Here is a 69,153-nt window from a genome sequence, read left to right as displayed (position 1 = left end):
GGGGCTCCAAGGGGAAAGAGGGAATGGAGGTGTCAGAGAGAGAGAGAGACAGAGGCAGAGCCTGGGCCATCCATCATCCCTCAGATGGAGAGTCAACAGCCCCCAGGTCTGGAGGTGGCTGATGAGGAAGAGGAGGAACAGCTGGGTCCAGTGCCTGATGTATGGATACACAGAAGGCAGAAGAGAGGAGAGCAATGGAAACCTATTAGCCGGTCCTTGGGATAGAAGAGCCACCGCTGCTAGCAAAACACTGCCTTTTATCCCCTAACTCTGGGGATAAAAGGCAGAGGGCGGAGATGAATAGGTGTAGCACACAACTATTAATCTTTCTGCCAGTCAGCCATTGATAGCCTGCACTTCTGAATCCTTCTGGAAATATCAGAATTCTTGGAATCTGCACTGCCTTCTTAGCGTGTGTTTGTCTGTCTGCTGCTGGAAGAAAGGGAGCACACCTTCCAGGACTTCCTTTGCAAGTGTGGGGGGAGAGAGACTCCTGGTGTGTTGGGGCCATTTCAGGGGGAAAGAGAGTGAGTGTCACTTTCCTACAGGACATAGAGACTTCGTAGCCTGCTGTGAGAGAGGAGCTGCTGGTGCTCCTAATAGTTTAGCTTATTGAATTTATTTAATAAAGGGAACATTCCATTAAATACAAAAGGCTTGCCATGTTTGGGAGCCAGGTCTGTAAGGATCAAGGATTGAAGGAAGGCATCCTTCTTCTTAAACAAGAAAACCTAGAAAGAAGATAATGAGATGCTGACAAGCCAAAGAAAGACATTGAGAAAGAGTACAGAGAAGAGACACCGAAATGGCAAAGGATCTGGAGCAGAGGTGCCTTTCAAAATTTTTTACTACTGGTTCTGTGGGTGTGGCTTGGTGGGCGTGGCATAGCTTGGTGGGCATGGCATGGCTTGGTGGACGTGGTATGGCTTGGTGGGCGTGGCATGGCTTGGTGGGCGTGGTATGGCTTGGTGAGCATGGCATGGCTTGGTGGGCGTGGTATGGCTTGGTGGGCGTGGCAAGGGAGGGATACTGTAAAATCTCCATTCCCTCCCCAATCCAGGGGAAGGTTACTGCAAAATCCCCATTCCCTCCCAATCAGCTGGGATTTGGGAGGCAGAGAATAGATGGGGGTAGGGCCAGTTAGAATTTTTACTATCGGTTCTGTGGGCATGGCTTGGTGGGCGTGGCAGGGAAGGATACTGCAAAATCTACATTTCCACCCCACTTCAGGGAAAGGATACTGCAAAATCCCCATTTCCTCCCGATCAGCTGGGACTTGGGAGGCAGAGAATAGATGGGGGCGGGGCCAGTCAGAATTTTTATTACCGGTTCTCTGAACTACTCAAAATTTCCGCTACTGGTTCTCCAGAACTGGTCAGAACCTGCTGAAACCCACCTCTGATCTGGAGGTTAAATCATACGAGGAACAGCTAAGTCAACCAGGTATGTTGAAGAGAAGGATTAGGGGGTGACATGATAGCCGCCTTTCAATACTTGAAGAGCCGTCACAGAGAAGAGGGGGTCAAATTTAACCTCCATAGCACCTGAGGGCAGGACAAGAAGGAATGGGTGGAAGCTGATCAGAGAGAGATCCAACATGGAACTAAGGAGGAAGTGAGAACAATTCATCAACAGAACTGCTTGACCCTTGAAGTTGTGGATACTCCATCACTCACTGGAGGGAGATGAGACAATAATTTATCTGGGATGATACAAAGACTCCTGCCTTGAGCAAGAGGTTGAACTAGAAGACCTCCAAGGTCCCATCTAGCCCTATGATTCTATTATTCGGTAAGATCAGATTGTTGCTGATTTGATCTAAAAAGAATGCAAACACAAAGGAATAGAATAGAATAGAATAGAATAGAATGGAATGGAATGGAATGGAATGGAATGGAATGGAATGGAATGGAATGGAATGGAATGGAATAGAATAGAATAGAACAGAACAGAACAGGGTAGGGTAGGGTAGGGTAGGGTAGGGTAGAATAGAATAGAATAGAATAGAATAGAATAGAATAGAATAGAATAGAATAGAATAGAATAGAATAGGGTAGGGTAGGGTAGGGTAGGGTAGGGTAGGGTAGGGTAGGGTAGGGTAGGGTAGGGTAGGGTAGGGTAGAATAGAATAGAATAGAATAGAATAGAATAGAATAGAATAGAATAGAATAGAATAGAATAGAATAGAATAGAATAGAATAGAATAGAATAGAATAACAGAGTTGGAAGGGACCTTGGAGGTCTTCTAGTCCAACCCCCTGCCTAGGCAGGAAACCCCACACCACTTCAGACAAATGGTGATCCACTCTCTTCTTAAAAACGTCCAGTGTTGGAGCATTCACAGCTTCTGGAGGCAAGTTGTTCCACTGATTCTAACTGTTAGGAAGTTTCTCCTTGATTAGTTTCCACCCATTGCTTCTTGTCCTCCCCTCAGGTGTTTTGGAGAATAGCTTGACTCCCTCTTCTGAACAGAACAGAACAGAACAGGACAGGACAGGACAGGACAGAATAGAACAGAATAGAATAGAATAGAATAGAATTTTTTATTGGCCAAGTGGGATTGGACACACAAGGAATTTGTATTGGTGCAAATGCTTTGTGGCAACCCCTGAGATATTGGAACACTGCTATCATGTCTCCCCTTCTTTTCATTAAACTGGACATGCCCAGTTTCAACAACTGTTCTTTGTATGTGTTAGCTTCCAGCCCCATAAACATCTTTACAGCTCTTCTCTGCACTCTTTCTAGAATCTCAACATCTTTTTTACATCGTGGTGACCAAAACTGAATGCCGTATTCCAAGTGTGGCCTTACCAAGGCCGTATAACGTGGCATTAACTCTTCACATGATCTTGATTCCATCCCTCTGTTTATGCAGCCAAGAATAGCCTAGAAGGAGATTTACAATGTATTGGTATGGGTGTTTCTGCTGTCTGGTTCTCTGATCTCATTCCAGTAAAAGAGAGTCTGAAGATAATGTGCATCACAGAATCGATCCCTGTAGATCCCGAAGGCATAATTGCTCAATTTTTGCCTACGAGGACAAGTAAATAAAGGGTTAACAGCAAACGGTAATAACAATAGTCACAATAACGGAAGCAATCTCACACAAAAGAACTTGAGTAGCTGCAGATTGGAGAATGAATTGAGTAAGTACTGCACTTTACCAGTATCAAAATCTCATTTAATTCTCATCATTTGGCTTGACACCGTTGCTCGAGATTGATAATGTTCTAAGCACGTCTGTTTTCGAGATCTATTCCTCTGCCAATATCATGACTTAGAACTGGAATGAATAAAAATGGTGCTGTCTGTTTATCTCAGCTATTCATTAGGAGTAGCAACATCCAAGAAAATTTGCAAGCGACAGAAATTAAAGCCTACTAATACGTTAACGGTCTTAAATTACCGTTGTCCCCACAGAGCCAGGCCGTGCAATGTTTCCTTGTGTGATCGCAAAGACAGTTTGCAAAAGGTGCAGAATACAAACGCAGCTTCTGTTTGTGACTTTAACAGAATAACAGAGCTGGAAGGGACCTTGTAGGTCATCTAGTCCAACCCCCCACCCAAGCAGGAGACTCTAAACCATTCCAGTCTCTTCTTGAAAGCCTCCAGTGATGAAGCTCCCACAACTTCTGAAGGCAACTTCTTCATGGGTTGTTTGCTGGTCTCACTGTCAGAAAATTTCTCCATATTTCCAGGTTGAATCTCTCCTTGTCCAGTTTCCATCCATTACTCCTTGTCTGGCCTTCAGGTGCTTTGGAAGGTAGCTTGACCTTCTCCTCTCTTTGGCAGCCCTGGGTGAATGGACAGATGGATAGATAGATAGATGGATGGATGGATGGATGGATGGATGGATGGATGGATAGATAGATAGATAGATAGATAGATAGATAGATAGATAGGAGAGAGAGGGAGATACAAAGAGAGTATGGTATATACAGAGAGAGCGAGACAGAGAATATAGAAGAGAGAAAGAGAAAAAGAGGCAGAGATAGAAAGATAGAATATAGATGATAGAGAATATAGATGAGTGATAGAAAGAGAGAGAGACACAGAGAGAGAGACAGGCAGACAGACACACAGACAATAAGAGAGAGGGGACAGGCAAGCAGACAGACAGGCAGGCAGGCAGACAGACAGACAGACAGACAGACAGACAGACATAACTGGGTTTAAAAGGGACAGCCCACCATCATCTCTTTGGGATTCCCTAACTGGCAGAAGAAGTGTAAAGTCGATTTTTCTTTCTTTGCCTTTTTGTCTTTTATAACATTCTTAGATGGCTACCTTGTCTCGTTGTGTTATTGTCTTATGCTGCCTCAGAACAAGGCCTTAGGTTCTCATGCTGGTGGGGTTATTGTTTCCAAATCCCCCAGAACTCCTGATCCGAGACAGAGCAGTACAGATTCCCTTGTCATTGTGTCCTGGAAAGAGACACAACCCATTTAATGAGTCACAACAGGACGTGTTCTTATGCAGTCTAAGGTCTCTCTTTCCATTGAGCTTGCTTGTTTTTTTAATACCACGATATTAAAACATGAGCATGTAGATCAAAAGGAATGGCTTTTTTCCTAAAACAAACAGCATACCTATAAAAACAATCAATCCTTTTGAATGAATTTGATAGAGATATGTTAAATAACATGTTCAGAACTCAGATGCCTGGCATTTATGGAGTCGATTTCTGCTTTTATTTGCTCAAGTTATTGGAGGTTGTATTTATCTCATCTCCGGTTTAAAGCAATCATCTACATTTTGACTCTCCTCACAGGAAGGAGTATGAATCTAAAACTGCAACTTCTGTGAGTTTCCAGAGACCAAAAAATAACCCCGTTTATTCACTAATGTTTAATGAAAAAGGTGTTTGGTGCAAGGATATTTCTTGAAGTCTGGAAGAAGGTTAAAAAGTTGGAAAGGAGCAAAAGAAAGAAAAATAATAATAGAGATTTAATCATAATCAAAACAGGAGAGAATTTTACTCACGTTAAATGTGAGAGTCAATAGGATACTTTATATGAAAAACCTGTTTATGGAGTAGAATCTTATACAATTTCAGAAAAATGGCTGTCCTGTGTCTTCTTGAAAACCTCCAGTGATGGGGTGACCACAACTTCTGGAGGCAAGCTATTCTACTGATTAATTGTTCTCACTGTGAGGAAATTTCTCTTAATTTAAATCAGATCTCCCCTTGATTATCAAAATAGATTAACAGAGTTGGAAGGGACCTTGTAGGTCATCTACTCCAATCCCCAGCCCGAACTGGAGACCCTACTCCATTTCTGACAGATGGCAGTCCAGTCTCCTCTTGAAAGCTTCCAGTGATGAAGCTCCCACAAGTTCTGAAGGCAACTTCTGTTCCATGGGTTGATTGAATTGAAATCATGCAAGAATTGTCTTAGAAACTAGAGTGGAATCATGAAGGGCATTGACCATGTTTGATTTCCACGATTCTCCAAATATTGGACATTACTCCTTATTTCTAGATCAGCTCCAGAGGTGGTATCAGCTGGTTCAGACCGGTTTGACCAAATCAGTAGTGGAAATCATGGGTGGACCTGCCCATCCACCCCAGCTCTATGCCATCCTATTTAGGCATGTTTTTAAGCTGGGTACATGCACGGAAGGCATGCCCGTGAGCAAAGCACATGCGAGGAAGGCAGGGGCATGCACAAACTGGGCGGACACATGCATGAAGTAAGCGTGTGCAGCAAACCGGTAGTAACATTATCTGAAACCCACCGCTGATCGGCTCTCTTCTTGATTATCAAATCATGCAAGGATTGTCTTATAACGGAATCTGGAATGGAATCGTGAAGGCCTTTCGGTTCTCCAAACAGGGCAGGAAGGGAAAAAAAGAGAAGATTATTACAAAGCAATGAAACTGAGAAGTAAACAGTGGTAGGAAATTGAGAGAATTTATGCAATAAATTGCAAATAGTAATTGGCTCGTCCTAACTTAGATATTACTAAGTTCATGGTAGGGGTAGATTCTAAATTTTTTTTACTACCGGTTCTGTGGGTGTGGCTTATTTTGTGGGCGTGGTTTGATGGTCATGTGACAAACAATTCTTTAGGATTTAGCAGAGGTACTGGTCTACCAGGCTTTTAACTGCTTGCAGAGCCGTACCGGTCTACCCATTCGTTTTTGGAGTGCACCGGTCTACCTATTTGTTTTTGGAGTGCACCAGTCTACCTATTTGTTTTTGGAGCGCACTGGTCTACCACCACACTGCCTTTTACCTCTGATCAGCTGTAGGGTGGCCCTTTGAAGCACCGCGGCGAGAGTTTAAACAGTTTTATGCCACTCTGCCACCACCGAGAGCATCAGAAACCACTTTCAGGCAGGTTGGCCTCAATTGCCAATCTACCACCACCGAGCAGTTTACAAGGAGCGGATCGGTTCTAGCCGATCAGTTGGGAGGCTTCTTGGCTTCTCAATTTAAAGCTATGGTGTCTTGGTTATTTTTTCTCTTCTTTCTCAAGTGAGCCCTGATATTTTTCCTTCTAGCCGATCAGCTGAGACTCGGGAGGCAGCGAATAGATTGGGGGCGGGGCCAGGCAGAGGTGGTATTTACTGGTTCTCCGAACTACTCAAAATTTTCACTACCAGTTCACAAGAACCAGGGAGAACCAGTAGCAATCTACCACTGGTTCATCTTCTCACTGTCCCCTATAATGGCTCTACCCACTTACTCAAAAGAGTTTGGTTGCACCATCACTTCTAACTCCCACTCCTTTGGGAAAAAAATTATAAAATGTACGCAGTCCATCTTCCCATCTACTGACCCCACCATCTTGAGAACAAGAAGCCGAAATCACTAGTCTGCTCTGGGCTGGAACCAGTCCTACAAGCAACAAAAACCCACACCAAAGAAGTGGTGAAATGCTTTGTGAAAGCCACAAAAATGAAGTGGTTTTCATTTCTCCACCCCCTCCATGTTTTTACTCTTTGTTGTGAATATTTCTCTGGTCCATTCCTATGACAGGGAGCTTCAAAGAAACCCAGCCACCTTTCCCTTTTAGAGATCTACTAGGGTAGCCAAGGAGCAAAAAGAGCCACAAAGCAGAGTAAGACAAGAGTTCATGTAAATGGAGAATGGAACTGCCCACATAGGGTGTGTCATGCCACCAGTATATAACTTTATATACTGTTGTTGCCCTCTAGCTCCATCTAGTGGCTGGAGAAACAAATATGCCCCAAGTATATTGTTTTGAAGCTGACTCAGCCCCATTTTACCGATCATTTGCACATGCTCTCAAACCAAGTGCATGCTGGGAAGCCAGACTCCATTTTCCTTTAGCATTTGGAGAAGGCAGAAGCACAAAGAAGAATCCATCTTAATCTGTGGCACATGGTCATCCAAGGACAAACCCATCCCAGATTAAACTTGCTTGTATTTATTAATTGTTATGTTCAGCAGTAACTTTCAAACCTGCTAAGAGGTCCTTTGTACATAGGGCTATAGAGTCCCTACAGAGAATATAGAGTCATAGGGCTAGTCCAACACCCTGTTCAAGAAAGGAACCTTATATCATCATCTTCATCATCATCAACTTCTTTTAACAACCCCATAATCCCTTGCCGGGTGGAGTCTCGGCAACTAAATGGAGCTAGCAGAGTGTTTTAATGGCCGGATGCCCGTCCTGTTGCCAATGAGGAGTTTTGTTCAGCAGATATATTCTCAGTGTGCCCAGAGAGAGAAATATCTTCCTCTACCTAGGATCGAACTCACAGCCTTCTGATTGTGAGGCGAGAGCTCCACCTCTAGGCCACTGCACCACTCCCAACTTAATACTGTCTATCTTGTATTTGGTTTTCATTGTACGTATCCCTATTTTCCCCAGTTTCATTATATCCTTTTCTCCCAATAAAGCATCCAGATCTACGCACATGGTCCGTTTTATTGGAGGATAGGTGGGTTTACCTGCATTTTGAGCTGCACACAGACTAACGTGTAATGGGGACAGGAGAGGGTGTTTAAAATAAAACCTGAGGTTTACAGCCATCTCAAATACTCCTGAGCCAGAAATCAATTAGCTCGCCTTTCGAACGCAAAATAGAACAAGCCAGCATTGTGAAGGTAGCAGAGCTGACTTCAGGCCAACGCAAATACCCCTTATTAATTTATTTGACACTCAGTGTTTCATTGTCGTTTGTCCCCCTCAACGGAACCAAAGGATGCCATCCTTCACATCTTGATTAGCAGACTGCTCAGCTGTGAAAGTCCACTCTCTCCTCACACCCAAAAAGAGACTTGGCGGAGTGTTGATAAATACACAAAAGTAATCTTATTAACACTGGGAAGGATAATGGCTTTCTCGTTACGAGCAGCTTGAAAATGCTTCTGATCCTTTCCCTGGGATGAGATTAGTCTAATTATACCACAGTTGGGTCATGCAGGTGCCACAAATGAAGGCAATAAAAACCCAACCAGATAGGCTGGAGATAGATGGGAGATGTACATCGGAGCCAACATGCATGTAACTCACCTGTTGCACTCCAGAACTCGTAAAACAAAGAAGCTGAAATGTGCGTTTTGCAGTCTCTCCTATCCTATTGAAAATGAGGCAGTGGTGCCAAGACAATCTCAGCTCCTTTTAATCTATGGAGATGTTCATAGAAATTTTCACCACTTTCAACCATGGTGGCCTAATGGCAGTGGTGAAATCCATTTTTTTTTTTACTGCTGGTTCTGTGGACGTGGCTTGGTGGGCTCGTTGTGGTGTGGCTTGGTGGGCATGGCAGTGGAAGGATACTGCAAAATCTCCATTCCCACCCCACTCCAGGGGAAGAATACTGCAAAATCCCCATTCCCTCCCCACTCCTGGGGGAAGGATATTGCAAAATCTCCATTCCCACCCCACTCCAGGGGAAGGACACTGCAAAATCTCCATTCCCACCCCACTCCAGGGGAAATATACTGCAAAATCTCCATTCCCTCCCCACTCTGGGATCAGCCAGAGGTGGTATTTGCTGGTAAAGAGAATAGAGTAGAGTAAAGAGAGTAGAGTAGAGTAGAGTAGAGTAGAGTAGAGTAGAGTAGAGTAGAGTAGAGTAGAGTAGAGTAGAGTAGAGTAGAATAGAATAGAATAGAATAGAATAGAATAGAATAGAATAGAATAGAATAGAATAGAATAGAATAGAATAGAATAGAAATTTTTATTGGCCAAGTGTGATTGGACACAAAAGGAATTTGTCCTGTGCATACACTCTCGGAGTACATAATAGAAAAGTTTAAAACAGAAAATGTGAAGACTCATGCTTTGTATAATAAGATACTCATCATCTTTCTTAGGAAGGGCAGACATCAAGAGGAACATGGGAGAACTCACAGTTGAAGGAAACTGTCGATATTTCTGGGCTAATACAGTGGAAAGATATCAAACTGAACAACCAGATGCCAAAATAGCATTTGTTGGATGTGTACCAACCCAGGCTGGCAAAATATATGAACAAAGAATCCCTGGAGAACACAAATCAACTTATTTCTCCTTCTACCTCTTCATTCTGAGATAAAGAGTCGAACAAGCTAAATATTAATGAAAGTTGAAGTATCATCCAAGAACAAGAATTATGAACAGAATGGAGGGGCAGGGGGAATGGGAAAGAGCTCGTTTTGTCCTGTCTGGCTTCTTTGGGGAAAATTTTTAACTCTTTGCATCCACTAATTTATTTGTAAAACCATGATGGAGTGCTTCAAGAGTTGTGTGATGATCTTGTGTCTGTGTCCAAGTGGTTTTCTTAGTAATTTTATGGAGGTGCTTTGTTATTGTCCTATTCCAGGATGTTTTCTTTACTAAATTGCTTGAAATGAGATGGGAAACGGGAAAGAAGGAAGGAAGGAAGGAAGGAAGGAAGGAAGGAAGGAAGGAAGGAAGGAAGGAGAGAGAAAAAAGAAAAGAAAGAAAAGAGAGAGCAAGAAAGAAGGAAAGAAGGAAAGAAAAGAAAGAGAGAAAGAAGGAAAGAAAGAGAAAGAAAGAAAGAGAAAGAAAAGGAGAGAGAGAAAAAAGAAAAGAAGGAAAAGAAAGAGAGAAAGAAGGAAAGAAAATAAAGAGAAAGAGAGAAAGAAAGAAAGTGAAAGAAAGAAGGAGAAAAAGAAAGAAAGTGAAAGAGAGAGAAAGAAGGAAGGAAGGAAAATAAAGAGAAAGAGAGAAAGAAAAAGAAAGAGAGACAGAAAGAGAGAAAGAGGGAGAGAAAGAGAGAAAGGAAGAAGAAAAGAGAGAGAGAGAGAGAGAGAGAGATTGAGATTTAAGCACTAACTAGATCCAATCCTTTTTAGGTCATTAACTACTGTTACTAGCTGAACATTTATTTCTAATTCCATGTAATATTGCATTACTTTTAAAAAGTAGTCCAACATAGTCTAATCCAAACTTGAGTGTATCCTGCATTCCTGTTCTCCATCATTAGAGATATGGAGTCAGCATCCCATTGAGTAGCCATATTCATTTAAGCAATTGGATCTAGGCTGCAAAATTCCAACCCGCCACAAGAGGGTGGCCAAGAAAACACAGAAATATCTAAGCCTTTGCTGCCCCCTAGTGGTCATCGGCATTCTGACCTGGCAGCTCTACGCAAGCAGCATGTCAAACTTTCAAATCCCATTTAGATATTTATCACTCCAAGATTCCTCTGGCTTGTATTTTTAGACATCGTTCTTGTTTGACCTACTTGGAGGGCTAATTCGGGCAAGGTTTGAGTTATGCCACCAAGTCCTCCGAGTACCAGCGGTGGATGTCTCACCCTTCCCAAGGGGCCCTCAACGTCACGCTGAATAGAAGCGAGGCAGAATCACCTTCCCGTATGCAACCTCCTTTTCCAGAAGCTGGATATTATCTCGGGATTACAATTCCTGGCATGATTCGTCCACTGAGCTCGAAAAACAATGTACAGTGACTTTTGTCTCTTTCTTTTTAAATCAAGTACTCTTCCCTTTCATGCTTCAGCAGAGATACATCCCGGATGTGATGCAGCCAGCAGGACATTCTCCTTCAGAGGTTACCGGGTGAAGAAATTAAAGCTACTTTCCTCCTCTGAGTTGCTAATCCTCCCACACGGAAATTTTATATTCCTCCTTCGCTGACCATTATGAGTTCCATTTTCCCCCTCTTCCCTTAATCAATGCAGAGCTTGGTGAATTGCAAATATGAAGGTGGGGGGGGGGAAGCATTAAATGGAGAAAGGCCATCTTTGCTCATCTGTAATTTTTGTCAAAGTGACAGCTTGAAAATTACAAAGATAAATACAGTGCTAAATAGGGTTGGAAAGGTGTGATTTATCTTGGCGGAAGACTTTTATGCTTCTTTCCAAGTACTCTTTTCTTTTAAAAGGTGAGGGCAGGCTGGCACGGCTGCATCTTTCCATCGCTCTGAGTGGTCGGAAGGAGAATATTAAATATTATTTTTGCATGTGGGAGTCTCAGCTACCCTGGCAGGATTTTTCGGCGGGGGTAGCGTAGAGCAATTCTCGTGCAAGGCATTGAAAGTGGTGCCATACCAAAAAGCAAAATTAAAGAGAGGGAGGGAGGGAGAGAGAGAGAGAGAGAGAGAGAGAGAGAAAGAGAGAAAGAAAGAAAGAAAAAGAAAGAAAGAAAGAAAGAAAGAAGGAAGGAAGGAAGGAAGGAAGGAAGGAAGGAAGGAAGGAAGGAAGGAAGGAAGGAAGGAAGGAAGGAGAAAAAGAGAAAAGGAAAGTGAGAAAGAGAGAAAGAGAGAAAGAAAAAAGAGAAAGAAAAGGAGAGAGAGAGAGAGAGAGAGAGAAAGAAAGAAAGAAGGAAGGAAGGAAGGAAGGAAGGAAGGAAGGAAGGAAGGAAGGAAGGAGAAAAGGAGAAAAGGAAAGTGAGAAAGAGAGAAAGAAAAAAGAAAGAAAAGGAGAGAGAGAGAGAGAGAGAAAGAAAGAAAGAAAGAAAGAAAGAAAGAAAGAAAGAAAGAAGGAAGGAAGGAAGGAAGGAGAAAAGGAGAAAAGGAAAGTGAGAAAGAGAGAAAGAAAAAAGAGAAAGAAAAGGAGAGAGAGAGAGAGAGAGAGAGAGAAAGAAAGAAAGAAAGAAAGAAAGAAAGAAAGAAAGAAAGAAAGAAAGAAAGAAAGAAAGAAAGAAAGACAGGAAGGAAGGAAGGAAGGAAGGAAGAGAAAAGGAGAGTGAGAAAGAGAGAAAGAAAAAAGAGAAAGAAGGAGAGAGAGAGAAAGAAAGAGAGGAAAGAGAGGAAAGAAAGAAAGAGAAAAAGAAAGAAAGAAAGAAGAAAAAAGGAGAGTGAGAGAGAAAGAAAGGGGGAGAAAGATAGAGAAAAGAAAGAAAGAACAAAAGAAAGAAAGAAAGAAAAATGAAAGAGAGTAAGAGAGAGAAAGTCATAACTGCCTTCCTGAGCTTCAGCCTTGCTTTGCCACATGCCAGCCTGCCATAAACTATGGAGGAGGGAACTGCTGGGAAAGGGGAAATGGAAATCGGCTCATCGCCCCAAGGCCAGAGGCTCAGCTCACCATCTAGCCTGCCAATGCAGGGACCCTTTACCAAAACAATTCCTTGAAATGGAGCTGGACAATAGGGAGATAACAGGAGGGGGGAAACGGGAAAGGAAACTGGGGAGCAACTTGGAGTTCTGGCTTTGCAGTGGTGAAATGCAAAATTTGTTACTACCGGTTCTGTGGGCGTGGCTTGTTGGAGGGGGTAATGTGACTGGGTGGGCGTGGCCAACTTTTTTTAAAAAAAAAACGTTTAAAAGCATTTTTTTCTACAACCTCTTCGGTCGAAGTGGTTGTAAAAAAAAAATCTTTTTTTTTAATTTTAAAAAACAAACTTTATTGAATTTAAAAATTTTAAAATACAAAATTATACACTTTTTCTCAATCGTAAAATTGCATATACAATACACAACTCCACCGACAAACTAAATATATGTACCTATGTGTACATATATACATACGTTCATAAACAGTAATTTATTCCTTGTTCTATCTACCTTACAGTGCTTATTTGTTACCTTAGATTTTTCCTAAATTTAGTCTTTACCCTTTTTTCCTTTGATTTATCCACTTATACCACTTATATTCACTTATAGTCTTTTAAAAGGCTCTGACGATGCCAGCTGAGTTGCCTGATCGTCAGAGGCTTTTGTTTTCTTTTAAAAGCATTTTTTTTTTCGGCCGAAGAAAAAATGCTTTTAAAAGTAAAAAAAAAAAAAAAAGCCTCTGATGATTGCACAGCTTAGCTGGGCATGGTGGGGGGGGGCAGGGATTTTTGCTACCGGTTCTCCGAACCACCCGCCTCCATCGCTACCGGATCGGGCGATCCAGTCCGAACCGGGAGCATTTCACCCCATGAGTAAAAGTTTACTTTTACAAAATAAATCAAGAGTTTTTCTTTCCTAGAGGACCATGTGTGTGAGAGAGGGGGAGAGGGAGGGAGGGAGAAGGAGGAGGAGGAGGAGGAGGAGGAGGAGGAGGAGGAGGAGGAGGAGGAGGAGGAGGAGGAGGAGGAGGAGGAGGAGAAGAGCAATTAATATTTACAGTGATGTCTTGCACGATGAAAAATCCCAGGGCTGTGTGTTACTGTTTCAGTCTCTTTGCTTAAGAGAGCATTAAAGATTTACTATGCCCGTTGCAGTATCTACATATGTATTGGCAGCTCTTGCTTTTGTTATTTCTGTTTGATTTCGGTAAGATTTTTGCAGCCGGGATTAGGCGGAGTTGTTTTTTCTCATTTATGATGTTTTCTGTAGGCCTAGAAACTCTCCCTAGGGCAACCTTCCACAGATCTCCTCCCTAGGTGAGATTGCTTCTTGTGTGTTGGGTTGGTTTGAAATCTTTTGAAAGATTTGTTGTTGAGTGGTTGTCACCTTGGTTTTTCTCTTGGCCCAAAAAAAAAAAAATCATTGCAAAGGAACAAAGTCAGATAGCCAGCAGTGTGTTTCCTAGTGTACTTTAAGTCTTTGAATGGACAACGTATTCTCAAGGTGTTGAAATGAGGCCCTTTCAACGGCAATCACCCAGGATTCTGGTGTCCAGGTTCCAAAGATGGTTGCATTATTTCTCTTTCTTTTTTTCCCCCTTTTCTTTCTTTTTTTTTTGCAACACGCCCAGTCATTAAGCAACCTTTTGATAGAATAGAATAGAATAGAATAGAATAGAATAGAATAGAATAGAATAGAATAGAATAGAATAGAATAGAATAGAATAGAATAGGAGTGGAGTGGAGTGGAGTGGAGTGGAGTGGAGTGGAGTGGAGTGGAGTGGAAGGGAAGGGAATAGAATAGAATAGAATAGAATAGAATAGAATAGAATAGAATAGAATAGAATAGAATAGAATAGAATAGAATAGAATAGGAGTGGAGTGGAGTGGAGTGGAGTGGAGTGGAGTGGAGTGGAGTGGAGTGGAGTGGAGTGGAGTGGAGTGGAAGGGAATGGAATAGAATAGAATAGAATAGAATAGAATAGAATAGAATAGAATAGAATAGAATAGAATAGAATAGGAGTGGAGTGGAGTGGAGTGGAGTGGAGTGGAAGGGAAGGGAAGGGAATGGAATAGAATAGAATAGAATAGAATAGAATAGAATAGAATAGAATAGAATAGAATAGAATAGAATAGAATAGAATAGAATAGAATAGAATAGAATAGGAGTGGAGTGGAGTGGAGTGGAGTGGAGTGGAAGGGAAGGGAATAGAATAGAATAGAATAGAATAGAATAGAATAGAATAGAATAGAATAGAATAGAATAGAATAGAATAGAATAGGAGTGGAGTGGAGTGGAGTGGAGTGGAGTGGAAGGGAAGGGAAGGGAAGGGAATAGAATAGAATAGAATAGAATAGAATAGAATAGAATAGAATAGAATAGAATAGAATAGAATAGAATAGAATAGAATAGAATAGAATAGGAGTGGAGTGGAGTGGAGTGGAGTGGAGTAGAGTAAAGTAGCAATCAAATCATACTAGGAAACAGAACAATATAAATCGTAGAGATACAAGCAACAAGGTTATAGTCATAAGTGGGAGGAGATAGGTACTAGGAAAGATGAGAATAGTAATACAGTCTTAGTAAATAGTTTGACAGTGTTGAGGGAATTATTTGTTTAGTAGAGTGATGGCGTTCGGGGAAAAACTGTCCTTGTGTCTAGTTGTTCTGGTGTGCAGTGCCCTATAGCGTCGTTTCGAGGGTAGGAGTTGAAACAGTTTATGTCCAGGTTGAGAGGATGGGCCCCTTAATAAAGAAATCAAATGAATTATCCCTCTTTTCTTCCCTCTTTGGTGAAATAAAAGAGCACCTGTAGTGTTAAGGTGCCCACTTCATGCCATAAAGCCACCATCCCAACCAAGATCTTCTAACACTGTTCTCTAAGATTGGTAGTGATCCAATATTTGAGGGGCTGAGAGGAGGTCAACCTCGTCTCCAAAACACCTGAAGGCAAGACCAGAAGGAATGGGTGGAAAATAATCAAGGAGAGAATCAACCTAGAAATAAGAAAAGATTTCCTCGTAGTTAGAACACTTAACTAGTGGAATGGCTCTTCTCCAGAAGTTGTGAATGCTCCATCACTGGAGGCTTTCAAGAAGAGACTGGACATCTATTTGTCTGCAATGGTATAGGGTCTCCTGCTTGAGCAGGGTAGGACTAGAAGACCTCCAAGAACCCCATTCTGTGTGCCACTTGAACTTCTGACATGAACACTCAAATGAATGGAGATGTACAACATTCTGTAGCATATTATCTTGGCAAATATGTACACATGTATTTGGATTCTAATCTATTGTGTCTTTTTAGAGACAGGGCTTTGATCCTGGATTCCCAGTTGCCATTGTGACCTTTTGATACACACACACAAACAAACAAACACACACACACACACACACACAGAGAGAGAGAGAGAGAGAGAGAGAGAGAGAGAGAGAGAGAGAGAGAGTCAGCAGATGCTCTGAACCACAACAAAACTAAAAACAGGGAAGAAACAGGATTACTACAAGGAAACACGTCACTGTAGGCTAAATTGTGAAAACACAACACTGCAAGAAACAAGCCTGAACTCATTTTAGTTTTGTATCTTGAATTCATTTAATGTAATTCCTAAGATGCTTTTTACCTGCAAATTAAATTACCAATTTTTCATTGTACTCTTGTCTACCTAATTCTTTTTCATTTGTTTTCCTTTTTGCAAAACGCTACTCTGTGGCTGTGGGTGCGTATCTCTATATCTATCTATCTATCTATCTATCTATCTATCTATCTATCTATCTATCTATCTATCTAACTAACTAACTAACTAACTAACTAACTAACTATCTATTCTGTCTATCTATCTCTTTATCTATTCTGTCTGTCTGTCTATCTATCTCTATCAATCTCTATTTATCTATCTATGTATCTATCATCTATCTACCTACTTACCTACCTTCCCTCCTATCCATCCGTCCATCCACATCTCTCTCTCTCTCTCTCTCTCTCTCTCCATCCATCTATCCATCCACATCTCTCTCTCTCTCTCTTTATCTCTCTCTCTCTCTCTCCATCCATCCATCCATCCATCCACATCTATCTATCTATCTATCTATCTATCTATCTATCTATCTATCTATCTATGTAACACAGAATCAGGATAGAAAGTTTCGGCTTACAAAAACCAGCTGTTTGAGGCAAAAAATAATACTAATTGCTTAATACATTAACAGAAATGTATGTCAAGTGCTATTGTTTCTAAAGAAATAAGTAGAAGAATAGCAGAGACTGTATGTTTCTTATGTCTTCGTTTCAAGAATGAAATTGCTGACCCCAAATAGTCTCGCCTTACGTCTGAAATTACCATTGGTTGACTCTAAAAGCAAATTCACAAAGATGTTTAAAATTATACATAATTTGTAGAGAATAAGGGACGGAGAGTGAAACACACACAAATAAGCCATGGATTTTGTAATTAAAAATAAATAAATAAGGGAGACCAGTCGGCTGTAAATTCAGTTTCCTCTAAATTTAATGGACCCAGTGTAAATTTAAATACAATTCTGACCGTGTAAATTACATTGGCCGCCAGATATTTTTTGAAACAACCTGAAGTTTCAGTTTTAAAAAAAAAAAAACAATATTCTTCTGAAAAAGAATGATGTGTAGTCTAAAATTCAATTTAGAGCAAGGAATTAAAACTTTCTCCAGAAAGACAGCTGGAGATGTCTGGAAGATGTTTAATGAAAGGAGCAGTTTTCTAAGACTAAAGAACAGGAGAAATTAATATACGATTCAGGAAAAACAATCCTAACTCCTTTTTCTGAATCAAGACATGTCCCTGAATGGATTGCACCCTGGTAGCGCTTGGTAATACAATTTTAAACTGTGATTAATGAATTTACCCGGTCAAATCATTCAAGAAGGAATATAGTCTGGGTTTCTTATTGGAAAGATCTTTTAAAACACCTTTCTACCGAAATCTCTGGAATTAGAGGAGAACAAACAAAAGTTTCTCTAAAAGACCCCCAATCTGATTTTGCATTCTTAGAACAATGGCGCCACCTTGTGGCATTTTGCTCCATTGCTGGCTGATTTTTGTCTGTAAAGACACCAGATGTGGTCAAAAATGCAGGGCTGCTGCCATCTAGTGGCCAATGAAACAATGTCCCAATTTGCTTTCTTATTTATGATTTTCTTTGTGCTTCCTGAACAGATTAAAAAAGGCCAACTTCAAATGGGATATTTCATATTGAGCTTGGTTGAAAATCAATGGAAGCAGCAAATTTCATTTTTTTTTCAAGGGCTTTCTCTGTCTGTGTGTGTGTGTGTGTGTGTGTGTATGTGTGTTCACTCAAACAACACTGTCGCACCTCTGTTTCCAAAGAGGCAACTGCATTAGTTTTGTTTTGGGGTTTTTTTGCAGCAAAAATAAAAAGAGTCTTGCATTGCATTGATGGGTATGAAAAATAAGAATTTGTAGATCAAAGTTTTCTGGAATGTAATCCTCAGAGAAAATAATATGTATGCATACAGAGACACACAGGTGCATGCATTGCAGAGTTGTTATTTTGGGACGAAAGGAGACAAAACAGGCTTTAAAAAGAAATTTAAAAAGTGAAATCTTTGAGATAGCACTTTAGCAACATTTCTGCACTCTGGAACTGCTTGAGATTATGCAGTGTGGTAAGAATGTTATTTAACCCATGAGAAAATGGGGGATCTAATTTTCTAATTGTTTCAGAAAAATAGAGGAAAGAAGGACTAAGGGTGATGTGATGGCAGCATTCCAGTATTTGAGGGGCTGCTACAAAGAAGAGGGGGTCAACTTGTTTTCCAAAGCACAAGAAGGCAGGACAAGAAACAATGGATGGAAACTAATCAAGGAGAGAAGCAACCTGGAATTAAAAAGAAATTTCCTAGCGCAAACAATTAAGCAGCGGGACTACTAACCTTCAAAAGTTATAGGTGCTTCATCACTGGAGGTTTTTAAGAAGAGACTGGGCAGCCACTTGTCTGAAATGCTATAGGATTTCCTGCTTCAGCAGAGGGTTGGACTAGAAGACCTCCAAGGTCCCTTCCAATGATGATAGATAGATAGATAGATAGATAGATAGATAGATAGATAGATAGATAGATAGATACCCTGTTTCCCCCCAAATAAGACATCCCTTGATAATAAGCCCAATTGGGCTTTTGAGTGCATGGCAATAAGCGCTTATTTCAGGGTTCAAAAAAATATAAGACAGGGTCTTATTTTCGGGAAAATATGGTTGGTAGGTAGGTAGGTATAGGTAGGTAGGTAGGTAGGTAGGTATGGATGGAAGATAGATAGATAGATAGATAGATAGATAGATAGATAGATAGATAGGTAGGTATGGATGGAAGATAGATATAGATAGATAGATAGATAGATAGATAGATAGATAGATAGATAGATAGATAGATGATAGATAGATAGATAGATAGATAGGTAGGTAGGTAGGTAGGTAGGTAGGTAGGTAGGTAGGTATGGATGGAAGATAGATAGATAGATAGATAGATAGATAGATAGATAGATAGATAGATAGATAGGTAGGTAGATAGATAGGTAGGTAGGTAGATAGATACCAGGCAGTTTTGAAATAAAATCAGTTTTTGTTACTTATTTTGTAATATTCCATTTTGAAATCAGTGTCAGAAAGTTCTGAGGATGGGCCTATTATTTCTCTCCATTTATACTTGTCAAATCAGAACTTGTCAAATCATCAATGGAGCAGTGCTGATTTCCCTATTCATCCTTGATTCATTGGAAGACGATCTATCCTCCGGTGAACGTTGCAATGCTTTAGCAGCAGTGTTAGATGCAAAAAATTTAAAAAATTGGATACTGATCTTCCCTAGGATTATTTTCCTCCCTTTGTGGCTATTGTGGAAGCTTTCGATTGGAGAGGTTGGTTGCCTGCTATTCTAAATTGGGTGATTTAAGAACGAGCTTATTATCTGCACGAGCCTGTCAGACGGAAGTGCTTTCCAACATGGCTATAGATCGGTTCAACCACCAATATACGAAGTCAATACACAACTTGCTGATTTTTAAGCTTAACCACGTGTAGAAAGTTAGCAGCCACCCCTCTCCTAGAAGAATGAAATACTTTGAGAAATATTTAAAAAGGCAGAATGTTAGATTTCCCCTAAAAGAGAAATAGAAATCTTAAAGGAAAAGAAGGCATTGGCATCCTTCAGTCTCCAGAGACTATGGTATCGTGCTCTGGAAAGAGGTCCTAAAACAGCATCTGGTGTGAATATAAAGGCCAATTCGAGAGTGGCCATCCCTTCCACACGGAGGGCAGATACATTCCGTCCCCTGCCCAGCCCCCAGATTTTGCTGGTTCCGGGACTGCCTTTTTGCCTTGGGCTGCCGAACAAGTGTCTCTTCGAATTGGAGAAGGCCATGCTGCATCTTTAGCCTCCAAGCTGAACGATCGGAGGTCAAGATTTCCCAGTCGTTAATGTCCATTCCCAGGGCCTCTAGGTCCCTCTTGCAGATATCCTTATATCGCAGCTGTGGTCTCCCTCTGAGGCGCTTTCCCTGCACTAATTCTCCAGACAGGAGATCTTCTGGAATCCGACCATCAGCCATTCTCACGACATGCCCAACCAGCGTAGACGTCGTTGTTTCAATAATGTATACATGCTAGAGATTCCAGCACGTTCCAAGACTGCGCTATTTGGAACTTTGTCCTGCCAGGTGATGCCAAGAATAGGTCGGAGACAGCACATATGAAAGGTGTTCAACTTTCTCTCCTGCCGTGCGTAAAGGGTCCAAGACTCACTGCAGTACAAGAATGTACTCAGGACTCAGGCTCTATAAACCTGGATCCTTGTATGTTCCGTCAGCTTCTTATTAAGCCATGCTCTCTTTGTAAGTCAGAAAAGAAGAAAGAGCAACAAAGATGATTAGGGGACTGGAGGCTAAAACGTATGAAGAATGGTTGCAGGAACTGGGTATGTCTAGTTTAATGAAAAGAAGGAGCAAGGGTGATATGATAGCAGTCTTCCAATATCTCAGGAGCTGCCACAAAGAAGAGGGAGTCAAGGTCTTCTCCAAGGGCAGGACAAGAAGCAATGGGTGGAAACTAATCAAGGAGAGAAGCAACCTAGAACTAAGGAGAAATTTCCTGACAGTGAGAACAATTAATCAGTGGAACGACTTTCCTCCAGAAGTTGTAAATGCTCCAACACTGGAAGTTTTTAAGAAGAATTTGGATAACCATTTGTCTGAAATGGTATAGCAGGGGGTTGGACTAGAAGACCTCCAAGGTCCCTTCCAACTCTGTTATTCTGTTAAGAAGGAGGAGAAGCTGGATAAAGGCAGATGGTGTCGTTTTCAGCATCTACACCACAACTACATCTATGAGAAAGAGAAACTCAGAGCAGGACAGTTCCCTTCCCCAGCCAGATACTAAGCGGAGGACAGCTTTTAGAAATGCAGATTTGGTATAATCCATTCAAGACAGGATCTTTTGAACAAAGGCAGAATTAGGCAGAATGGTAGGATCAGCCCTCACTCAAGATCCAAACCAGGAAAGCTATTAAGGACACAAGCTCCTTCAGGACACAAGCCTCCACATTACATCATCTCAGAGAGTCCAGGTTTCAATCAAACTGAATTCAGACAAGCTAAAAGGTTAAGCTATGACCCTTGCATAGCCCCATGGGAGTCTGACAACCAATAGAATATATGTTCTTGCACATGAACAGGAAGCTCAAGGGCAAGGGCCAAGAGAGGGTATAAATAGCCTTGGTAGTACAGTGGTCTAAAGCACCCTGTTATTAAGACCAGCTGCCTGCAGTTACTGCAGGTTCGAATCTCCCCAGGCTCAAGGTTGACTCAGCCTTCCATCCTTTCTAAGGTAGGTAAAATGAGGACCCAGATTGTGGGGGCAATAAGCTGACTTTGTATAAAATATACAAAAGTATGAAGGCTATTGCTTAGCGCATTGTAAGCCGCCCTGAGTCTCCGGAGAAGGGCGGCATATAAATCAAATTTTTTTAAAAAAATACCTCTCTGTCTCCACTCCATGTGGTCAGCTGCCCAAGACCTCAAACCCTGTTCACCAATAAACCATCTTTCCAATCAGCCTCCATGTTTTCAGTGTCTTTCTCCCAGCTTGGAACTGAACCAGATGGAAATTTCTTCCAACACAAGGAAACACCCCGAAGGAACAAAAATCAAGTCTGTCAACTAACAACAACAACAACAACAAAAAAAAAAAAAGCTTATTTGACCCTCTCAATAACTAGTCCAGGGATCAGCAACCTGCGGCTCTGGAGCCACATGTGGCTCTTTCACCCCCCTCTGCTGCGGCTCCCTGTCACTCAAAATATTTATTTATTTATTTATTTATTTATTTATTTATTTATTTATTTATTTATTTATTTTATTTTATTGAATTTCTATACCGCCCTACTCCCGAAGGACTCAGGGCGGTGCACAGCCATGAAATAAAACACATAAATATACAAAATTTAAAATCGAATAAAATGAATTAAATAAATTTGGCTGAATTAATCCCATAATTTAAAATACCCATATTTTAAAATACAGTAAAAATTTAAAATTTAAAATATGCATCACAACTGCCAATGTGCGACACCCGCCGGCGTGCAATTTATTGAGCTTTTCACCGCCCCCCCCCCCTTGTAGGCCCACCATGGATAAATCCAAGAAAATAAAAATTTCAGAAGAAAACAGAATGGTTAATTCAACTACGTTATGGCCGCTCAAGAAATAGTCAGGCACGGGAAGGGTTTTTGTGGCTCCCGGTGTTTTCTTTTCTGTGGGAAACGGGTCCAAATGGCTCTTTTGAGTGTTTAAGGTTGCAGACCCCTGAACTAGTCAAATGGGGGGGGGAGAGAATTGACCTAACTCACGGTACTGTGTGAATGTGACTGCTAACTTGGTAACAGTTCTAGTCGCGGCTTTTAAACCATTAAGATAGCTGTGATAACACATGTATAAAAGGTTCTCTAATGTAAACAATTGGAACGGCTTTCTGTTCCGCTGTTTTCAGATAGCAAAGCGGCACTGTATTCATTTTTGCAAAATGTTAGCCCTACAGAAACAAAACAGCGCCATCTGATCTCTGCGCGAATCACAGCTTCAGCGATTTCTTTAATGAGGGGGGAAACTACAGATAATAGTTCAGATTTTTCTTTTTAAATCCAGGTTAATGCCTGCAATTATACGAATAGTGTAGCCACTTACAGAAGCAACGGTGTGGCCTGGAATTGCTCATACGGAGATGCCTATGGCTGACTTCCGATGAAATACAAATACCAATACTGTAATTAATTCTGGTTGAAAAGGGAAATTACTGAATGAATTATGAAAGAGAGGTGAAAAAGGGGATGTCATGTCATGATGGAAACCAAAAGCAACAAATTCTATGCTGTAATTCAAATCTAATTCCAGGTCAGTGATTTTGTGTTGTTTTTTTTAAAGCACATTTTAAATCTTTTGTTTGGGAAAGACGGAGACAATTCAAAAGCTCAAAAGTATTTTGCATACAATGTCACAAGTGGCCCTTGATTACTTATTAGCATCTGAACTCTGCAAGGAAAGGAGGCCAAGCGGTGTTTCAACCTTCAATGGAAGCCGATTGTGGCTGTTAATTTTGTGACGTTCCTTTTCCAACCAACTACGAAGGGGGCGAATGGATTGCTGAGCAGAGCAGCTCCATCTCTCTTTGATTTATCTGCATTGGGATTCAAGTCTTCCTCATCTGCATCAACGGAGGGATAGAATCAAGACCACGTGAAGTGTTAATACCACTTTGTAAGGTCTTGGTAAGGCCACACTTGGAATTCTGCATCCAGTTTTGGTTGCCACAATGTAAAAAAGATGTGGAGACTCTGGAAAGAGTGCAGAGAAGAGCAACAAAGATGATGAGGGGACTGGAGGCTAAAACATACAAAGAACAGTTGCTGGAACTGGGTATGTCTATTCTAATTTTGTTTAATTTTGTTTTAATGTATTTTAATATTTGTATTGTGTGTTTTTAATTCTGGCTGTTCACCGCCCCGAGTCCTTCGGGAGAGGGGGTGGTATAAAAATTTAATAAATACTAAATTTAATAAATACTGATGAAAAGAAGGACTAGGGGAGACATGATAGCAGTCTTCCAATATCTCAGGCGCTGCCACAAAGAAGAGGGAGTCAAGCTATCCTCCAAAGCAGTAGAAGGCAGGACAAGAAGCAATAGGTGGAAACTAATCAAGGAGAGAAGCAACTTAGAACTAAGGAGCATGTGCAGGTCCATTTGAAAGCTGAGTAACTACTCAGCCACATTCAACTCTACCGTCAGATATTATGTGCAGGACCACTTCGACTCTGAAAAGGTTTCAGAACAGAGATAGGATTCAGACAGTTCTGTCCAGTTCAGGCGAACTGGTAGCGCCGACTGAGATAGGCCCTGCCCACCTGCCCGGATGTAATGACGTCCTATTTAGCCATATTTTGGAGGCCATGCTAATACGTGGAAGGTGTGTACGTGAGCAAAGAGCATGCACGGAAGGCCGAGCATTCTTGGAAGGTGGCGTGGGCGAGCGAAGCGAGTACACGCACGAGCGCTCACATTTGCGAACCGGTAGGGAAAGTAAGTGAATCCCACTTCTGTTTCAGAGAGACCTTCTCCTGACCATTTTGTGGGAAACACCGATTGATCTAATAGAATCAATAAGGCCTCAGCGGAAAAAACAGGCCCTAAAAAAGCTACATGAAGCAAAGCTTTAGACAGAAAGATTTCAAAGTGTATCAGAACTATTTGTAATCCTGCTGAGCCGTTGCTGCGAAATGTGATTTTTGCAACGTACGTAGTTTTGAAATATATTTGGACGTAGGAGGAGGAAACCGCGAGAAATAAGGAAAGTAGCCGATGGATAGAGGTTTGAGATGAACATGGGTATCTGTGGAGACTGTCAGTAAGAAAGAACAAGGAAGTAAGTTGTGAAATGAGTGCAGAAAAGAATCTCTTGGCATGAGTTCAGGGCCACTGGCCATAGCTACTCCTTGTTGGACTCAGCTATGTCCGTCAGTGGTGAAATCCAAAGGTTTTTACTACCAGTTCTGTGGGCTTGGCTTGGTGGGTGTGGTGTGGCTTGGTGGGCGTGGCAGGGGAAGGATACTGCAAAATCCCCATTCCCACCCTACTCCAGGGGAAGGATACTGCAAAATCCCCATTCCCACCCCATTCTGGAGTCAGACAGAGGTGGTATTTGCCAGTTCTCCGAACTACTCCAAATTTCTGCTACCGGTTCTCCAAAACCTGTCAGCACCTGCTGGATTTCACCCCTGATGTCCATGGACCTCACTGCAATGGGTTATTCATATAAGTTGTGTTATGATGGTTATTCATGTTCATGAAATTGTCCATAAAATAAACCTCTGAATCTTAAAGTAAGAATTGTTTATTGTATTGCTGTCTCCTGTTTCTTTTATTGGGATATTTTAAAAAAAAATTATTATAACACAATATGACAAACACAAAACACAAAACATATATACATTCATACATACATACATACATACATACATACATACATACATACACATACATACATACATATATATATATATATACACACACACACACTCTTTTTACAGCTATTCCGTGGTGGTCATCTTCTAATATTTATGTTCTCCCCCAATTCCCTTTATACTATTCCATTTTCTTGTTCCTTTCTCTTTTAATTACATTATACTTAACAATCCTACTGATTTTATACATTCTATACATTGTCATATTCGTTCTTTCCATTTTCAGCTTCACCCCTATTTTTTATTATCCATTATTTCTAGTCTCGAGCCAATTATACCATTTGTTCCAAGATTATATAATATTCCGCATCTTCCTTTTCTTTGATGTCTTTTGTTAATTTGCCCATCTCGGCACATTCTAGGATTTTTTATTTTTTTTTATCATTTCTTCTTCTGTTGGTATGTTTTCCCTTTTCTAATTTTGTGCGCATGATATGCGTGCGGCTGTTATAACATGTAAAATCAAGTATTTTATTTCTTTGGTGTATTTTTCGGAAAATATTCCTAATAAGAATGTCTTATTGGGTTGTCACAAAGGAGTCAAACTATTCTTCAAAGCACCTGAGGGTAGAACAAGAAGCAATGGGCGGAAACTAATCAAGGAGAGAAGCAACTTGGAACTAGGGAGAAATTTCCTGACAGTGAGGACAATTAACCAGTGGAACTGCTTGCCACCAGAAGTTGTGAATGCTTCAACACTGGAAGTTTTTAAGAAGAGGTTGGATAATCATTTGTCTGAAGTGGTTGTAGGGTTTCCTCCCTAAGCAGGGGGTTGGACTAGAAGACCTCCAAGGTCCCTTCCAACTCTGTTATTCTATTCTATTCTATTCTATTCTATTCTATTCTATTCTATTCTATTCTATTCTATTCTACTCTACTCTACTCATTCTATTCCATTCCATTCCATTCCATTCCATTCCATTCCATTCCATTCCATTCCATTCCACTCCTATTCTATTCTATTCTATTCTATTCTATTCTATTCTATTCTATTCTATTCTATTCTATTCTATTCTTGGAATATTTTTATGATCATTCCAAAGCAGTCATCTTCATCCAGTTGCTGAATTTTCAGATAAATTCAAACGTCCTGGTTGAGATCATTCAAGGTTACACCACTTCTTTTAGTGACCGCTTGAAGTTACAAAGGCATTGAAAAAAAAATGACTGTTTTCCAAACTTACGAGACCATCTCCATGGTCACATGATCAAAATTCAGATGCTTGGCAACTGACTCAAATTTATGATGGTTGCAGTTGTGCCCGGGGTCACGTGATCCCCTTTTTATGACCTTTGGACAAAAGAAAAGTCAATGGGGAAGCCAGATTCACTTAACAACCAGGTTACCAACTTAGCAACGTAGCAGGGATTCAACTGCTAGTGGCTGCTGCAATTAAAAACTGGGGCAAGGAAGGCCATACACTAGGACAAAATTCACTCATCAACTGTCTCACTTAGCAGCAGAAATTTTGGGCTCCAAAATTGTGGTCGTTTAGTTGAGGACTACCTGTATTTACATTTTCTTCATATAAGACGCAATCCATTTGAAAAAGGATGCATTATTTTAGCCGCTACACAATTCTCCCTCCGAATCAATGTGTGTTAAGTATTATGTTTAGCATGAACTAGATTGTTTTCGCCCGACACCTGGGATACAGAAAGGAAGTTTTGTCAAAAACTGCACAGAATGGCTGTAAACTGATTTTAACAGATTAATGGAGTTGGAAGGGACCTTGGAGGTCATCTAGTCCAACCTCCTGCTCAAGCAGGAGACCCTACACCATTTCTGACAGACGGCAGTCCAGTCTCTTCTTGAAAGCCTCCAGTGATGAAGCTCCCACAACTTCCGAAGGCAACTTCTGTTCCATCGGTTGATTGTTCTCCCTGTCAGAAAATTTCTCCTTATTTCTAGGTTGAATCTTTCCTTGATCAGTTTCCATCCATTATTCCTTGTCTGGCCTTCGGGTACTTTGGAAAATAGCTCTAGCCCCTCCTTTTTGTGGCAACCCCTCAAATATTGGAAGACTGCTCTCGTGTCTCCCCTGGTTCTTCTCTTCTCTAGACTAGAATAAACTTCTTGAAAGCTTCCAATGATGGAGCTCCCACAACTTCTGAAGGCAACTTCTGTTCCATGGGTTGACTGTCCTCGCTGTCGGAAAATTTCTCCTTGTCTTGTCAAAACGATGTCATGATCTCGGAGGTGTTTCGAGGGAAACTGCTTAATTCTTGGCATTCCTGGGAATTAACCATTGCGGTTGTCCCGCTGTGATGTCCTTGTTCACAGACGGTGGGTAGTCTTTCATTCCGAACTGGAAGACAGTCTTGGCTTTGGGGGAGGAACTCGGGACGACAATGAGTATTTCTCTGCTGGATGAGAGATCTGTTAATCTGGGCTGCGGGATAGGAGAGAAGTTCGGTGCGTTCACGGTAAAAGGGTAGATGTTTCCTTCCCAAAGCCGGGTGGGCATGTTGATCATTGTAGATGTTTGATTCTTTGCAAGTTGTTCTCTTAGCAGAAGTGGTGGCCCCTGATGAAAAAAATAATGTGCTAATATTAATGTTCTGACCTAGGCTTCCCAAAAAAAAGCACGAAGTAGAATCCTGGTCCCGACAAAACCCCTTTTATTAAACAAACGGTGAATTCCTCTCCTTCACTTTCAGCAAAGTCATTCAAGGGAGAATTGACAGTCACAGACCTTATCTGTCTTGGAGAGCTGCCAGGCCAATATCTTCAAAACTTGGCAAGAAATCTCTGAGAGTCATAAACTAATTAAGCGAATTAATTGTCTCCTGCAAACTCCACTCCCCTTTCGCTCCTCTTTTATTCCCTCTGGGAGGGGCCGTTCACCATCCCCCTGTGGCTTTACTCCCAAGTCGACCCTTGTTCTTTAGCTGTTCCCTTCGTCTGGCAACTCTGCGCATGTGCACACTGGGAACAGGCTCCAGCTGTTCTCCTACCTCACTGATGTCTGACTCTGAAGGCAGCTGATAACTGGCATACGGCCCTGGCCCTCTCTCTGCCTCGGATGCAGAGCCCTCATCAGCGCCTTCCCCAGACTCCAGGACTGGCCCATGTTCCTCCCCGACCTCCTCACTGTCCGAATCTGCTGCCAGCTCTGCTGGCTGCTGGCGGGCCACAACAATTAGCTGGTTAATCAGTTGGGAAAATGCTGCGTTTTGCTATGAATTCTACAGCAAAGAAACAAACATTACATTTGTGTAACTAACACAAATTATTCCGAGTTCACCTGAGCTGCATGTTCTTTTTCAACCGGTGGTTATATTTCCCTTGCCCAATTCTTTTGAAAATCAACCCCAAGAATTGTTTCTCTCTTACGCAAATCTAGATCCACGGTAACCCAAGGAGAGATATTCAAATTCTGCGACCCAGGATCAGTAACAGTAACAAAGTTGGAAGGGACCTTGGAGGTCTTCTAGTCCAACCCCCCTGTTCTCGCAGGAGATGTATAATATTTCTGATAGGTGGTTGTCCAACATCTTCTTAAAAGCCTCCAGTGTTGGGGCACTCACAATCTCCGAAGGCAATTCGTTCCACTGGTTAATTGTTCTCTCTGTTAGGAATTTTCTCCTTAGTTCTAGGTTGCTTCTCTCCTTAGGTAGTTCCCATCCATTATTTCTTGTCCTGCCTACAGGTGATTTGGTAAATAAGTTGCCCCCCCCTCTTCCTTGTAGCATCCCTTCAAGTATTGGAAGACTGCTATCCTGTCTCCCCTGGTCCTTCTCTTCACTAGACTAGCCATGCCCAGTTCCTGCAACCATTCATCGTATGTTTTAGCCTCCAGTCCCCTCATCATCCTGGTTGCTCTCCTCTGTACTTTTTCTAGTGTCTCAACATCTTTTTTATAGTGTGGTGACCAAAACTGGATGAAGTACTCTAGGTGTGGTCTTACTAAGAGTGGTATTAGTACCTCACTTGATCTTGATTCTATCCCTCTATGAATGCAACATAGGATTGCATTGGTTTCATTAGCTGCTGGCTCATATTTAAATTCATCACAAACAATGATTTGAAGTTGGTTAACTTACCATTCTGTTTCCCAACTTTTTCTACGGAGATCTCTTTCATTCTGTCCCTGCTAGTATTGAAGTCACTGTCGCTGCATTCACTGTCTCCTTTCCCACTGTCTTGTGCGCTCACTCGATCCAGACCCGAATAGCTACAGCACAGGGAACAGAGACAGAAAAGTCAGCATCTTTGCCAGGCAACATATCACGATTAAATTTTCAGGGATCAAAACCTCTAAAGCAGAAGTAAGTATCGGGGGTGCCTTCCAGATGGTTTAGATCAGGGGTGTCAAACTCGATTTCATTGAGGGCTGCATCAGGGTTGTGTTTGACCTTGGGGGAGGTAGGTGTGGCTGGAGTTGGCATGATCAGCTTGACATCATTTGTGTTGGGGGCACTTGTGGTGGACTGGGTGGGGCTGGGGGATCCTCTTTCAGCCCTCAGCCAGGAAAAACGGCCATGTGTGGCTCTCCCGGTCTCCGTTTTTGGCTGCAAAGGCCTCCTGCAGCCCTCTGCCAGAAAAAACAGCCCTCCTGGGCTCCATTTTCAGCCATGACAGCCTCCTGCAGTCCTTTGCTGGAGAAAACAGCCCTCCTGGGCTCCGTTTTCAGCCATGACAGCCTCCTGCAGCCCTCTGCCAGAGAAAATGGCCCTCCTGGGCTCCGTTTTCAGCCATGACAGCCTCCTGCAGCCCTCTGCCAGACAAAATGGCCCTCCTGGGCTCCGTTTCCACTGGCAGAGGGCTGCAGGAGGCTGTCACAGTCAAAATGGAGCCCAGGAGAGCTGCACACAGCCATTTCTGTCCACATTTCCACATTTCTGGCCTCTGGAGGGCCTCAGGGGGGGTGGGGAAGGCCATTTTCACCCTCCCCAGACTCCTAGAGAGGTTCTGGAGCCAGGTGAGAGAGAAAAACGGGCCTACCAGGCCATCGCATGCCAGGAGCAGAGAGAGCGGGGGGGGGATTGCGCGCGCATGCACAGGGGCGGGACCCATAGAATTATGGGTGTGGGCAGGCATGCGCGCGACCCTCCCGCCCCCCCTTCTTGGCACGCAATGACGGTAGTCACCGTCCTAGACTATCTCAGTTTACAAACAAGCAAACAAAACTTGCCACCCTTGGTGTAAAATACGAATCTGACATTTTTACCCACATAGAACAACAGAGTGCCAAGCAGAGAGAAGTCAAAAGAAGACGGACTGGCATCAAACGTTGAGTTTACCTAAAATTCGAAGCGAATTGGCTTGCTTCCCATTCAGATGCGGGCTCAACAGGAATAAGAATCCGAGCCTATCAAAGGGAAACAGACAAACAATGTGCAGTTTCTTTTTTTTTTTTCCCCAATGCTAAAGAAAAGAACACACAATAATATGTTAGATATAAAGAGCAGCATGGTAGGATTGAAAATTTACTTTTTTTTTTTTTCCATTCCCACCTCCGTCTGCCTTCTTTGGAAAAAGCTGTAGGTCTCGGCTTGAGGCCTCTGCCAAATCTATATTTTTTTAATTAAATGGCCCTCCCACCAAGAAAATCCATACCCTTGGTGATGGGTGTTTTATAAAATAAGCACATGTTGAAATTCACTTTCCAGAGTGCCAGATAATAGACTCGAGCAGATATATTTGTTTCTTTTTCTACTTCCTTCAAAAAAAAAAAAAAAATGGTTACTTAATTGGTTTATACCTTTTTTTTTTTTTTTCTTTCTTTCATAGATTTGGGTGCTCTTATAAGAGAATATGATTTTAGAGCAGGAGGGATTTCAAACTGGCTTAATCCACAGCAAAAAAATAAAAATAAAAATCCTTCTGTACAGGGTTAATTTGCAGGGCTTAGCACTCAAATGAATGTGTTATTGATAGAAATAAAGTTAGTCACCTAACAGCTAAATTCGTCAAGGCAAAAGACTATTAATTGCGCAGTTAAAATGGCTGAGGAATGTTTAAATTTTTGAAAGGAACAAGCCGGGGTGAAATCCAGCAGGTTCTAACAGATTCTGGCAAACCGGTAGCGGAAGTTTTGAGTAGTACGGAGAAGCGGCAAATACCACCTCTGGCTGGTCCCAGAGCGGGGTAGGAATGGAGATTTTGCAATATCCTTTCCCCTGCCACGCCCACCAAGCCACGTCCAAAGAACCGGTAGGGAAAAAAATTTGGATTTCACCCCTGGAACAAGCCCCAGCTTGTAAAGTTTTTAAGATAATGTCCCAAAAGTGCTTTTTTCAAGAGGCAATTGGACTTTTTGGTTTTTTCTTTCGAAGGCGTTTCACTTCTCATCCAAGCAGCTTCTTTTGGGCTCAATTGCGGTCATAAATCAAGGACTACCTGTGTAAAGACCGGAAATAAATACACTCACAGGGGATTTTGTAAACTCTGCTGCTGAAAGAACTTGACCAAATCTAAATTTGGTATTTCATGGGCAATCTAGGGAATGGACAAATTCCTATTTATTTATTTATTTTATTTTATTTTATTTTATTTTATTTTATTTTATTATTTTATTTTATTTTATTTTATTTTATTTTATTTTATTATTTTATTTTATTTTATTTTATTTTATTTTATTTTATTTTAATTTAATTTATTTATTCATTCATTCATTCATTCATTCATTCATTCATTCATTTGAATTTATATACCACCCTACTCCCGAAGGACTCAGGGCGGTGTACAGCCATAGAATAAAACATATAAATACAAAATTTAAAATAAAATAAAACGAATTAAATAATTTGGCTGAACAAATTTAAAACCCCAATAATTTAAAACCAAATTTAAAATTTAATTTAATTTAATTTAATTTCACTAAATGAACTGTTTAGTCAAGGACTTCCTATATACCTAGTGGGTCGTCCTATCCAAAAATGAAGGGATTATGCAGTAAATCACGCGGGTTAGAAATGGCCTTGGATTTTGTGGTTTGCAAACTGAAAAATAATTCCAAGAAATAATTCCCTCTTGGCTGGAGGTAAAGAAAGAAGCATCGTTTGTAAGGGAAGAGGTTAAATCCCACAATTGCACCCAGTTTAGGACTAGTCTAGAGAAAAGAAGAATTAGGGGTGACATGATAGCAGTCTTCCAGTATTTGAGGGGCTCCTGCCAACAAATAAAGTGGGGGGATCGACCTATTTTCCAAAATACCCGACGATAGGAAAAGAAGCAATGGATGGAAACTAACGAAGGAGAGAAGCAACCTGGAATTAAGGAGAAACGTCCTGACAGTGAGGACAATTAACCAGTGGAACTGCTTGCCACCGGAAGTTGTGGGTGCTCCAACACTGGAAGTTTTTAAGAAGAAACTGGACAGTCACTTGTCTTAAATGGTATATAGGTTCTTCTGCTTCAGCAGGGGGTTCGATTAGAAGACCTTCAAGGTTCTATCCTATTCTGTTCTTCTATTTCTATTTCTATTTTTTATTCCTATCCTATCCTATCCTATCCTATCCTATCCTATCCTATCCTATCCTATCCTATCCTATCCTATCCTATCCTATCCTATCCTATTTCTGTTCTTCTATTTCTATTCCTATTTTTTATTCCTATTCCTATTTCTATTTATTTTCTTATTCTATTCTATTCTATTCTATTCTATTCTATTCTATTCTATTCTATTCTATTATTTATTCTATTCTATTATCTATTTATTCTGATCTCTCTTCTCTTCTCTTCTCTTCTCTGTTCTATATTCTGCCTTCTATCCTATCCTATCCTATCCTATCCTATCCTATCCTATCCTATCCTATCCTATCCTATCCTATCCTATCCTATCCTATCCTACTCCACTCCACTCCACTCCACTCCACTCCACTCCACTCTATTCCTATTCCTACTCCTACTCCTACTCCTACTCCTACTCCTACTCCTACTCCTACTCTACTCTACTCTACTCTACTCTACTCTACTCTACTCTACTCCACTCCACTCCACTCCACTCTCCACTCTCCACTCTCCACTCTCCACTCCACTCTATTCCTATTCCTATTCCTATTCCTATCTCTATGTTTATTCCTATTCTATACCTGATAAAATAGGAGGTGAATCTCAGCAGCCAAACAGAGCCAAGATTTAACCCTAGTTGGGAAGATACCTGGGAATCGGAGCTAGGCGTTTCGGTCTCAGTCACACCCAAGGAGTCACGGCTCCCTTCTTCAGCTGCTGAGAAAGCCCCACTCCAAGCAGAGTCTTTGGAGGTCCCGTCCCCCCATCGAGCGACAGGACGGCTTCCACCTTCTCTGGGTCCCACCGGCTTCATCGGCTTCCCAACGGGGAACTTCTTCCTGCCCACCCAAATAGAGGCTCCCACGAGGAGAATGGCCACCAGCAAAACCCCACAGCCTCCTCCCAGCAAGGCGATCCACAGCACGGACGGATCCCACGGTTCTCCTCCGGCGACGCCAAGCTGCAGCGCCACTATCTGCACGCTAGAGGGCAGCGTCTCCGTGCAAATCAGCCGCAGCGTCGCTGTGCAAGTCAGAGAAGGCAACCCACCGTCCTCGACGGCAACAACCAAGCGGAAAGCGGAGCGGGGCGCGGCCTCAGGAGGGACCCGTTCCCGCAGAAAGAGCTCTCCGGTCCGCGGCCGCACCGCGAAGAGCCTGGACGCCCCTTCCAGGAGGGAGAAAGTCAGCTCGGAGTTACGACCATCGTCGGAGTCCCGGGCTGCCAGCTGAAAGATCAGGAAGCCGGGCGGGGCCCTGAGAGGCAGGAGGAGATCCGCCGAGCCGTTCATTAAAGGCGGGGAGATGATCCGGGGCGGGTTGTCGTTCTGATCCTCCACCCTGACAACGACCAGGGTGCGTCCGCACAGCGACGGGCTGCCGCCGTCGCAAGCTTCCACCGCCACTTCATGCCAAGGCGCCTCCTCATCCTCCTCCTCGCGGTCCAGGGAGCCCTCAACTCGCACAACGCCCAGGCGGGGATCCACCGAGAACAGCCTCGACGGGGCAGGTGTTCCCAGAAGCCGGTAGGTCACCTTGCCGTTGGGTCCCAGGTCGGGGTCGGAGGCCAGGACGGTGGTGAGGTAGGCCCCCGGGGGGTTGTTCTCCGGCAGGGCCACCTCGTAGCGCGCCTTGGCGAAGCGCGGGGCGTTGTCGTTCTCGTCGGCCACGCGGACGGTGAGCGAGCGGACGGTCTTGGCGGGGGGCGAGCCCAGGTCCTCGGCCACCAGCGTGAGGTTGTACTCGGGCAGGCGCTCGCGGTCCAGGGCGCCGGTGGTGAGCAGCAGGTAGCTGTCGGCGTCGTCGGCGCGCTGCAGGGCGAAGGGCTGGTGGGGCGCGGGCAGGAGGGCGCAGCGCACCTGGCCGTTGGCGCCCGCGTCGCTGTCCGAGGTGCTGACCAGCGCCACCAGGCTCTGCGCCGGCGCCGCCTCGCTGACCGCCGCCGCCCAGCCGGCCTCCCCGGGCTCCGCGGGCGCGGCCAGGGCCAGGGCGCTGACGGCCAGGGCGGGCGCGTTGTCGTTGACGTCCAGCAGGCGCACCAGGACCTTGCAGGCGGCGGCCAGCGGGCTGGCGCCGCGGTCGCTGACCCGCACGTCCAGCTCGTAGGCGCGCTGGAGCTCGTAGTCGACGGGGGCGCGCAGGGCCAGGCGGCCCGAGAGCGGGTCGAGGCTGAAGAGGCGGCGGGCCTCGGCGGGCACCTGGCTGCCCCAGGCGTAGAGCAGCTGCCCGTTGGCGCCCTCGTCGGCGTCGGCCGCCTCCAGCTCCAGCAGCAGCGCGCCCGGCGGCGCGTCCTCGGGCAGCTCCAGGCTGAGGAGCGCGCCCCGGGGGAAGGCGGGCGCGTTGTCGTTGGCGTCCAGCACGCGCACGCTGAGCGTGGCCGTCCCCGAGCGCGCGGGGCTCCCGCCGTCCTTGGCCACCAGCTCCAGCCGGTAGCCGGCCTGCGCCTCCCGGTCCAGCTCGCGCAGCAGCACCAGCTCGGCGCAGCGGAGCCCGTCGGCGCGCCGCTGCGCCTCCAGCCCGAAGGGGCTGCCCGGCGAGAGGGCGAAGCTCTGCAGCCCGTTGGAGCCGGCGTCCGGGTCGTGCGCCAGGGGCAGCGGCAGGCGGGTGCCGGGCGCCGCGCTCTCCGACACCTCCAGGGCCACGGCGGGCTGCGGGAAGCGCGGCGCGTGGTCGTTCAGGTCCCGCACCTCCAGCTCCACGTGCACCAGGCGGAACGGCGGCGCCGAGGCTCCCCCGCCCAGGCTCAGCACGTCCAGGGCCAGCACGCAGGGCGCCTCCGACGGGCCGCACAGCTGCTCCCGGTCCAGCCGCTCCGGCCCCACGCTCAGCTGCCCGTCCCGCTCCCGCACTCGCACCAGCGACCCGTTGCCCGGCGCCTTCACCAACTGGAAGCCGCGGGGCGCAGCCTCCGCGGGCCCTTGCAATTCCTCCGCCAAAATGCCCAGCACCGTCCCCGGAGGCGCCTCCTCGTCTACGCTGAACCGCAGCGCCCCGCGGAGAAAGGAAGCTTGGAGTAAGACCAGGAGTAGAACGAGGAGCTTGGCCATGAGTCCTTGCAAGAAAGTTAGCCGGGGCTCAGTCTGCTCCTCCGCTTTTTTTTTTTTTCCTCCACCGATCCTGAACAGCTGTCCTTGGTCTCTGCTGCCGATCCTAGCGATCTAGCAGCTGTTCCCCTCTTCCCTGGGATCATATGGTCCCCAGTATGCAAATGAGGCCCCTCCGGTCCTCCATATGCAAATGAGCCCAGCCTCTGCCCCCCCCTAAAAAACCCTGATGATGTCTATGGAGATTCTCAGTCATCCATCCATGGTTGTCCCAAAGGTGCTTTTTTGGGGGGGGTCAAGAGGCAACTGGACTTAACCAGAAAATCCAGTTGCCTCTTGGGGGAAAAAAGCACCATTGGACAACTTCTGAGGGTGTTTGTTCTTCTAAGCAACCTTCAGAGGATTAGGACATAAGGGCTGGAGTTGCCCACCAGACTAAAATAAAATAAAATGGACGTTGTGTTATTGGACGTTATTTGCATGGCATCCTACAGTTAGGATTTGGGCACAGCGTGCTCTTCGCTGTTAGCTTGATTTAACACAGTTAAATCAAGTTTATTCTAGTCTAGGGAAGAGATGGACCAGGGGAGCCGTGATAGCAGTCTTCCAATATTTGAGGGGCTGCCACAGAGAGGAAGGGGTCAAGCTATTTTCCAAAGCACCTGAAGGCCAGACAAGGAATAATGGATGGAAACCGATCAAGGGGAGATTCAACCTAGAAATAAGGAGAAATTTTCTGACCGTGAGAGCAATCAACCCATGGAAGAGAAGTTGCCTTCAGAAGTTGTGGGAGCTTCATCCCTGGAGGCTTTCAAGAAGAGACTGGACTGCCATCTGTCAGCAATGGTGTAGGGTCTCCTGCTTGGGTGGAGGGTTGGACTAGATGACCCAGAAGGTCCCTTCCAACTCTGTTAGTCTGTTAAAAATTCCCGTGGGATAATTTTGACCAGTTAAATGCCACCGGACTTTAGACAGAACCTAACTGGAAAATAAACAGGATCTATATACCTCAAAGATCCATCCAATAGGTAGATCATTATTTATTTTATTATTTTATTTTATTTATTATTCAAATTTCTATAACGCCCTTCTCCTTTCGGACTCAGGGCGGCGAACAGCCAAAATAAAACATTTATACATAAAGTACAATTAAAAATAAATTTAAAATAATTAAATTTGGCCCATAGTTTAAAATTTGTCAATTTAAAATCCATATCAAAATTTAAAATTAGCTCTATTAAAAGATCGTTCCGATTTGTCCTGTTCTTGGTAGTAGAATTATTCTCAGTTCCTGCCCTGAACGGGGAGTCAGACTAGTTGATCTCTAAAGTGCTTTCCAGATCATGCATATTGTGTTCCTGTGAAAGACATCATTGTCCACTCAAAAACCACAGTTAGCCCACTTCTGAAGTGGGCTAGGCTGACAACAAATGGGCAGCCCAATTTATGCCGCAGACTCTACAAGGTGGCAGTGATCTAAATTCCAATTTAGCTGGTCTGTCCTTTTCATCATCATAACAATCTCATTCACACTGTCACTAAACTGATTTAGTTTGGAGTAGCAATCCACCATACGGCATGCTTGTGCAGTATCTAAGACTGCAATCACGTAAACAGCCACTAGATGTCAGTGAAGACTTAAGAGATCTTTATATCCTTTTTTTCCCTGCCTCTGGTGGTCACCCAGATAGGGAAACTTCAATATTGCAAGGAATGACACCACCTACATACATCGGCGCGCTGTGCTTTTCCAGGGTTTTTCACTATGAAAAACACAGAAAATAAGTCTTTAATAGAAAAGACATTGAAGGCCAACAAATGAAAGAAAAGAGAATGTAGTTTGCAGCGACAGTGACGCTGAAACTCAAAGTGCTTCATTCTAGATCCCTTTGTGTTGTTGGTGAATGTATACGCATCTCTGCGAATCTCAGCTCGCTTAACTATTCTGCAGGTGGTGCTGCTGCAGATTTTCAATCATGAGCTAAGATTGATTGGTTTACCATTCAGGATCATGTCCCTTCTGTTTGAATTCACTCTGATTTGTTGATCTGAAACCAATGTGCTATGCTTAATCTGAGCTAATGTGTTTGAATTAAGCCACCGGTTATTGAGGTAGAAGGCTTCAACTTCTTCCCTTTTCCTTTTCTCCTCCTCCTCCTCCTCCTCTTCTTGTCCCTCTCCCTCTCCTTCTCCTTCTTCTTCTTCTTCCTCCTCCTCTTCCACCTTTTCCTCTTTTTCTTCTCCTCCTCCTCCTCCTCCTCCTCCTCCTCCTCCTCCTCCTCCTCCTCCTCCTCCTCCTCCTCCTCCTCCTCCTCTTCTTCTTCTTCTTCTTCTTCTTCTTCTTCTTCTTCTTCTTCTTCTTCTTCTTCTTCTTCTTCTTCTTCTTCTTCTCCCTCTCTCTCCCTCCTCCTCCTCCTCCTCCTCCTCCTCCTCCTCCTCCTCCTCCTCCTCCTCCTCTTCTTCTTCTTTTTCTTCTGCTTCTGCTTCTCCTCCTCCCTCTCCCTCCTCCTCTTCCTCCTCCTCCTCCCTCTCCCTCCTCCTCCTCCTCTTCCTGCAACAAAGATGATTAGGGGACTGGAGACTAAAACATATGAAGAACTATTACAGGAACTGGGCATGGCTGGTCTAGTGAAGAGAAGGACCAGGGGAGACATGATAGCAGTCTTCCGATATTTGAGGGGCTGCCACAGAGAGGAGGAGGGGGTCAACCTGTTTTCCAAAGCACCCAAAGGCCAGACAAGGAATAATGGATGGAAACTGATCAAGGAGAGATTCAACCAGGAAATCAGGAGAAATTTGCTGACAGTGAGAACAATCAACCAGTGGAACAGAAGTTGCCTTTGGAAATTGTGGGAGCTTCATCATTGGAAGCTTTCAAGAAGAGACTGGACTGCCATCTGTCAGAAATGGTGTAGGGTCTCCTGCTTGGACGAGGGTTGGACTGGATGACTTACAAGGTCCTTTCCAATGTCTAGTCTAGCCTCGTCTATTCTTCTTCTTCCTCCTCCTCCTCCTCCTCCTCCTCCTCCTCCTCCTCCTCCTCCTCCTCCTCCTCCTCCTTGAATTAAACCACAGGTGAGAATTTAGATGTGATAACACATGGTAGTTAATGAAGAAAGCAAAACTGATTTGCTTGTGGTTGTCCTAAAGGAGTAAAGAGCCAAACTCCTTCTAGGTCTCTCATTGGGGTCAAGCACAACCTTACATGCTTAAAAAGCTTTTGCATTATGTGAACTGATCCTCAGTGCTACAGCTTCAAAAATAACCGTTGCCTACTTTTGAAACCCTTTTGAAATCATTGGGGTCACATCCTGCGAAATATGACGTTGAAGGTGAGACCTGTTTAAAACTATGATGTTCCTTTTCAATTCAGGAAAACATGAATGTCAGGCAAGGGATGGTTGAAGGTGACCCTTAAGCCATTTTTATCAGCAGATGTTACTGGGGTCGAAGTCCTAGACGTCAAAAGTTGACACATGAGATCCTCAGCAATCCTCACAAATGGTGTGAAGCAAATGAGCAGGATGGCTCCTATTTATTTTAAGCAAAAGGTGAGGGAGGTTGGGCACTGATAACCAAATGCAAGGAACGTGCCCTTAAATTCATTGGTTCTTCTTGTCTGTTTGGACAGCTCAGATGTTGGTCAAATGGAAAGGACTGCAAAAAAAATAATAATATGTGATTCAACCCAACTAAGATTCAACCCAATGAAGCAATGTAATATTATACCATCTCTTTCAGAAACAAATCGGGAAGAGAGATTCAGATTCCACATCTATTATCAGCAATTCTTAATATATATATATATACCTATATTCTTGATTACATGGTAGAGTTGTGCTGTTTCATCAATAGATATGTCCTTTAAAAAAAAATTACTGTATTTATTATTGAACCAAGTCATTATTCTTGCTTATACCTCCCTCCCCTTCAAGAAATTCTTATCTATATATCTATCTTTTTTTTCTTTTTTTTTTTTAATTTGATTTATATGCCGCCCTTCTCCGAAGACTCAGGGCGACTTACAATGTGCTCAGCAATAGCCTTCATCCTTTTGTATATTTATACAAAGTCAGCTTATTGCCCCCACAAACTGGGTCCTCATTTCACCTACCTTAGAAAGGATGGAAGGCTGAGTCAACCTTGAGCCTTGGCGAGATTCGAACCTGCAGTAATTGCAGGGCAGCTGGTCTTAATAACCGCTTAATAACAGGGTGCCTTAAACCCCTGTACTACCAAGGCTCTATCTATATCTAGATGTTGATACTGATATTGATTTTGATATCTATCTATCTATCTATCTATCTATCTATCTATCTATCTATCCACATTATCTATCTATCTATCTATCTATCTATCTATCTATCTATCTATCTATCTATCTATCTATCTATGGGTTTACTATTGAAACAACCTGATCTACCCAAATATGGGAAGGAGCATACTGCTCCTTTCGCCTTTCAGCTCCAATCCAGGAGTCCTCAAGCAGTCGTTTTCATGACAAACTATTTCGTATTAAAATTATATTTACTGACAAAGAAATAAAGGGAGACTAGTATAGATCTATTTCAAGCTATTTAGCTCTCATCAGATAGCCCTACCCTGGGATTATATATATATATAATATTCTTAATTACAATAGATAGATAGATAGATAGATAGATAGATAGATAGATAGATAGATGATAGATAGATTAGATAGAGATATTTTCTTAATCACATTCTTAATTATATATATTTTCTTAATTACATGGTGGTACTGTGACACTTTATCAATAGATGATATGTCTTTTTATTTAAAAAAATAAAAAAAGAGATTAGTGTATTTATTATTGAATCAAGTCGTTATTCTTGCTTACACCTCTTTCCCTTCAAGAAATTCTATAAACTCTGTAAAAATGGGGCCCTGATGTTTTTCTGCTGTTTTGGCATAGCCATACAAAAATCTCCCAATTTTATTGAAGGCGTACAGTTAATTTACAATTACTGAATTACAATTTTACCGAAGGTGTAATGGTTTGAATAAATCTCTTCCGTTTTATTTTAATGAGACAACTCATCTCTGCAATTTCTAAATCACACAAGAATCTCACTCGGCATTCTAATTATAGATGTAATTTCTTAATAAATGAGAATGCTAAGATTTTATAGCTGTTTTAATCACCGTATGCGACTTATTTTTCCAATTGTCACGAAGTCAACTTCGAGCCGGATTTAGGGAGGTCATGAAGTCATTTCATATTTTTAATCATTCCTCTTTCCACTGACTGAAAATTGACATCACTGAATTATTTACATCCGCACCCCAAATCAAAGCCTTCATTGATACAACTGATGATGTCTTTTACCACATTTATAGCAAGGTTAATTTTTTAACAGTGTTTTAATCATCCCTGCCTCTTTTTAAACTTGCATATACTGTTTTTTATGTTTCAATAGTTTTATTGTACACCGCCCACAATCCCTCTTGTCAAAGAGTTGGCCGGTTCCCAAACGTAATAAATAAATAAGGTAAGATATTTGTCAAAGAAACCTGCTTTTTCTCTTCCTTTTGAATCTGATGTTAGAATGTTTTGCTGATGTAATTAGAAATTCTGCAAACTTTAAAGGAATCCAAGTGGGAAATCGAGCTCAAGATTGTCCTACATACAGATAAAATCTTATTCTTTGGGTATGCCGAAATTGATCTGTCTACTCTCATTTCTTTAATACTTTAACGCCCAGGTTTAGTATCCGATGTGGTTATTGTATATATCCAGTAGAGGTAGTCTTCGACTTACGGCCAATGTTGAGCCCAAAATTTCTGTTGTTAAGGGAGACGTTTGTTAAAAGAGCTGTGCCCCCGTTTTACCGACCTTTCTTGCCACAGTGAATCACTGCAGTTGTTAAGTTAGTAACACGGTTGTAAAGTGAATCTGGCTTCTGTTGTGGCCCGTCAGTGGCCTGTGCGGATTGTAGCTGATTCTGACAGCGAGGAGGCTGGTGTGGTGCTGGGCCAGCAGCCTGTGCAGCCGGCACTTGAGTCAGACAGTGAGGAGGCTGGAGAAGGTGTGGTGCCAGAGGTGGGGATTCAGCCAGGGCCTTCAGAACCTCCAGAAGCTCCCATAAGTGAAGAGGAAGAAGAGGAGGAGCCTCTTCTCAATGCACGGGCCCGCAGAGCTGCCAAAAGGCAGGAGTGGCTCCTCGGGAGGAAGTCTCCTCGAGAGTAAGGCTTGGGGCTAATTGGCCACTCCCTTAGCCTATTTAAGGAGGAACGCCGACTGAAGAAATTTGCAGGGAACAATGCAAGGAGTCTGTAAATATTTTCACAGCCCTCTTTTTGACTGGTGCAGTATACAGGTCCTCCATGGAAGGCAGGTTGGTAGCCATGGTTTTTTCTGCAGTTCTAATTATCCTCTGAAGTCTGTCTCTGTCTTGTTGGGTTGCAGAACCAAACCAGACAGTTATGGAGGTGCAGATGACAGACTCAACAATTTCTTTGTAGAAATGGATCAGCAGCTCCTTGGGCAGTTTGAGCTTTCTGAGTTGGCGCAGAAAGAACATTCTTTCCTGTGCTTTTCTGATGACGTTTTTGATGTTAGGTGTCCATTTTAAGTCTTGAGATATGATAGAATCTAGAAACTTGAAGGTCTCTACTGTTGATACTGTGTTGTCTAGTATTGTGAGAGATGGTAGTATGGGAAGGTTTCTCCTAAAATCTACCACCATTTCTACGGTTTTGAGTGTATTTAGTTCAAGATTGTTCTTATTGCACCACAAGGCTAGTTGTTCAACCTATATGCAGATTTGTCGTCTTGAATGACACCGATCATTGTTGTATCAATCAGGGAGCATGTCACCAAGGCTGCTGTCGGTGGTGCCATCTTGGCACAATATATTGTATTGTGATGCAAATGAAAAAAAAAATGTAGAGAGACAATATAAAATTCCTTTTGAGTATTTAGGGACCAAATAAATGTGATTAAGCTCACTTTAAGTCAAAGGCTGATTTACATTTTGAGAAGCCTCCCAACGTTTTCCCTTCACCTTATTTTAAACAAATTGACACAGTATGAAAGAAATATCTGCAGCCAGGGTAGCTGGCAAGAAATTTACGGAACAAATTGCAATGGCCTGCTGGGAAAGATAGATTTAACTTTTCACATTTTCAGACTGAACGGTGAGCATTTATTCTATTTTCCGTCACCAGCCTGGGATAAGAAACTTTGTCATTTGGTATTGAGCGCTATTGGAGAACTATTAGTAGACTCGTTGATCTCGGCTGGCTGTATGGACTCCCTACTTCGCGAGAAATAATAGCTATACCTGATACCTTACGATGTAGATGGAAAATATTGGGTCATGAATAAAATTCTGGACCATTTCCCCAGGTTAAAAAAAAAACTTCTTTAAAAAGGTTCCTTACCAGATTTGTGGTTTTTTTTTATGACATTATGAAGATGAATTTTTTGGAAAAAAATATTTTATATCAGTTGGTTTGACCTTCGTTGAATTATCTGATTCTTGTGCCCCACCCAAAATGACTTTGGGTGAGATTTCAGCTGTATAAATTTGATGAATAAATAATAAGATTTAGAGGCTGCCTGATTCTAGTATGACTCTGGATAACTTACCCTAAAGACTAGGAATTTTTTTTTTTTAAAAAAAAAATGTATCCTGATTAACTGTGAAAGGGATTTTGGAGTCTTAGTGGACAACCAGCTAAATAGGAGTCAGCAGTGTGAGGCGGCAGCCAAAAAAGCTAACCCGGGTGGATAAAAATCAATGATTTTTTTAAAAAAATAAAAAAAAAATCAGATTTTTTAAAATTTAAATTGGATTTTTTTGATTTAAATCGGATTTTTTTTTTATTTTTATCGAATTTATTTTAATAAAAAACTTTTGGGGTAAAATTCTATTGTAAGATAGTTTTCTATTTAAGATACATAAATATTTAAAATACAAGGCACAGAGCCTTGATAGTACAGTGGTCTAAGCACCCTGTTATTAACACAGCTGCCTGCAATTACTGCTGGTTCGAATCTCTCCAAAGGTTGACTCAGCCTTCCATCCTTTCTAAGGTAGGTGAAATGAGGACCCAGTTTGTGGGGGCAATAAGCTGACTTTGTATAAAATATACAAAGTATGAAGGCTATTGCTTAACGCATTGTAAGCCGCCCTGAGTCTCCGGAGAAGGGCGGCATATAAATCAAATTAAAAATATAAAATAATAATTTAGTTTATTCAGCATGAAATGGAGCTTAGTTATGTAGCATGAGGCTGTATATTCTGCAACACTGGGACTATCGGTGAGTCAACAGTGGGTCAAAGGAGTAGCAGAGATGACAGTTGCTCTTTAAAATTATGATTTAAATCAAGTTGATTTAAATCAAGCCTTTTTACTAGTGATTTAAATCATGATTTAAATTGTGATTTAAATCAACTCGATTTAAATCAAATCCATCCTGAAGCCAACGCAATCTTAATTGCATTAGCAGAGAGATACAATCAAGATCAAGTGAGGTACTAATACCACTCTTAGTAAGCCCACACCTAGAGTACTGCATCCAGTTTTGGTCACCACACTATAAAAAAGATATTGAGACTCTAGAAAAAGTGCAGAGAAGAGCAACCAGGATGATTAGGGGACTGGAGGCTATAACATACCGATGAACGGTTGCAGGAACTGGGCCTGGCTAGTCTAGTGAAGAGAAGGACCAGGGGAGACAGGAGAGCAGTCTTCCAATATTTGAGGTGCTGCCACCGAGAAGAAGGGGTCAAGCTATCGTATTTTTCAGAGTATAAGACATACTTCCTCCCCCCAAAAAAGTGGGTGAAAATTTTGGTGCGACAACAAATGTTGTGGTGGGGGAGGGGGTTTTGGTGCGGTGCTGATCAGCTGTTCTAGAATGGGCCCGTGGCAATGGTGGTGAACAGGCCACGGTGACAGTGGCAAACGAACCAGGCCACGGTGAACGGGCATGCCAAATGGGCCTACACCGAACGGGCCATTCTTTAGAATATGTTAGGAGATCTTCAGAATATGACGGGAGATCTTTAGAATATGTTGGGGGATCTTCAGAAAACGTCAGATCTTCACAAGATGTTGGAAGATCTTTAGAATATGTTGGGAGATCTACAGAATATTTATTTATTTATTTATTTATAATTAAATTTATATACCGCCCTACTCCCGAAGGTCTCAGGTGGTAAACAGATCTTCACAAGATGTTGGAAGACACAATAAAATACGAGTGAAGAAACGTCCCTAACAGTAGGCTAAAACGCATTTTATAGCTCACCTCCCAAACTTTGCATATTCCTTTCTCCACAATAATGAGGAATCACAGCAATTTCAGAAGATAGGGTAAAAAAAAAAAAAAGAATCATAGAAGGAATCAGGGGTTCAAAATACCTGGGGGGGAGGGGAGGAGGAATGGATGGGAAAGTAGCTACTCCTGATTGTGAGCTTGTCATAACTGAATGCGTGGCTGTCACTCTCTCTTCTGCTTGTTCAACAACACGGTGAGAAAAGAGTTGATTGAGGAGACCATCCACAGCAAGGTTAGCTAGCGAGTGACATGACTGAGAGCCTCCGATATCTTTTGTAACCGTCTTAGAGATAAACAGACAAAGCCGGTTTGGTAAACACAATTTATGAGACGCCAGGCGCATATGCTGCAAATTAACAGCCGCGTTGTGATTAACAAGCATACAGCACGCTAAAAGTAGGCAGAAGGTTGCTGTTTGATTTGTAGAAGATCAGGCAGGAGGACAGGAAGAGAGAGGGAGAAACAGATGCACCGGTTATTTAAAAATAGCACAAAAAAAAAAAAGCAAAAAACCCCCAGATTTTTGCCCCCACCTGAATTAGACTTCTGAAGTGCAAGAATTTGCTTTTCTATAAAATCACAACTGACTGTGGATGGATAAGAAATCCTAAGGATTTTTTATTCAAAAACAGAGGGAGAGACACCAACTTCTTCGCTTGGTGTCTTCAAATGTGACCAACTTCAAATCTGCCCAGTTGAATCTATTTGTATGCTGGATTTTAATTAAGCTAGTTCTGAATCCGTGGATCTTTATTTATATACCCTGTTTCCCCCAAAATAAGACATCCCCTGATAATAAGCCCAATTGGGCTTTTGAGCACATGGCAATAAGGCCAAGCGCTTATTTCAGGGTTCAAAAACAATATAAGACAGGGTCTTATTTTCGGGATAACATGTTAGATAGGAGAGAGAGAGAGAGAGAGAAAAGAGAGGGACAAAGAGAGATGATGGTAGGTAGGTAGGTAGGTAGGTAGGTAGGTAGATAGAAGATAGATAGATAGATAGATAGATAGATAGATAGATAGATAGATACCCTTTTTTCCCCAAAATAAGACATCCCCTGATAATAAGCCCAATCGGGCTTTTGAGCACATGGCAATAAGGCCAAGTGCTTATTTCAGGGTTCAAAACAATATAAGACAGGGTCTTATTTTCGGGAGAACATGTTAGATAGATATATAGATAGGAGAGAGAGAGAGAGATGAGAGAGAGAGAGAGAGAGAGAGAGAGAGAGAGAGAGAGATGATGGTAGGTAGGTAGGTAGATGGAAGATAGATAGATAGATAGATAGATAGATAGATAGATAGATAGATAGATAGATAGATAGACAGACAGACAGACAGATACCTTTTTTTTCCCCAAAATAAGACATCCCCTGATAATAAGCCCAATCAGGCTTTTGAGCGCATGGCAATAAGGCCAAGCGCTTATTTCAGGGTTCAAAAAAATATAAGACAGGGTCTTATTTTTGGGGGAAACGCGGGTATTTACAAATAAGCTCTTTTTTTAAAAAAAATGCTATTTATTTCTAGAACTTGCAAATGACAGCGGCCCGTAACCTCTGAACATTTTTTCCCCTTATTTTTCCCCATTTTACAAGCTTCAAATGAGCCAATCATATGATTACAAAGAGCCGCAAGAAGAATCAAGTTCATCACATCATTACAATCAACGAGAGGGATCCAGCAGAATTTTCTTGATAATTATTTTTGAAGAGCCGGTTGAAAAGAAGGCAACTGCAGGCCCGTGAACATTAAGGTACAAACGGAATAACGCAGAAATAATGTGGCATATTCCATTGGGTGTCTTGGATCGAGTATTGTATATGTTTCTATAACTTCCATCTGCTAGGCTACCTGTTACAAGAATATTTTTCAGTGTGCTGGCGGGGGAGGGGAGGGATGAGAATGAAGGGAGGGAGGGAGGGAGGGAGGAAGGAAGGAGCTAAAAAAGAACAAAGAAAGAAGAGGAAAGGAAGAGATGGAGTAAGGAGGAGAGGAAGGGGAGGGGAGGGAGGGAGGGAGGAAGGAAGGAAGGAAGGAAGGAAGGAAGGAAGGAAGGAAGGAGGAGCGAGCTAAAAAAAGAACAAGGAGAAAGAAGGAGGGAAGGAGAAAGGAAGGAAGGAAGGAAAGAGGAAAGAAGAGGAGCTAAAAAAGAGCAAAGAAAGAAGAGGAGAGGAAGAGATGGAGGAAGGAGGAGAGGAAAGGGAGGGAGGGAGAGTGGCAAGAAAGCAAAGAAGGAGCTAAAAAAGAACAAGGAGGAAGAGAAGGAGGAAGGAAGGAAGTAAAGAAGGGGGAAAGAAGGAAAGAGCCAAAAAAGGAACAAAGAAAGAAAAGGGGAGGAAGAGATGGAGGAAGGAGGAGAGGAAGGGAAGAAAGGGAGGGAGGTGGCAAGCAAAGAAGGAGCTAAAAAAGAACAAGGATGAAGAGAAGGAGGAAGGAAGGAAGGAAAGAAGGAGGAAAGAAGTAAAGAGCCAAAAAAGAACAAAGAAAGAAAAGGGGAGGAAGAGTTGGAGGAAGGAGGAGAGGAAGGGAAGAAAGGGAGGGAGGGAGGTGGCAAGCAAGGAAGGAGCTAAAAAGGAGAAAAAGGGGGAGGGTGGGAAGGAGGAGCGGAAGGAAAGAAGGAGGGAGGAAGGAAGGAGGAGTGAGCTAAAAAAGAACAAGGAGAAAGAAGGAGGAAGGAAGGAAGGAGATAAAAAAGAACAAAGAAAGAAGAGGGGAGGAAGAGATGGAGGAAGGAGGAGAGGAAGGGAAGAAAGGGAGGGAGGTGGCAAGGGAACAAGGAAGGAGCTAAAAAGGAGAAAAAAAGGGGAGGGAAGGAAGGAGTGGAAGGAAAGATGGAGCGAGGAAGGAAGGAGGAGCGAGCTAAAAAAGAACAAGGAGAAAGGGAAGGAAGAAGGAAGGAAGGAAGGAAGGAAGGAAGGAAGGAAGGAAGGAAGGAAGGAAGGAAAGGAAGGAAGAAAGGAAGGAAGATAGGTTGGTTGATTTTGCAAAAAACCTTCAGCAGACACAACCTACTGTCAAAAGCATCAGGTTAAAAGTCCAATAAGCAGTTGATTAGCCACAGCTTTCATGACTGTTTGCCAAAGTGTGATAGTGTGTGTGTGTGTGTTTGTGTAAGTACTCGGCCAAATGTCAAAATATTTGTCATGGGGGGCAAAGGATGGAGCCAAAGGAAGAAGGGGGGGGGTTAATTCCTCGTGTTCACAAATCAACTCCAAATTCCCCTGCCTTTCCAGAAGGCCATTTGTGTTTTTGTTGTTCTCTCGGAGCCTAAATTCACCAAATGTTTGTCGTTCGCCCTGTTGTGTCCGCCAACCAAACTGTCACCCAAAATGCAAACTGTTCCGAGAGGCATAGATGAGAGGGAGGCAAACCAATCTCCTCCACAATTTCTAAATAGTCTTCAAAGATCATCGTTGAATGTTCTCTGGCCTGTTTTTGAATGTGGAAGCAGTTTTGGGACACCCTGGGAAAATGTTTTGACTGTGGGGGAGCAAACTTCTCTTAGACTCCCAGAAAAGCAGTGGAAATCAAAGCCAAAATGATTGATTGATGATGTGCCATCAAGTCATTGTCAATTCTTAATGACCACATACATAGATTTCCTCCGCAGTGATCTGTCTTCAGTTTGATACTTCAGGTCTTCCAGAAGGATGTCCCCATCACCATTATAATTGAATCCATCCGCCTTGATTATCCTCTTCTTGTCTTTCCTTCCTCTTTCCCAATATTTGAGACTTTTCCCAACAATCTAGGTCTTTGCATAATGTGTCCAAAGTAAGATAACTTGATAACAACTGGCTACTTGTTCCTCTGGAACAAGTTGCTCGAATTGAGTAGGTCTAGTTTGATGAAAAGAAGGACTAGGGGGAGACATAATAGCAGTGTTCTGATATCTCAGGGGCTGCCACAAAGAAGAGGGAGTCAAGCTATTCTCCAAAGCCCCTGAGGGCAGGACAAGAAGCAATGGATGGAAACTCATCAAGGAGAGAAGCAACTTAGAACTAAGGAGAAACTTTCTGACAGAGCAATTAATCCGTGGAACAACTTGCCTCCAGAGGTTGTGAATGCTCCAACATTGGAAGTTTTTAAGAAGAATTTGGATAACCATTTGTCCAATGTATAGGGTTTTGTGCCTAAGCAGGGGGTTGGACTAGAAGACCTCCAAGGTCCCTTCCAACTCCGTTATTCTATTCTATTCTAAATGAGAATTCTGGAGAGATTTGCTTAATGATCCTTTGGTTTGTTTTCTTTGGCCTTCTACAATATTCTCAGGAGTCTTTCTCCAACAAGAGCCTTGATTGTACAGTGGTCTAAGCACCTTGTTATTAACACAGCTGCCTGCAATTACTGCAGGTTCAAATCTCACCAGGCTCAAGGTTGACTCAGCCTTCCATCCTTTCTAAGGTAGGTGAAATGAGGACCCAGTTTGTGGGGGCAATAAGCTGACTTTGTATAAATATACAAAAGGATTAAGACTATTGCTTAATGCATTGTAAGCCGCCCTGAGTCTCCGGAGAAGGGCGGCATATAAATCAAATTAAAAAAAAAAATCAAAGTTCAAAAGCGTCCATATTCTTCCCCTCCTACATCTTCAAATACCAATGTTCACTTCCGTGGAGGATACCATGGCTTGCATAATTCTGATATTTGTAAGATATGGATACATAAAAACCTTTGAATATCTTCTCCCAGAAATTCACGGCTGCTTTACCATGTGCCAGTCTGCCATATATTTCTTGACTGTCCCAAAGGTGCTTTTTCAAGAGGCAACTGGACTTTCTGGTTTGTCTTTGAAGATGTTTCGCTTCTCATCCAAGAAGCTTCTTCAGAAGAAGTTGAGAAGTGAAATGTCCTCAAAGACAAACCAGAAAATCCAGTTGCCTCTTGAAAAAGCACCTTGGAGACAACCATGACCTGGATGACTGAGAATCTCCATAGATATTTCCTGACTCTGTCCCCTTTCTCCGGTTGACCATAACAGGCAGAAGCTCTCCATCACTTTGATCTCTGCACTGTCAATTTTAAGACTGCATGTTCTACCTGTTGTCTTCTGTATACTTAGTCCCCTTTTCTTCATTGTCTCCTTGATTTTTATTCGTAGGGCTTACAAATCTTTTGCATTTTCGGTCACCCAGATAGTTTCATCGGCATAGTACTGGTTATTGACGTTTCTTCCTCCCTTTTTAAAATCACACTCATCTTCTTCCAGTCTAGCTTCCCTTAAAATATAAATATAAATTGAATAAAGAAAGGGAGAGAATACAGCCTTGTTGCACTCCTTTGCCAACCTTGAGTTTCATCAAGTTCTTGTAGAACTACAGGCAGAGCTGGGGATGGAGTTAAGCACGTCATCAGCTTAGAATCCCGCACACTGTCTAATTCCAACCCCCCTTGAATTGTGTTGACTCTTATCTGGCACTAATTTAGTATTGAATTGTAGTTAACTAGAAACTAAACTAGAGTTTAGTTGACTAGACACTAAACTAGAGTTGGAAGAGACCTTGAAGGTCTTCTTGTCCAACCCCCTGCTTGAACAGGGGACCCTACACCATTCCAGACAAGTCCCCTTCTTAAAAGTCTCCAGTGATGGAGCACCCACAACTTCTGGTGGCAAGCTGTTCCACTGATCGATTGTTCTCACTGTCAGGAAATGTCTCCTTAGTTCTAGGTTGCTTCTCTCCTTGGTTAGTTTCCACCCATTATTTCTTGTCTTGACTAGATTCTTGTGTATAGCCTTGAGCATTAAATCTTTGAACTACAACTTAATGTATGGTTTTGATCCTTTGCTCCTGGTATTTCTGTATCTACTATGACCTGTATATCAGGTTCTATTGGTTGGAAACACATGGGAGACGCCTTCATCAAGCAGTGGATAGACAATGGCTAAAATGTTGCTGATGATACCAGTTTCTCACGAAGATCATGAGATGTAGTCACCTTGAATACCAAGCATTTAATGAGAAAATGATGTTGGTATAATCCTAATAAGATTCATCATAATTCTAGCCAACGAACATGCATGTGTTATGCCCGAAAGCTGCTACCCAAAGCAGCTTCTTAATTACCAACAAATAGTTATTTTAAAAAAAGAAAAAACAACGATATTTTATCTATGTCCACTCTACTGAAAAGATTTAAATGGACTTTTTAGACTCACACATCTCATTCATCTTTTACGAAGACCGAGATTTGAATTTCTGCCCCGGGAGAACATCCAGTTTGTTTGAAGTTCCATCATTAGTTTCGTTGCCACAAAAATGGAAGTCGACACAAAAAAAATTGGCATTACTCAGACAAAATGCCATATAATTCTTAGTTATACCTTGTGGGGGAAAGGGAATATATTACGTTGCTGTGAACATTAAACAAAGCACCACAAAGCCTGAAGGAACATTGTTCGTGCTACTGAAGGTGTTATAAAGTTAAATAGCAACAAAACAACAGACTAATGTGCCTATATAATAACCTGTTTGTAGGGGGGTAATTCAAGAACTCTTGCTGAATTAGACGTGCTCTCCAACAACGTGAAATAATTATCGGTGGTTTCTCTAAATTCTTTACCTTCCAACGTTTCTCCATAATAATCAGTTCCCAGCTCGATCTTTTTGCAATGTTGTTACAGGCAGTTCTCGACTTACAACAGTTTATCTAATAACCATTAGAAGGTACAGCGGCACTGAAACAGTGACTTAAGACCAATTTTCACACTCACGATTGTTGCGGCCTCCCTAGAGTCACGTGATAAAAAATTTAGACGCTTGGCAACTGGTTCTGTAGAAAGTCAGCGCCCATCCACCCACCCGCTAGAGAATGAAATATTTTGGGGAATATTAAAAAGGCAGCATAGAATATTTTCCCTAAAGGAGAAATGAGGAAATATCTTAAGGAAGAAAGAATCAGCCCCTGTCCCAAGCAAAAGATGAGGAGGCCAGCTTTTAGAAATGCAGATTTGATAATCCATTCAGAAAGACTGGGTCAGACCGAGACTCCAGATAAGCAATACAATTAGGCAAGCGAAAGGTTGACAAGATTAGCTCAGACAAACACTTAAGACAGTGATGGCTAACCTTTTCTGGACCGAGTGCCATATGTGCCGGACATGTGGGTGCACCTGAACCCCCAAAATGCAATGCATGCACCGCCCCGTGCATACGCCCCGTCCATGCACCCCATCCCCTGCACCTGTGTGCACAGCCCCCACACGCACCCCGACCCCCACACACATATGTGCATCCCCCCATGTGTACCCCGATCCAGTGGTGAAATCTAAAATTTGTTACTACCAGTTCTGTGGGTGTGGCTTGGTGGTGGGGGGGTGGGCGTGGCCATTTTTTTTAACTTTTAAAACCATTTTTTCTACAACTTCTTTGGCAAAGAGGTTGTAGAAAAAATGCTTTTAAAAGCCTTTGACGATCCCAGCTGAGCCACGCGATCATCAGAGGCTTTTTTTTTTTTTACTTTTAAAAGCATTTTTTCGGCCGAAGAGGTTGTAAAAAAAAATGCTTTTAAAAATAATTTTAAAAAGCCTCTGATGATTGTGCGGCTCAGCTGGGCATGGGGGGATAGGGATTTTTGCTACCAGTTCTCTGAACCACCCGCCTCCATCGCTACCGGATTGGGCGATCCAGTCTGAACTGGGAGCATTTCACCCCTGGCTCCAACCCCCACACATGTGCACACAGACTCTCCACGCTCGCCCTGCATATGCATGGCATAGACCCAAAGACCAGCTGGCCGGCAGGGGGCATGCACGCATGCTCAGCAGAGCTGAACTGGAGCAACGGCTCACGTGCCTCGATTTGCCTATACAGGCAGCCATCGGAATCTGACAACAGCCATTAGGATATTAAATTAGGACATGTTCCTGCGTATTTATTTACTGGAATACTACTATCAGGTGGTCATATCTAGAGGCAGAAAAACATCAAACGTGAAAAACATCAGTCAACAATCTTCTAATTATTTGTACAAAGCCATCAAACAAGCCACAAAAAATAGGGTAGTATCATCCAAGCCAGTGGTGAAATCCAAATTTTTTTACTACCGGTTCTGTGGACGTGACTTGGTGGGTGTGGTGTGGTTTGGTGGGCGTGGCTTGGTGGGCATGGCAGGGGGAAGGATACCGCAAAATCTCCATTCCTTCCCCACTCCTGGGGGAAGGATACTGCAAAAACTCCATTCCCTCCCCACTCCTGGGGGAAGGATACTGCAAAATCCCCATTCCCACCCCACTCCAGGGGAAGGATATTACAAAATCTCCATTCCCACCCAGCTCTGGGGCCAACCAGAGGTGGTATTTGCCGGTTCTCCGAACTACTCAAAGTTTCCGCTACCGGTTCTCCAGAACCTGTCAGAGCCTGCTGGATTTCACCTCTGCCTCCAGGATGTGGAGGGATCAGATATGATGAATGGGACATAAGGACCTCCTTATGAAAGTCAATTCCACCACATCTCCAGGCACGTGTGTGCGTGCGCGTTAGCGAGCCAACCGCACCATTTTAGTGCGATGAGAAATTTAATCATAGCCCTATAATGAACGAACATCTGCGGCTGCTTCATTGGAAGGCCGCATTGGATGAAAACAGCAGGGATGCTGTCCCCTTTCAAGAGCATTGACCCTGAAAAAAAATTTTAAGCTGGAGAGAGCTTCAAGGTTTCACCACAGCACATTTTGAAACGTTCCCCCTGTGGATCTTTTTAATGCGGCGATAATAAGGACGGGAACTCGATAGCAGCCTCCGAGGAACCTAATGGGACGTTGGGCTGGGCTGATTTAGAATAGGTTCTATCCCAATTATATCCAGCCTGTGGGAGGGAGCAGACTGCATCCTTTTCACCTTTCAGCTCCAATCCAGGAGCCCTCAAGCAGTCGCATTCACGACAAACCATTTTATACCAAATTTATATTTCGCAGTTAGAGAAATAAAGGGAGACTTGTATAGATCTATTTCAAGCTATTTAGCTCTCATCAGCTAGCCATACCCTTACTTGGATTCGAACTTGGGCTGCCTGCATGTTAGGCAGTTGTATTAACCTCTGAGCCACAAGCTCTCCTCCTTTCATCAGCTTGAGCCAGGGGAGAGATTAAGTGTTTTCCTATCGAGGCACCTGGTCTATCCCAGCATGTGGGAAGGAGCGTACTGCATCCCTTTCGCCTTTCAGCTCCAATCCAGGAGCCCTCAAGCAGTCGCATTCACGACAAACCATTTTATACCAAATTTATATTTCGCTGATAAAGAAATAAAGGGAGACTAGTATAGATCTATTTCAAGCTATTTAGCTCTCATCAACTAGCCATACCCTTACTCGGATTCGAACTTGGGCTGCCTGCATGTTAGGCATATACATATATATTCAGAAATGATTTTCAAAAGAGAGATCGCTGGCTGCATTTTTGATCACTTGCTTTTCTGGGCTGACGAACTGGTTGCAGCTCAACGGCGCAGCTTGGAAAGGGCACATTTTTGTGCAACCCTTTTATAAAAAAGTGTCTGAGAAATGTGTGTTATTGCTACTCCATTTCTACGCTATGATACACAGAACTAGGCCATGGCAACAGGCAGCAGTTTACCGGGAAAGTGTGGCAAAAATCTAGGTGAACCAGCAGGTTCAGATGTTCCCGATACAGATCCCCTTGTGAGGCCTTAAAATTCACATTTTCACAAAACTCAGGGGGTGTTTGGAGTCTCCTCGCACCCCCCCCCCCACATAATCACTCCTCCCATTTTTTGTCCTGGAGAGTGGACATTTGAGCTCTCTTGAAACCAAGGCAGAAGTTGCTTGAACTGAGATTGAGGGAAAGAAAAGGAAAAAAAAAGAAAAAGAGAGATTAAACGTAATTCCCCGGAGTTTTCAGTCTTAAAGGCTGGGATTGCCAAGGGGGGAAAAAAGAAAAAAAATTAAAAAAGGATAATCCAGAGAAAAAAGAAACAGGAAATCTTTACTTGGAGAAAAAAGGTTGTTTCATATATATATATATATATATGAATATGCGCAATACTTTTCTAGTCAGGGTTTTTTTCCTACGTAGCTCAAGATGTTTGTATAGCCATAGTTGGGTGATATCTCAAATCACCACTTTCAGCCTCACAAGGCAGAAATAGTACTATCCCAGTCTCCCTTAAGTCTCGCAGCAGACAACACAAAATGTCTGATAAAGCCTGAAAATGGTGATTTGAGATATCACCCAACTATGGCTATACAAACATCTTGAGCTACGTAGGAAAAAAATCTGACTAGAAAATACATACATACATACATACATACATACATACATACATACATACATACATACTAGCTGGATCCCCGTGCTTTGCTACGAAACAATCTGATCGGGTATGATAAATCGACACTTACAGCTTGAATTTTCCCCTATCCTATCCCCTTCTCTCGTTTTGGAGATAGGCAAGCTCAGTCTTTCTGAATGGCCACAAAATATCTGCTGGGAGCAGGGAGCTGGGGCTCTGAGTTTCTGTCTCCCTTAAGTTTTTTATTTCTCTTTTAGGGAAAATATTTTATCCTGCCTTTTTTAATATTCCACGAAATATTTCATTCTTCTAGGAGGGGTGTGGGTGCTAACTTTCTACACTGGTGAGATTTAAAATATATTTGTATTTATTCATTGTTATATTCAGCAGTAACTCAATACTGCTTACCTTGTATTTGGTTCTCATTGCATGTATCCCTGTTTTCCCCAGTTTCACCATATCCTGTCCTTTCATTAAAGCATTCAGATCTTCAGGTCTGTTTTATTGGAGGAGAGGTGGGTTTAGCTGCGTGTCGAGCTGCACGCAGACTAACGTTTAGTGAGGACAGAACAGCTACCTAACTTATAAGTTGACAGGTGCTTATACCAAGCTCGAACATCTAAGGTACTGACAAATAATCTACAGGTCAATATTCAAAAAATCACCCGCCACGAACAAAGGAAAAGAGTTAGAGAGGAAACTGGGGAGGAATAAAACTTGGGGAATGAGCCCACTGGTTCTTTGACAGGAGAAATATGTCAGGGGTTTGGGAGAATTGATAATTTAACTCTCCAAGAAAGCTAGCTGACAACAGAAGAAGCTTTCCAAATATACAAGAGTCAATAAGGTTTGGCATTTTTTTAAAAAAAAACAAAATTGTACAGAATGGCCATTTAAGTCATTTCTTCAGAAAGTTCTTTCTTTTCTTTTCTTTTTTTTTTTCAGTTTAACTTCCTGATACATCACAGACAGTTATAAATGCCATTATCTTCTCTGCATTGAAATGTTTAGAGTCATATACATATATATATATATATATATATATATATATATATATATATATATATATATATATATAGAGAGAGAGAGAGAGAGAGAGAGAGAGAGAGAGAGAGAGAGAGAGAGAGCTATATAGTTTATAGCGGAATAAAATTGGGAAGTATTTGCAAAAAAAAATAGAAAAGGAGGGGAGGTTAATGGAATCCAAATGACTGCAGATGTGATAAAGTCTCCCAAGTAAGTTCTCTTGTTAGAAAAATTACAGATGATGTGTTTCCATGGAAACTAAGTGTTCTACCTTTCCTCAAGTCTTCCAAAGTCGGGGGGGGGGGGCAAAATCAGATTCCCCCCCCCCCCGTCAACCTCCACTCAACTTTGAATTGAAATTCTTTCTCTCTGTGGGTAAAAAAAAAAAATAATAATGGGAGAATTCAGGTTTTCTGCTGGAACTAAGACTAAAGTCAAGAGAGAGGGAGAAATGAATTCAAAGGTTTTGATTTATCAGGAATTTCTCCTGACATGGGACAGAAAATACTGGATTGATTTCAGCTATAGGTACAGGTGGTCCTCGACTTACGACGGTTCATTTCGTGACCATTTGAAAGTGACAAGGAAAGTAGTGACTTATGGCCATTTCCCCCCCCCCCCACACACTTGCAACCCTCCCCTTGATCGCATGATCAAAATTCGGACGCTTGGAAATTGACTCATACTTACGACAGTTTCCACGTCATCTCCTTTGGCCACCTTCTGACAAGCAAAGTCGATGGGGAAGCCAGATTCGCTTAACGGCCATGGTACCAACGTAACAACTGCAGGGATTCGTTTAGCAACGGTGGCAAGAAAGGTTGCAAAATGTGGCAAACCTTAACTGCCTCGCTTAGTGACATAAATTTTGAGCTCAGTTGCGGTCGTAAGTCGAGGACTCCCTGTATAGGACAGGGTGGCTTAGCTGTCCAAAGGCCTCCAAGGACATTTTCAGAAAGGGAATATGATTCTTACAGGATTTGGTCCATTCTGGGGCCAAATTTTGGATTATTTATCATCGTTATTTCTGCTTGAATTCCTGTCTCAAAAAGGGAACAAAACAGCCCCAAATCCTACTATTATTGCTCAACTAAAATATAAATTCACCGTGTTGGGAGAACAAGGCATCCATCACAACCAAATTACTTTGGGGAGACCGAACGACTTGGAGAATTAGGAATGTGATAGATATGTTTACGCCATCGCCTTAGGTCGTTCATTGGAATCCATCCACGAGTAGCAAAAGGGACCTGAATGGAGGACCAGAAGGGAGCGAAAGGTAAGTGGTGATTTTTAAGGGACGAGGAGATGGGAGTTCTTAAAAGAGCGTTTGAAGCTAAGATGTCAGCTTGGAATTAGTCAATGAAAGGGGTACTCATATAAATATATTTCATCAAATCTATCTATCTATACATTTATACACCCATCTACTCTACCTATCTATCTTTCTCTATCTATCCATCTATCTACCCACTCTTTATCTATCTATCCATCCATCTATCCATCCATCTATTCATCCACTCTATCTATCTATCTGTCTGTCTGTCTGTCTGTCTGTCCATCTATCTTCTATCTATCTATCTATCTATCTATCTATCTATCTATCTATCTATCTATCCATCCATCCATCCATCCATCCATCCACTCTATCTCACTATCTCTCCATCCATCCATCTATCTATCTATCTATCTATCTATCTATCTATCTATCTATCTATCCATCCATTCATCCACTCTGTCTGTCTATCTATTTATCTATCTATCCATCCATCCATCCATCCATCCACTCTATCTCACTATCTCTCTATCCATCCAGCCCGCCAGTCTATCTCTCTATCTCTTTATCTCTCTATCTATCCATCCAGCCATCCAGCCATCACATTTAGACACCACCCATCTCATCATCCAAGTGATTCTGGTTTACAAATACAAGCCATAAATGCAAATAAAGGGACATAATTACAAGCAGAATTAAAGCAGAGTGAACAGCAGAATTTAAAAAAAATAAATCAAAAGTTCAAAAGGCTAGCTGGTAAGGCTGAGAATTTCTTGGCTATCTGTCTTGACCCCAAACACTGATCTGATCTGAACCAAGGACAGGTTTCTCTATATTTATCCACAAACACAAATCCTGACAAAGGCATAAGCAGGAGAGACCAAAAATTAAACCTGGTAACGTTTGTATCTGTATTTAGCCGTCTTCTACTGTTATACGGACTATGTTGGATTGCACTAAAGTCAGCCAAGACAGAGCAATCCAATTTTAATTTGACTCTTCATCTGCAAGAATGATAAACCTTGGATCATTTAAACCCACAATTTATGTCCTCGCACTGCCACACTCCTGAAGGACTCGGATATAGTAAAAACAACTCACCGGCCGATGTAACTAAAACCAATAAATCATTGACGATAAGCATGCAATTACAAAGTTATTAACATTTTCAAAATTACCTGGTGTTCTTCTCCGACAGCGATGTCAACCATCAAATGCTCTAGGCAAGACTTCGGTCCCAGAAGGCTCGAAATATAACTAAAGTGTATTAAAATATGAACACCCTCTGAATTTCATCCGGATCTTACCCCCACCCCCACCCTCAGCATTTCTTCATGGTATGCAGATAAGATAAGGTTGGATCTAATTGAATCCATTCGTTCAATTGCAGCGTTCTGTAGGTCAAAATCAGAACCTTGAATTGTATAGATCTGTGATGGTGAACCCATGGCACGTGTGCCCAAAGTGGCACGCGAAGCCATGTTGCCCGGCACGCATGGCCTTGCCTGTTTGCCTTCCTGGTTTCTGGCGATCAGCTGTCCTTCTTGCGCGCGGCAGTGCCGAAAAAAGGTGTGTGCATGCACGCCAGGCAGCTGATTGTCGGGTGCCCATGCGTGCCACAACCCCGAAGTTTGGATTTTCCAGAGCGTGATCCCTTCATGCGTGCGGCAGTGCCGAAAACTGGCAAGCATGTATGCGCCAAGCCATCTGATCGTTGGGTGCACATGCACATTAGAACCTGTCTGAAATGGTATAAGGTTTCCTGCCTAAGCAGGGGGTTGGACTAGAAGACCTCTAAGGTCCATTCCAACTCTTTTATTCTGTTCTGTTCTGTTCTGTTCTGTTCTGTTCGTTTTCTATTGTGTTCATTTTCTATTCTGTTCTGTTCTATTCTATTCTATTCTATTCTGTTGTTCATTTTCTATTCTATTCTATTATGTTGTGTTCATTTTCTATTCTATTCTATTCTATTCTGTTTTGTTCATTTTCTATTCTGTTCATATTCTATTCTATTCTATTCTATTCTGTTCTGTTTTGTTCATTTTCTATTCTGTTCATATTCTATTCTATTCTATTCTGTTTTGTTCATTTTCTATTCTATTCTATTCTATTCTATTCTATTCTATTCTATTCTGTTGTGTTCATTTTCTATTCTTTTCTATTCTATTCTATTCTGTTGTGTTCATTTTCTATTCTATTCTATTCTATTCTATTCTATTCTGTTTTGTTCATTTTCTATTCTGTTCATATTCTATTCTATTCTATTCTGTTTTGTTCATTTTCTATTCTATTCTATTCTATTCTATTCTATTCTGTTGTGTTCATTTTCTATTCTTTTCTATTCTATTCTATTCTGTTGTGTTCATTTTCTATTCTGTTCATATTCTATTCTATTCTATTCTGTTGTTCATTTTCTATTCTATTCTATTCTATTCTATTCTATTCTATTCTATTCTGTTGTGTTCATTTTCTATTCTATTCTATTCTATTCTATTCTATTCTATTCTATTCTATTCTAACTCCTTGATATATTTTTTTCAATCACTGGTAGGATTCGGGTGAATTCATTTGGGTGGAAAAGTGGAAAGAACTGGAGGGGGGGGATTTTTTTGGATAAAAGTTTCCTGCCCTCGGACCGTGGCATCTTCTTCTTTGAAGAAATTAAAAGAGATTGATACTCCTTAGCAAAGATGACTTTCATCCCCCTGAAGCTTTATGGAGATTGATCTAATTTCAGAAGGAAAATATTGGAGCAAAAGCTTGAATAACCCGGAGTGAAGAAGGTTAATTATGCAATATTGCAAAAGAAAGCAGGAAAGGATGAAACGGTGAATGATAAGAGCCTCAGCAGCCTTTATAACCCTACATTGAAATCTTGAGTTTCTTTCTAAAGTGGGAAGCTCTCTTGTTAGTTTTCTTTGCCTCTGATGTGGTTAATAATAATATCTGTTTGTTCTGGAAAATGCTATGTTGTGGGGTTCGGATTACAGGAATATAGCCGCCATAGCTGTGCTGGACCCCAAAACGATTTTAGACCAATATTTTGGTTCTTATAATAGTTAACAAAGTGAGTGCATGTGTCTGCAAAGAAGAATTTGAGATATATCTTTATCTTGGAATGGAATGGAATGGAATGGAATGGAATGGAATGGAATAGAATAGAATAGAATAGAATAGAATAGAATAGAATAGAATAGAATAGAATAGAATAGAATAGAATAGAATAGAATAGAAAACATGGAATGGAATGGAATATAGAAAATAAAGAATAGGATAGGATAGGATAGGATAGGATAGGATAGAATAGAATAGAATAGAATAGAATAGAATAGAATAGAATAGAATAGAATAGAATAGAATAGAAAATAATATAGAATAGAATAGAATATAGAAAATAGAATAGAATAGAATAGAATAGAATAGAATAGAATAGAATAGAATAGAATAGAAAACATGGAATGGAATGGAATGGAATGGAATGGAATGGAATAGAATAGAATAGAATAGAACAGAACAGAACAGAACAGAACAGAACAGAACAGAACAGAACAGAATTGAATACTTAAGCAGGAAATCCTATATTATTTCAGATTATTTCAGTCTCTTTTTGAAAGCCTCCAGTGATGGAGTACCCACGACTTTGGAAGGCAAGATATTCGGAAGGAAGGAAGGCAGGAAGGAAGGAAAGTGTGGGAGGGAGGGAGGGAAGGAAGGGAGGGAATATACTTCGTAAAATATATCTATCTATATAATTCAAATCCATTTGTGAGGTAGTTTCCTGAATGAATTTTCAATGCAGTAATAAAAAGAAAGAAAGAAGAAAAATGTTTAATAAATTGAGTTGAGAAATAAAAGGTCAATTACTCGTCACTTCCCGGTGGTTTTTTTTCCTCCTGACCCTTTTCTTCTTTCCAAATCATTTGTGGAAGCCGAGTCAGATCAAAAGATTAAGGCTTTTGAGCCTTCAGGGCAATTTTCTCCAATCTCTGGCAGCTCAATCAAATTCAAATTGGATGTGACTTTCTTTCTTTCTTTCTTTCTTTCTTTCTTTCTTTCTTTCTTTCTTTCTTTCTTTCTTTCTTCCTTCCTTCCTTCCTTCCTTCCTTCCTTCCTTCCTTCCTTCCTTCCTTCCTTTCTCTCTCCCTCCCTCCCTCCCCTTCCTCCCTCTCTCCCTCCCGCCTTCTCTTTCTTTCTTTCTTTCTCTCTCTCTCTCTCTCTTTCTTTCTCTCTCTCTTTCTACCTCCCTCCCTCCCTCCCTCCCTCCCTCTCCCTTCCTTCCTTCCTTTTTTTCTTTTTAAAGCAAACTTGCTCACCATTTCTCATAAAGGAAAGAAATATCCAGATATATAATAGATTTACCGAACGGTATCATTATCTATCAGATTTGCTATATAGATTCTGGCTGTGGTGAAATCTAAATTTTTAAACTACCGGTTCTGTGGATGTGGCTTGGTGGGTGTGGCTTGGTGGGCGTGGCAGGGGAAGAATACTGCAAAATCCCTATTCCCTCCCCACTCCTGGGGAAAGGGTATTACAAAATCCCCATTCCCCCCCACTCCTGGGGGAAGGATACTGCAAAATCTCCATTCCCACCCCACTCAGGGGCCAGCCAGAGGTGGTATTTGCCAGTTCTCCAAACTGTTCAAAATTTCCACTACCGGTTCTCCAGAACCTGTCAGAACCTGCTGGATTTCACCCCTGGATTCTGGAGGAATGTTGTTTGTTAAGCAGAGAGTTGGCTTATAGTTCTTGGATTGGCAAACAAAAGAAATGGCAAACACTGGGAATTGTTACATCCTGAGACAACCCCCTGCCATCCCCCAAAAGATGATAAACGAAAAAGAGGGGCTGGGAGGAGGGAAAGGAAGCCTTGGATTTGCATCTTCTCCTAATCCCTGAAACAAAACCGTCTTCATTCGTCATCTTGTCTCCCTCAGAGCATGCAAGTGTCAGTCCCACTGGAGGAATCTGGCATGGAAAGTAGCCTTCTAAACTTGATGGATTGCACAAGTGGGGTGAAATGTAACTGAGAGAAATGCAAATTTCTTAGGGAACAAGGGATGTATGCGATAGTGGCGAATATCTCAGCTCGGGTGGCGGATATAGGATCCATCACAAGGCCCTCACTTGATACTCCCACACCCGAGCCACCTCAAGTTGCATCACAAGACTCTCACTGATGATTCACACCTCACCCATCACAAGACCTTCTTTTCTTTCTCTCTCTCTCTCTCTCTCTCTCTCTCTCTCTCTCTCTCTCTTTCATTTTTTTATTTTTTAAACAAACAAACATTTAATACATCAGTCATTCCTTCCGTGTGACATCTCGGTGTTGTCTCCAATCATTCTTCTTTTTGTTATTTCTTCTGTCTTCGTTCTCATTGAATCAATTACAACAATTCATCACTAACAAAATATTCTAATTATAGCATTTTTATACCTAACTATTAATTTACTTATTGAAATCTCTTTTCTAACCAATAGTAGAATTGATTCCGTATCTTAAAAGTATTCTGAATCTTCTCTTTCTTTAAACATGAAAGTCAATCTATTCATTTCTGCACAATCTAATTTTTTTTTAATTACTTCTCCTTCCAAAGGAATTTTCTCTGCTTTCCAATATTGTGCATAAAGAATCCTTGCAGCTGTTATTACATGTATAATCAAATAAAGATTTCCTTTGCTAATTTTTTTCTGGTAGAATACCCAATAGGAACAGTTCTGGTTTTAAATCAATACGTTGTTACATCACAAGACCTTCATTTGATGCACCCATATCTGACCGAGTTCCTGCAACTGTTCTTCATATGTTTTGGTCTCCAGGCCTTGAATCATCCTAATTGCTCTTCTTTGCTCTTTTTCCAAAGTCTCAGCATCTTTTTGGGGGGACCAAAACTGGATGCAGCCCCTTAAACCCTGGAAGACTGCTATCAGGTCCCGTCCCCTCACTCCAGTCCTTCTTTTCTCTAGATTAGCCAAACCCAAATCCTGCAACCGTTCTTCGTATGTTTTAGTCTCCAGGCCTTTAATCGTCTTAGTTGCTCTTCTCTGAACCTTTTCCAAAGTCTCAACATCTTCTTTGTAATATCCAAAACTGGGTACAGTATTCCAGCTGTGGCCTTACTAAGGTTTTATTAAGCTTTACTTTATAATACTTCACGCGATTTTGATTCTATCATCATCATCATCTTTTAATGACATCATAATCCCTTGCGGGGTGGAGTCTGGGCAACATATATATATAATACTTTCTAGTCAGGGTTTTTTCCTACGTAGCTCAAGATGTTTGTATAGCCGTAGTTGGGTGATATCTCAAATCACCACTTTCAGGCTTTATCAGACATTTTGTGTTGTCTGTTGTGAGACTTAAGGGAGATATCACCCAACTATGGTTATACAAACATCTTGAGCTACGTAGGAAAAAACCCTGACTAGAAAACTCACCGCCTCCTGATTGTGAGGTGAGAACTCCACCTCTAGGCTACCGCACCACTCCACATGATTTAGATTCTATGCCTCTGTTTATAGAACCAAGGATTGTGTTAGCTTTTTTGGCTGCTGTTGGCACACAGCTGGCTCACGTTTAACGGATCGTCCACTAGCATTAGGTTGACCATTTGTATCTTGTTTAATGCCTTCAAGTCAGTGTTGACTTCTGGGAACTGCCTGGAGAAGTCCTTGCAAGTCACTCAGTTGGCTTTGTAAGACAGTTGCCTGGTTTCTAGCTTGGTGCCCTAATCACTACACCAGGGGTTTGCAACCTTAAACACTCAAAGAGCCATTTGGACCCATTTCCCAGAAAAAAAAAAAACACCAGGAGCCACAAAACCTGAGTGGGCATGGCCAACTCAGCATAACTCCCACCCAGTCACATGACCACTCCCCGAGCCACACCTACTAAGGTTTTGTGGCTCCCGGTGTTTTCTGTGGGAAATGACTCTCTCTCTCTCTCTCTCTCTCTCTCTCTCTCTCTCTCTCTCTCTCTCTCTCTCTCTCTCTCTCCCTCCCTCCCTCCCTCCCTCCCTCCCTCCTTCCCTCTCATTTCTGTTTTTCTCTCTTTTTCCTCTCCCTCCCTCTCCTTTTTCTTTCTTTATTCCTCTTTCTTCATTTCTCTCCCCTTCTCTCTCTCATTTGTTTCCCTCTTTCGCCTCTCTCTCTCCTTCTCTCTCTTATTTGTTTCTCTCTTTTTCCTCTCTTTCTCTCCCTCCATCATTTTCTCATTTCTCTTTTTTATTCCCCTTTTCTCTCTCCCGTTTCTCTTTCTCTCCCTCATTTGTTTTTCACTTTTTCCTCTCCCTCTCCCCCTTCTCTCTCTCTCTCTCTCAATTCTTTCCTCTCTCTCATTCTCTCCCTCCATCATTTTCTCATTTCTCTCTCTCTTTTTCTCCCCTTTTCTCTCTCTCATCTCTCTCTCGTGCACACAAGCGGGATACCCTCCTGGGCCGGGATCATGGCGATGGTGACTCTTCCTCCCTCTTCCGCCACTGTGTGCTCAGGTGAGTAGCCGGCCATGCTGTGCAGGAGAGCCGGAGCTCTTCCCTCCCTGCATCCAGTGGCAGTGGCTGCTCCTCCCCGTTCCCCTCCTTCCTGAGCCAACACGAAGGGGACTGTGGCTGGTGCTGAGCTCACGAAGGACACGGAATTGCAAAAAAGTAGCCAGTTGTGGGCAGTGTGGAGAAAACGCTAGGGGCGCTTCAGCCACGCGGCTCTGCAGAGAGGCTCGTGCCTCCTTGGGGTGGAGAGCAGATCGCACGACCGGGTCGGCAGGGAGCCGTAGGAGAGGGGTCAAAGAGCCACATGCGGCTCTGGAGCCGTGGGTTGCCGACACCCGCGCTGCACCAACTAAGAAACTTACTGACACTCTGAACAAGATAAACTCTGAAGATTATCACCAAGGGACTTTTATGATAGTGAGAGTTCCCTAAGATAGAAGTCCCCTCACTATTATAAAAGTCCCTTGGTCCATGATAATCTTTAGACTTTATCTTGTTCAGAGTGCCAGTAAGCTTCTACCTCCAGCAATTTCCCTGGCACGTCCATCTGAAGACCTCCTTGCTGGAGAAGATAATCCGGTTTGATCTCTATTTATTTCTAGTATTTTCAGTCTGGCATGTGGGTTTAAAATCCATATCAACAATAACCTCCAGTTTCAATGCTGGTTTTCTAAGGCTGATATTCGGCAGAGCTATGCATTTTTAATTGCATTGAATTTTACTTTATTGTTTTATTTCTTACTACAGTTTTTTTATTATTATTATTATTTTAAATGTTGCAAGGTGCTCTGAAAATCCCCCTTGTACCCTTGGATGAAATATGAAGGCGCTTCCAATCAACGCAAAGCCAACGAACGATAATTCTCCAAGCAATGTTTGCTTACACGTTGAAAATTTAATTGCCATCGATATATTATTTTTAATACTGGAGCGTGTCAACTTAACCCAATCTCTAATGGATAAACACAAGATAACTACCGCCTGTCTTAGACAAACATGTCAGCATGGCCCCCACAATGCTTGACACGAAGAAGCCAATTACTATAAAATAAATGTGTTTGGTTTCCTAACTGCCATCTTGGACCATCAACCTTCTTGATCTCCCATGCTTTGGAGGGACTTCCGTGCTTTGGAGAGCCACATCAGACTTCCTTTATTTCAGACAAGGCAAGTCATAATAATGTGTACCTAATTTTTATGGAGGCTTATCTGTGCATCTTTCCCGTATCTTTATTTTTCATGCGAAGGTCATTACCGTTGAAGGGAGCAGATGATACTTAATAAATAAGCCAGCTTCGGTTCCATCATGGTAATAATATGTAGATTCTCTTCCGACGGATAACTTTGGGAGGGGGCGAGGAGGGGAAGGAGAGTTTGAAGCTGACAAGTTATTCCCTGAAGATTCGGAGGAGTGGCGGGCCCCCTTAAAGCACACAGCAGCTGAAAATAAACACTAGAAGCTGATGGGTAGAGGAGGAGGGGGAAGAGGCTCCTATAAAGCGACCAATGAAAACAAGTATTTGATTTCTATTTTTATTTTTTATTTTTTAATGGTACCTAAGGCTTCTGATTTCCAAAGAGAAAGAGAGCAAGAGAAAGAGAGAGAGTGTGTGTGTGAGAGAGAAAGAGTGAAAGGGAAGGAAAAAAAAGAAAGAGAGCAAGAGAAAGAGAGAGTGTGTGTGTGAGAGAGAAAGAGTGAAAGGGAAGGAAAAAAAAGAAAGAGAGAAAGAGAAAGAGAGAGTGTGTGTGTGAGAGAGAAAGAGTGAAAGGGAAGGAAAAAAGAAAGAGAGAAAGAGAGAGAGCGTGTTTCTGAGAGAGAAAGAGTGAAAGGGAAGGAAAAAAGAAAGAGCAAGAGAAAGAGAGTGTGTGTGTGAGAGAGAGAAAGAGTGAAAGGGAAGGAAAAAAAGAAAGCAAGAGAAAGAGAGAGTGTGTGTGAGAGAGAAAGAGTGAAAGGGAAGGAAAAAAAGAGCAAGGGAAAAAGAGAGCAAGAGCAAAAGAAAGAGAAAGAGAGCAAGAGAACAAGAAAAAGAGCGAGAAAAAGAGGAAGAAGGAGCAAGAGAAAGGCAGAAAAGAGAGAGAGCAAGAAAAAATAAAAAAGAAAGGGAGAGAAAGAGAGAAAGAATCAGGGAAAAAGAGAAAGCAAGAGAACAAGAACAAGAAAGAGAAAGAGCAATAGAAAAGAAGAAGGAGAAAGAGAAAGAGAAGGAGAAAAGAAAGAGAAAGAGCAAGAAAAAATGAAAAAAGAGAAAGAGTAAAAGGGAGAAAAAGAGAGAAAGTATCAGGGAAAAAGAGAAGGAGTTAGAGAAAGAAAGAGAGAGAAAAACAGCAAGAGAAAAAAGGGAACAAGTGAGAGAAAGAGCGAAAGAAAAGGAGAGAGGAAGAAAGCAAGAAAAGGGGAGAAGAGAGAAAGAGAGAGAGAGAGAGAATGCTTAAATCTACATTTCACCCTCCTGTGACCAGTAAGATCTAATACAGAATATATGACATTAGGTTAAGAGCTTCTTCTCAAATGCATTTCTCTAAGCATTTAGCCGATTTCTAGAGAGGGGAAAAAGAAACCCAGATCAAAACAGATGTAAGAGCTTCTAGTTCTTCTCTCCCAGCTAAGGTTAACTTCCTGCCTCGTCCCACACTGACGCTCCCTTCGTTTCCTGCTTTAAGAGTGCCACCTCCAGGACTTGGGCTGGGTGGAGAGGACATCGTGCCGGTGGTATCCTTGTCTACAGGGACCCTCCCGCCTCAAGGATGCACAATCTGGGACCTGAGAGCTGTCAATGGTCTTCAAAAGTCTTGCTTGCATCTCCCAGAGGTCCTCCAAGACTTTGTCACGGATGCCTGGGCATCTTCAGGAGTTTTTGAGAGTGGAAGGCCTGCCACACAGGCTGTGATTTCAATTGGCATGCCCAACACACACAGCAGGACAACAGAAAGTGACATTTTCCTCCCGTTAATATCAGGCCCTTCTTTGCTGTCTTGTCTCATATCCCTGGATACATTTTCTGTCGTGGTCTTAAGAAAGTCTTGAATATTCAGTGCCATCAGAATATGTTCTGACCAGAAGATGTTTTGGACTCGAGTCTTTCTCAGCCTTGCCTGGAAAGTCCCGGGATAGTCCTGGAATTTTCTGCAGAGGAATAATTTTAACATTCGACCACCGCTTTTTCCTTTCACCTTAACAATATTAGAATTCAACAGAGCAAGGGAGATTGTGGAAAGTGTCTTCAGAGGACAGAGACGTGGTTGGGGTTTGGCATTCCTTCCTCTCTCCCTCTCTCCTTCCTACCTTCCTTCCTTCCTTCCTTCTTTCCTTCCCTTCCTCCTCCCTTTCATTCCCTCCCTCTTCTTTCCCTCTCTCCTTCCTCCTCCCCTTCATTCCCTCCCTCCTCTTTCCCTCTCTCCTTCATTCCTACCTTCCCTCCTTCCTACCTTCCTTCCTTTTTTCTTTCCCTTCCCCTCCTTTCCTCCTCCCCGCCTTCCTTCCTTTCCTCCCTCCCTCCCTTCTTCCCTTTCCTTCCTCCTCCCCTGTTCCCCTCCTCCCAGCCTTTTCCTTCTTTCCTTTCCTCCCTCCTTCCTTTCTTCCTTCTCTCCTCCCTCCCTCCTTCCTCCCTTCCCTTCCTCCTCCCCTCCTACCCCCCTCCCCCTTCCTTCCTTCCTTCCTTCCTTCCTTCCTTCCTTCCTTCCTTCCTTCCTTCCTTCCTTCTCTCCTTCCTCCCTCCTTCCTTCCTTTCCCCCTCCCCCTCCCCCTTCCTTTCTTCTTTCCTTCTCTCCTCCCTCCCTCCTTCCTTCCTGCCCTTCCCTTCCTCCTCCCCTCCTTCCTTTTCTCCCTCCCTCCTTCCTTCCTTCCCTTCCTCCTCCCCTCCTCCTTTTCTCCCTCCCTCCCTCCCTCCCTCCTTCCTTCCTTCTTTCCTTCCACAATATTTATAGGCACCCCAATGCTACTGACTCCTACTGACATTAAGAAATCTGAAGTTCAGCAGCACTGAGTAGACCGACTGATTCCCCTTCCCTGATACCGTTGTCCTTCTATTCAGGAATTCAGGATTATACACAGAGAACACCCCCAAAAGAAGCTTCATTTCATCAATTGACAAGACCAAGAGTTTGCATGCACTGATAGAAGAGAATATTCGTTGCTCAGGGTTGAACTGAGGGGTCCTTGGTGCTCTCTGTGCTTGGTGGACATTTCATTACGAAACTAGATAACATCATCAATGCTAGAAGGGAAATGAGTTTGATTGCTTTCTTGCAGATGTTTCATTACCCAGCTAGGGAACATCATCAGTGCTAGAAGGG

General features: G+C 42.5%; 1 protein-coding gene across 1 annotated transcript; it reads right to left on the bottom strand.

Annotated features, from left to right (window-relative positions):
- Positions 1-27,175: 27,175 nt before the first annotated feature.
- On the bottom strand, positions 27,176-41,628 carry LOC139316428 (protocadherin-8-like; the record flags this gene model as incomplete). The annotated part of the gene is made up of 5 exons (XM_070943147.1): positions 27,176-27,393; positions 29,048-29,178; positions 30,248-30,315; positions 33,109-35,450; positions 41,568-41,628. Coding segments are annotated over 5 exons (2,820 nt in total), but the record flags the coding sequence as incomplete, so codon positions are not given.
- Between the last annotated feature and the right edge of the window lie 27,525 nt (positions 41,629-69,153).

This window comes from Pituophis catenifer, unplaced genomic scaffold, assembly GCF_029215685.1.
Source record: "Pituophis catenifer annectens isolate HBS135680 unplaced genomic scaffold, rPitCat1.0.hap2 SCAF_4, whole genome shotgun sequence".
NCBI classification, from domain to species: Eukaryota; Metazoa; Chordata; class Lepidosauria; order Squamata; family Colubridae; genus Pituophis; species Pituophis catenifer.
Note: the sequence above shows the minus strand (reverse complement) of the source record. Positions and strands in the feature narration are given on the sequence as shown.